The following is a 72089-nucleotide window of genomic DNA, read 5'->3' as shown; positions in this document are numbered from 1 at the left end:
AAAGGTCAGATGTCTGACTTTTCAGCTGTAGTGGATTGGCATGTCAATTACGTCTACAAAGGAATGTGTATTGTGTATCAGGTGAGAATAGCTTATCGAGGAGTCAGAACGTCTGGGTAAATTACTAGTAATTAGTTCATGTAGATTATCTGAATGTCATTATCTAAAGGAATGTGTGTTGAGCACCCATTGTGTCATGTTGTGGGTGGAGTTAAGCCATTGTTTCTTGGGGCTTCTAACTGTATATAACAAGCCTGGGTTTACCATTAAAGTATCCATTCTGTTTGGAACCAGAGAACAGAGCTGTGTCTTGTTATTCTTGGGGGGAAATCCAATGGGTCCTGTCTGCTGGATTGTGGAGTGTCGGAAACTGTCTTGGGTTGGTGGAATGGAATATCGTAATGGCGTTAACCCCTGACCGTTACAGTGCTATTATAAAAGGGGATTAATTTGGGTACCTTTGTCCCGTCAAATTGTGTAAAGAGAGTTGAAAGGAGGCTAAAGTGGACTTTAGTGGTACCATATGTATAACTGAAGAAGAGGATAGTATGAAAAAAAAAAAGCGAAACATGTAGAGCCTCTATACATATACTGTGGAAGGTTGGATATTTTATTGGTAACAATAGAATGTAAAATATGAGTTATTGCATGGTTGTCACAATATAATATATTTATTCTATGAATATGTAAATTAACTTTGTCTATTTTTGTAATAAAAACTATTTTTAACTTTATAACCCTGACTGGTAATCAGTTATACATATGGTACCACTAAAGTCCACTTTAGCGTCCTTCCAACTCTCTTTACACAATAGATTAAAAATGTGTAATGCAAATTAACTCAGGGCAAGGCTGAAGGATAGGCAGGTGAGGCAGCCACCTTGAGCATTCCTGTAGGGCTCATAAAGTGTGGAACTTGCAACCTATGCTGCAGAAGTAGTTCACAGCTCATGGTAGGCCACTTTGGCTTTTTAATCTTGGGGGCTAAAGGACCCTGTTCTGGAACTGGCTTGCCTGTAAGTAGTTTGGCTTTCCAGTGTTGGTGTCCAGATGATAAATTCGAATTGTATGGTAACCGGGTGGAAATACATGTTCTCCTTTCGTGAACTTTCCACCAACGAAAGAAACAAATGTTAGTTAAATGGCTTCTGTTAGAGCCTGGGCATAGTGTGGGTTGTGGGCAATAATACTACATGATCTGTAGTACAGTGGAACCTCGTATTCTGAGCATAATCCATTCCAGTAGAATGCTCGTAATTCAAAGTACTTGCATAGCAAAGCGAATTTCCACATTGAAGTCAATGGAAACGAAAATAATTTGTTCCTCTGGTGTTTCCTGGTATAATTTCCCTCTGGTGTTTTCTGATATTATGCTACATTCATCTTGCCATCAAATGTGACTTTATTACCTCTGTTACTGTAAGCAAACCCAAAACAGTAGAGATCCATCTCCATGCTGTATGGAAGGCATGATGTTCTTCTCTTGCAGACCCCTCTCCTAACATAGCAGGGGGAACTTGGTGGAACTCAGTTCCACCACCTCTGGCTCAGACTCTCTGGTGCCTGCTCACCACAATCACAGAATTACAGTTTTCCTGTGTTTACAAGTGACAGCTCTGCACTCTGTGTGTAACCCCCCCTGACTTCAAGGTGGTGGGGGGGGGGGCGGAGAGCCGGTCACCAGTCGGTCTAACAGTGCATGTCCTCAGCTTGCCCCTTGGTGAATGGAGAGTGACTGAACAGCTGCACTGTGTTTTTATGACAGCAGCCTGTTATGCAGCTGTGCCTGTAAGGCCGCGTACACGACCGGTCCATCCGTTGAGAATGGTCCGACGGACCGTTTTCATCGGTTCACCGCTGAAGCGGCCTGATGGTCTGATGTGCGTACACACCATCAGTTCAAAATCTGATCGGGTCAGAACGCGGTGACGTAAAACACAACGACGTGCTGAAAAAAACAAAGTTCAATGCTTCCAAGCATGCGTCGACTTGATTCTGAGCATGCACGTGTTTTGAACCGATGCTTTTGTGTACTTACCGTCGGTTAGGACCTATCGGTCAGCGGTCCATCGGTTCGATTTTAAAGATCTCTAATTTTTGTCCGAAGGACAAAAGACCAATGGGGCGTACACACGGACGTTTGGACTGATGAAACTGAACTTCGTTCCATTTTTATCGGTTTGAACCGATTGTGTGTACGCAGCCTAAGGCCCCGTACGCACGACCAAACATGTATGCTGAAACTGGTCCGCGGACCAGTTTCAGCATACATGTTCGGTCATGTGTAGGCGCGAGCAGGCAGAATTCCAGCAAACATTTGCCCGCTGGGCCTTTTCCCAGCGGGCAAATATTCGTGGACTTATTTTAAAACCGTCCGCTGGAATACTGCCCGCTCGGACATGTATGGTCGTCAGTACAGACCTACCATACATGTCCGAGCGCCCGCCGTCCCTCGCATGCGTCGAATGACTTCGATGCATGCGTGGAAGCATTTAAAAGGCAGGCCCGCCCACGTCGCCACGTCATCGCCGCGTCATCGTCGCGGAAAAGGCGCGGACACGCCTCGCGTATAGTTTACGCGCTGACTTCTGTACGATGGTTAGTACAGCCATCATACAGAAGTCCCCGGGCAGACATGTACGGTGAAAACGGTCCGACGGACCGGTTTCATCGTACATGTTTGCCCGTGTGTACTCGGCCTTACTGTCACTAAACAAACACAGACTCCTCTCCTCAAACGTGAACAAGAGCAGCCCCATACCTTCACCTATTGCCCCAGACTAGTACTTTTCATTTGCAGTTACTCTATGCCCCAATGTTGGGTGGTCCAATATGAGATTATATTACACAATGTATAATGGCTAGATTATGCAAATTCAACATAGCAGCGGGACTCGGTCATAGACTTGTTACCAGTGCTGCTGATAGAAATCACAGGGCCCCGACTAGCCTACCTTACAGGGTCCCCCTCCTTCGAAAATATCAAATGATAATTTTGCTAAAAATGCAACACCCACCATGCTATGCTTTGCAGCCATGGCAGAAATTAAACCCTTGTTGAACAAGACCTATTCAAGTGTGAAGGTGAATGCAATATCTGCACCCCCACAGTGAGCAACCAGTACCAATCGCTCAGAATGTTGAGCCCCCGCTCACCATCCTGAAATAACCCACCTGTATGCCCTCAGCATCTACCGGTGGGAGAGGAGTGAAAATGGCAGCACTGTGGGGGGAAAGGGGCACACAGGGGTCCCACACAGCAGGGGGAAGGGGGAGCAGATACTAAAACTGATCTTCCTGCAGTGCAGCTGGAGGAAGAAAATATAAGTAGAAGCCGGAAGCACTGCACAAGATTTACAAGTGTCATTAATAAGGCAGTACAGCCAGCCCTCCTGCTTGACAGGTGCCCTTTTCAAACTGATGTGGCATGGACCCAGTACAGGAGGGCTGGTTGTACTGCCTTATTGCTGACACTTGTGACTCTTGTTCAGTGCTTCCAGCTTCTACTTATCTTTTCGTCCTCCAGCTGCACTGCAGGAGGATCAAGTTTAATATCAACTCCCCCTTTCCCCTGCTCTCTGGGACCCCTCGTTCTTCATCTGGGTGTATCAGTGGCCCTGCTTTTTACTATCAGAATGTGTGAGCCCCACTCTATCTTGAAGAAACTAGAGTGGAACACTTTTTCTATTTACATGGGAATTATTGTGATTTCTCTCTTAAAAAATTGAATTCAATTAAAAAATGAAAATAAACCAGTAGTTACTCCAGAGGCTTATTTTTACACATGGCTCATTAGTGGAAAATACACAGCTATATCAACAAAAGCTCAGTAGATAATATTATACACAGTGATAGAAAACCCATAGGACTTAATATTGTTTGTATGAAACTATAAAATGATCTTAGATAATTCATATCTGTAGACTGCAGATGCTCATGAGTGATATACAGTATATTTATTAGCAATTTGGTCAAAAGGGTAGGTAACTGTCTTACCAGTCACATTTAGGTCTAAGGGGAATTTACAAACTAGAGACCTTTTTTTTTAATATTAAAAAAGACTTACTAATTTAAAAAGGTGTAGGATTAATATTAGATTAAAAATGTGTAGACGGCTTGTAACGGTATGGCCCGTGATACCCAGAGACTTTTGAAGGATGCGGGGTACTCCTGTGCCAGCTTCACCAATGACTCTTGGGCCTAGGGTCATCCTATGTCCCAATAGGGGCATAGGATGACTGAGAAATGATATCTCGGATTACATGAGATGGCACAGTAATGATAATTCATGTATTACAGGATATCTTGAAATATTACAGGTGGTTAATTCTGACCCCAACAGGTCAATAGGAGAGTGACTCATTCATGTGGGGACACATACTGTTGAGGTGTTAATTGAGTCTGGCTCCTAAGATATTTCATTGTGTGAAAGTCTATTGATGATAGATGTGTTGGGGGTTGGCAGTCTGAAAGGTCAGATGTCTGACTTTTCAGCTGTAGTGGATTAGCATGTCAATTACGTCTACAAAGGAATGTGTATTGTGTATCAGGTGAGAATAGCTTATCGAGGAGTCAGAACGTCTGGGTAAATTACTAGTAATTAGTTCATGTAGATTATCTGAATGTCATTATCTAAAGGAATGTGTGTTGAGCACCCATTGTGTCATGTTGTGGGTGGAGTTAAGCCATTGTTTCTTGGGGCTTCTAACTGTATATAACAAGCCTGGGTTTACCATTAAAGTATTCATTCTGTTTGGAACCAGAGAACAGAGCTGTGTCTTGTTATTCTTGGGGGGAAATCCAATGGGTCCTGTCTGCTGGATTGTGGAGTGTCGGAAACTGTCTTGGGTTGGTGGAATGGAATATCGTAATGGCGTTAACCCCTGACCGTTACAGTGCTATTATAAAAGGGGATTAATTTGGGTACCTTTGTCCCGTCAAATTGTGTAAAGAGAGTTGAAAGGAGGCTAAAGTGGACTTTAGTGGTACCATATGTATAACTGAAGAAGAGGATATTATGAAAAAAAAAAAGCGAAACATGTAGAGCCTCTATACATATACTGTGGAAGGTTGGATATTTTATTGGTAACAATAGAATGTAAAATATGAGTTATTGCATGGTTGTCACAATATAATATATTTATTCTATGAATATGTAAATTAACTTTGTCTATTTTTGTAATAAAAACTATTTTTTAACTTTATAACCCTGACTGGTAATCAGTTATACATATGGTACCACTAAAGTCCACTTTAGCGTCCTTCCAACTCTCTTTACACAATAGATTAAAAATGTGTAATGCAAATTAACTCAGGGCAAGGCTGAAGGATAGGCAGGTGAGGCAGCCACCTTGAGCATTCCTGTAGGGCTCATAAAGTGTGGAACTTGCAACCTATGCTGCAGAAGTAGTTCACAGCTCATGGTAGGCCACTTTGGCTTTTTAATCTTGGGGGCTAAAGGACCCTGTTCTGGAACTGGCTTGCCTGTAAGTAGTTTGGCTTTCCAGTGTTGGTGTCCAGATGATAAATTCGAATTGTATGGTAACCGGGTGGAAATACATGTTCTCCTTTCGTGAACTTTCCACCAACGAAAGAAACAAATGTTAGTTAAATGGCTTCTGTTAGAGCCTGGGCATAGTGTGGGTTGTGGGCAATAATACTACATGATCTGTAGTACAGTGGAACCTCGTATTCTGAGCATAATCCATTCCAGTAGAATGCTCGTAATTCAAAGTACTTGCATAGCAAAGCGAATTTCCACATTGAAGTCAATGGAAACGAAAATAATTTGTTCCTCTGGTGTTTCCTGGTATAATTTCCCTCTGGTGTTTTCTGATATTATGCTACATTCATCTTGCCATCAAATGTGACTTTATTACCTCTGTTACTGTAAGCAAACCCAAAACAGTAGAGATCCATCTCCATGCTGTATGGAAGGCATGATGTTCTTCTCTTGCAGACCCCTCCCTAACATAGCAGGGGGAACTTGGTGGAACTCAGTTCCACCACCTCTGGCTCAGACTCTCTGGTGCCTGCTCACCACAATCACAGAATTACAGTTTTCCTGTGTTTACAAGTGACAGCTCTGCACTCTGTGTGTAACCCCCCTGACTTCAAGGTGGTGGGGGGGGGGGCGGAGAGTCTCGGGAACACGCGGAAAGGCTCGAGGACAGCTCGGCTGACCTCAGCAAACCTCGGAAAGGTTCAGGAATGGCGTATTTCCTTAGTTTTTTCGAATGGCCCCCGAACAGTGCCGATCAGCTCTTATCGGCTCCGCTCGGCTCTCACGCCCCCCCCACCTCAGGTCAAACGCGGTACTGCACACCACTGTGGCTTGAATCCTGCTAATTTTGCGAGACAACACTCGCAAACCGAGTCACGATTTTTAAGAATACAGTGCTCGTTTTGCGAAACACTAGTTAAACCCGCGTTACTACTCGCAATCCGAGGTTCCACAAGAGAAGAGATGTAAATCATTAATTTTTCTCTGTATGTGCTCAAAAGGTTACATACCCCTGAATGTTTAAGAAAACATGGATTTGTCAATCCTGACATTTTTTTTTTTTATAAATCCTTTCCGTCTAAACTATTTTCATTCAAAATAAAATATTAGGCCTCACGAAATCACACAACCCTTAAGCAAAACATTGTAATTACTGAAATAAGAAATTGCTCCTATTCAAATGTTTGCATTTGCTTGGTTCCTAATATTATAATTGACTCTTTTAGTATCAATGACGTTGTTCAGTCTTTTGTGATAGTTGTGAATGAGGCCCTTTATTTTCTCATGTGGTTCTTTTGGGCAAAAAGCCTCCATGCCCTGTAATTTTTTTAGCTGTCTAATATGAACTACGTGTTTGTGATCTCCCAAAAATGACTCAGCGGTTACAGTGGACCAGGAGATTGTGATGGCTACTTCATAACATTCACTTTTTGTACTGTAGCTACTGCTTTGGATCATTGTTATGTTGGAAAGTCCATGTGTGTCTCACTTCTGGGTGCAAATTTCCCTCTGGTGTTTTCTGATATTATGCTACATTCATCTTGCCATCAACTGTGACTTTATTACCTCTGTTACTGTAACTCAAGCAAACCCAAAACAGTAGAGATCCATCTCCATGCTGTATGGAAGGCATGGTGTTCTTCTCTTGCAGACTCCTCTCCTAACATAGCAAGGCTTTTTTTCAGGGGGAACTTGGTGGAACTCAGTTCCACCACCTCTGGCACAGACACTTTGGTACTTGCTCACCACAATCACTTGTAAACACAGAAGTCTGGTTTCTGTGTTTACAAGTGACAGATCTGCACTCTGTGTGTAACCCCCCCTGAACTCTGCACGCCTTGTGTAATGCAATCCTGGTATTTAATGCCCCTTTAAGACCCTATTGTTTGTGAAATCTGACCACACCCACAATTTGATGTCATTTGGAGGGTTGTAAGGGAACGTCCCACACTCCGCTTGAGTGCTTCCGTCATATACCACTTCCTATCAGTCTGGATATAGATATCAGATATTCCAGCTGCTCACAAGCACACAACGAGACAAGACTTGTTTGTCTGCTGAACATGGAGTGTTTATTAGAACCAAGAATACAACCTTATATACAGGTAAAGAGGAGGTAACCAGAACATAAATTAACATGAGCTAATTAACTAATCATTTACCCAGACTAGGTGACTCATAGATATGACCTTTCAGGGTAGACATCACGTCTCCTTGCTCACCTTGTATACAATAGACATGTGCATTCGTTTTCATCCGAATTCATTTTCGCCGGAATTTCAGGTATTTTCGCTATTGTTTTAACAAACGATAACGAAAGCACAGAAAACGAAAACCGAAAGATCCGACATAAACAAATGCTTTATTTTCATTTTCGTTGTGGTCGAATGTGGTCGACATAGAGAGAAAAGATTTGACATAGAGAGAAAAGATTCGACATAGAGAGACATGAAGATTCGACATACGTAGAGAGACATGAAGAGTCTAATTTTTTTTTTTTTTTTAAAGATTCTGTCGAATCTTCTTTTTTTTTTCTTCTTCGAACATTCGACAGATACCATAAGCCTTCAATGACAGATTTGACCTTAATTGTGCCTAACCTTAACTCTATTAGTCCAATATTATTCTACATAGAGAGAACAGATTCGACATAGAGAGAAAAGATTTGACATAGAGAGACAGGAAGATTCGACATAGAGAGACATAAAGACTCAAATTTTTTTTTTTCTTTTAAAGATTCTGTCAATTTTTTTTCTTCTTAGAACATTCGACAGACAGCATAAGCCTTCAATGACAGATTCTACCTTAATTTGGATTTTCGGATGAATGCATTTTTTTAACGAAAAACAAAATAAATAAAAACCAATTTCGGGAGTAACTAAATACATTTATTTTTCGGACGAAAACGAAATTACGAAACAAAATATTTCAGTGTGCACATGTCTACTATACAATACACATTATCATAAGCGTAAACACAGGACATCTTCAAACAATAGCAGGGTCAATTAGCACAGAGAACAGACAGATGGCTGGAGGTGACGGCATTAGCATCTCCTTACACTGTATGTCCCAACAGTATTTATCAGTCACTCTATTATGGCATATACAGGGTCCCCAAGCATACAGCTCACAAAGAGCACAATTCCCCCAAATGCCAGGGCCCATGATCACAAGGCAGGAGGCTAGCATTCAGTCGCCTCCAAAAGCCTCTGTCCCAGGTGAGTCTGTCACAAGGGGTTTTTGAGGGTCGTGGTTGAGTTCCAGCACCTATTGTTTGAGGGAAAAAAAGCCACATAGAAGTTATGTTTTGAGATTATAAATTTCAGTTTTGAGCTCTAGCGTTTACCCTGCTTAGCCCTTCTTTGGCTCCACCTGCCTTCCAGCTGCATTCAGCTCAGCCTTTAGTGGCCTTCTTGTGTAAACTACTGATTTTGCACTTCTGCCTGATTTCTCGATGATGCTTCTGCCTGATAATTCTGATTCTGTGCCTTTCTGCCAGATCTGTTGCTGACCCAGGCTGCCTGACTATGCTAACTCCTCAACCCTCAGCCTAAGCACCCCTTCGGAGACTCCAATTTACAACAGGTACCTTACAAATTTTTCCTACCTCATTCGTTTTCCAAGCATTTTTTTCCAATGTTATCAATTTGAATTCCAAATTAATATTCCTAAACACTTCAGCACTGGAAGAATTGGCTGCCCAATGACCGGGCCATTTTTTGCGAATTCGGCACTGCGTCGCTTTAACTGACAATTGCGTGGTTGTGCGACGTTGCACCCAAACAAAATTCACGTCCCTTTTTCCTCACAAATAGAGCTTTCTTTTGGTGGTATTTTTTCACCTCTGCAGGTTTTATTTTTATAAACAAAAAAAGAGCGACAATTTTGAAAAAAAATATATTTTTTACTTTTCCCTATAATAAATATCCCCCCCCCCCAAAAAAAATATCTAAAATAAACAAAAACAATTTTTCCTCAGTTTAGGCCAATGTGCATTCTTCTACATATTTTTGGTACCGTATTTGCTGGCGTATAATGCCCTGTACACACGATTGGTTCATCAGATGAAAAAGGTCCGATGGATTTTTTCATCAGATATCCGATGAAGCTGACTGGTGGTCAGTCATGCCTACACACCATCAGTTAAAAAAACGATCGTGTCAGAACGCAGTGACGTAAAACACAACGACGTGCTGAGAAAAATGAAGTTCAATGCTTCCAAGCATGTGTCGACTTGATTCTGAGCATCGAAGGACGTGCCCACAGACGATCGTTTTTTTTTTCTATCGGTTAGTTAACCATCAGATAATTTTAAAACAAGTTCCTAATTTTTTAACAGATGGATAAAAAAACAATGGGGCCCACACACGATCAGTTAGTCTGATGAAAACGGTCCATCAGACAGTTTTCATCAGACAAACCGATCGTGTGTACGCAGCAAAAGAGACGACTGGGTGTATAAGACGACTCGTAATTTTCCAGCTAAAAGGTTGGTTTTGGGATATACTCAACGTATAAGACAACCTCCTTTCCGACACACCTCACTGTGCTCATTGCATACACTAGGTGACCGCGATATTGTGTCAATCTTGCTCCCTTTCTCGGTGAGATTGACCACCTACGGGCCCCATCGCGGGAGCCAAGCGCCTAGCTGGCTTGCCGCGATGGAAACAAAGCCATCATAGAAGCGACGGGGGATCCGACATGGATTCCCGCCAATTCTAGCTGCGGCGTTTGGTTTGAATCCTGAGAGGGAGAACTCCACGCCAAATTTTTAAATAAAAAATGACATGGGTTCCCCCCAGGAGCATACCAGGCTGTAAAAGATAAAAAAAACACACAAGGACCCTCGGTGAGCGGAAGAGAGACCCCCGGAGAGCGAAGAAGAAGGCCCCCCTGCTAAAAGAGCTAAAGAAGACTGGGGGGCCCCCCGGAGCTGGACTAATAATTTACTTTAAAACCGCTGTGGTTGTGTGTTTTTTTTCTTTTACACTTGCCTGACAGGTGAATGGGTAGGGGTACGATGTACCCCATATTCATTCACCTAGGGTGGGGGGGCCGGTATCTGGGGCCCCTTATTAAAAGGGGTCATCCAGATTCCGATAAGCCCCGCCCGCAGACCCCGACAATCAACGGTTCTAGGGTTGTCGGGGAAGAGGACCTGTCCTTATCAACATGGGCACAGGGTCTCTGGGGTGGGGGGGGGCCTCGGCAGTGTGCCTCCCCTGCGGCAGAGCCACGCCAACCCCCATGTTGAGGGCATTGCGGCTGGTACGGCTCAGGAGGGGGAGCGCTCGCTTGTCCCCACTCCTTTCCTGGCCGGCCGGGTAGCGTGCTTTGGATACGGGTCTGGTATGGATTGTGGGGGGACCCCACGTCGGTTTTTTTGGCGTAGGGGGGGTCTCCTTACAACCCATACCAGACCTAAGGGCCTGGTATGCTCCTGGGGGGGAACCCATGTCGTTTTTTTATTTAAAATTTGGCGTGGGAGTTCTCCCTCTCAGGATTCATACCAAACGCCGCAGCTAGAATTGGCGGGAATCCATGTCGGATCTCCCGTCGCTTCTATGACGCGCTCGCTGGAATGTGCTTTGTCTATTCCAGCGAGTGCGAGATGTCGGCACCCTGTCGCCGAGAATCAGCGCGATGCTGTCGTGCTGGTAACACATTCTCGGCAACAGGTACTGTACCTCACTGTGCTCATTGCATACCTCACTGTGCCCACTGCATACCTTACTGTGCCCACTGCATATCTCACTGTGTTCGTTGCGCGACCCACGGCTGAGTACATGTACAGGACGTACCTGTACGTACATGTTCCAGCTGTGCCATTCTGCTGACGTATATGTCAGGAGGCAGTCCTTAAGTGGTTAAGCATCATTAAAATCACTGCTCCTGAAAAAAACGACGCGTTTTTTAAAACTTTTTTCCATTGATACATGTTCCTTGGGGCAAGACCCGGGTTTCTCAAAGACGTTTTACAACAATATCTTGCATATTATGCTTTAAAATTAGCACTTTTTAATTTGAACGTTCGAGTCCTATAGACGTCAATGGGGTTCTAAATGTTTGCGCGAACGTTTGGTCCGTTCGAAGGTTCTGGTGCGAACCGAATGGGGGGGTGTTTGGGTCATCCCTAATCATAGGGCCTTGGATAATGCTATTGATTCGAATATAGGAATGTCAACATTTTTCCGACCACGACCCCGTGATTTAAAAGACAACCATTTACAACGGCGACAATATAAACTTTTCCAAGATTAAAGAAGAAACAGTGAGAAAATATTAGATCAGTATTTTTAATAAATGACACCCAGGATATTTCGGGGGCCACTCTCTGGGAGTGGTGGGACTGTCTTTCGGGGGCCACTGTGGTGGGACTGTCCAAAAATTGTAAAAATACTGGAAAGGGAAGTTGAAGGATCGGTAAAAACAATATAAGGATTCAGTAATCCCACATTTGTTGAATACTGCAAAAAGATTGATCCTTAAAAAGTGGCAAGAGGAGAAATGCCCCTCATTCCGAGAATGGATAAATATGGTGGAGGAAAAACATATAATATGGTAATGTTTGAGGCAGAGCCTAGAGGGAAGAAAGTACAGAGTCACAGATAAATGGGAGAGTTGAAAAGTGTTTAAAAAGGACACATAGCTATGTAGAAGCATTTAGTCTTAGACTGAGGAACCCTTCCGCAGCGGAAGTAAAACAATAAAAGATACATTTTAAAGGATTAATTTTATAAGTTGAGAGGTACAAGGTGGGGGGGGGGGGCAGGGGGGGGAGGGGGGGGGGAGGGGGGAAGGGGGGGATGGGGAGATTTGGTTTAGATAACTTAGGCCCCGTACACACGACCAAACATGTCTGCTGAAACTGGTCCGCGGGCCAGTTTCAGCAGACATGTTCGGTCGTGTGTAGGCCCGAGCGGACAGAATTCCAGCAAACATTTGCCCGCCGGCCCTTTTCCCAGCGGACAAATATTCCTGGACTTGTTTTAAAACAGTCCGCTAGAATCCTGCCCGCTCGGACATGTTCGGTCGTCTGTACAGACCTACCGTACATGTCCGAGCGCCCGCCATCCCTCGCATGCGTCGAATGACTTCGACGCATGCGTGGAAGCATTTAACTGGCAGGCCCGCCCACGTTGCCACTGTCATCGTCGCGGGCGACGCCGCGGACACCAGCCCTGCGTATTGTTTATGCACGGATTTCTGTACGATGGTTAGTACAGCCATCGTACAGAAATCCCCGGCTAGACATGTACGGTGAAAACGGTCCGGCGGACCGCTTTCATCGTACATGTTTGGTCGTCTGTACATGGCCTTAGAATCAAGTAGAGGACAAGAGTTGCAACAGGGTGTATAGGATTATTTATTCTTATATATTCATATTTTGTATGCTTGTACTTTTTGATAAGATAACGAATTAAAAAAAAAAAACGTTATGGCGCTTTGTGTTGACTTCCCAATTTAAACTGTATTTACGTTTTGAGAAAATGTGTGCATTCCTAAAACAAGCTGTAACAAAAGTAAATTTTACAGCTTGGCGGTTAGTAATTTTCTGGGAGTATAGAAAACAAGAAGTTCAATCAAAATACTGTATACAGTGTAAAATAGACATTGATTAAAATGGAGACCAGAAGACCTGAACAGTAAGAAGCAGATTTTAATTCAATATTTCAAAACTTAACGTGCTTCTGGGTGCAGCTCCCGCTGCTGTCAATCACACCCAGTGAGCCAATAAGGAAAGAATGGGAGGGCGGGGCCAAGGCAAGCCTCTGTGTGTGAATGGACAATGTCCATTCACAGGAGCATAGCTCAGGAGCAAAACTACTTGAGTGCACTCGGCAGGGGTGAGGAGCCAAAACTCCAGGATTGGGGGGGGGGGGGGCAAAAAAGTAAGAGGATTAGGCCTGCTCTGTGCAAAACCATTCCACAGAGTCCCTTTAAGCTAATGGCAGATTGAGTGGACAACTCATTGTTGCGTACACACGATCGAAAAATCCGACAAGAAAACCATGGATTTTTTTCCAATGGAATGTTGGCTCAAACTTGTGTTGCATACACACAGTCACACAAACTTCTGACCGTCAAGAACGCGGTGACGTACAACATTACGATGAGCCGAGAAAAATTAAGTTCAATGCCTCTGAGCATGCGTCGACTTGATTCCGAGCATGCATGTTTTTTGTGCGTCGGAATTGCATACACACAATCGGAATCTCTGACAAGAACTTTTCTTGTCGGAAAAATTAAGAACCAGCTCTCAATTTTTTGCTGTTAGAAATTCCGACAGAAAAAGTCAGATGGAGCCTACACACATTCGAAATTTCCGACCAAAAGCTCTCATCAAACTTTTCTTGTCAGAAATTCTGACCGTGCGTACGTTTCATAACTCATCGCTTTGATGTTCTCTCCTTATACTATCTGTATGATCAAATATTTTACCCTCCTACCAGACAGGTCAACCTCTTGGCTTTTAAGATGTGTCAAGGCAATGAAACACGAGTCTCAGAAATCCATCTACTTGGAGTACAAGGTCTAGGCAACTTCAAACTTCTATTCTTCACTATCCTACTTCTATTATACAATGCAATAGTGACTGGAAACCTTTTAATTATCCTTCTAGTGTCAACAAATAGTAATTTCAAAATTCCAATGTTCATCTTTCTCCAGCACCTTGCTTTCGCTGATGCCCTCCTAGCCACTTGTGTTATACCAATGATGGCAGAGATAATATTAAAGACAAAGGGGATAATGTCTGTTGTTTGCTGTATCACACAAATGTATTTCTATTATATGTTTGGGTTTGTGCAATGTTTTCTTCTTGCTGTAATGTCTTACGATCGATATGTAGCTATTTGTAACCCTTTACATTACATTTTAATTATGGACCGCAGAGTATGCTTCCTGTTGGGTTATGGTTGTTGGGTATTAAATTGCAGCCTATGTTCAATTGAATTTATTTGGATAACTCAGTTTGATTTTTGTGGCCCCAGTGACATTGATTATTTCTTTTGTGATTTGGGCCCAGTTATGCAATTGTCCACCTCAGACACGTCTATCGTACAATGGCTAGACTTCACATATTCTGTCCTAGTCTTATTCTGCGCTCTTACCTTTATCATCGGCACATACATCTACATTTTTATGATCATTCTCAAGATTTCATCTTCTACTGCCAGAAAAAAATCCTTTTCAACATGCAGTGCCCACCTGATCTCTGTGGGTGCATATTATGGGTCCTTAATCACTATTTATGTGACTCCATCCAATGAAATGTCACCTAACGTGAACAAGTACAGCTCTTTATTGTACATTGTGATGACCCCATTGATGAACCCTATCATATATAGCCTGAGGAACCAGGATATAAGACAAGCTCTTCATAAAAAGTTGAGGAAGAGAGCAGTGAAGCAATTTGGATAGAGAAATGTGAATATTCAAAGGAGAATGAGTGACATGAAAATAACTAATCTTCTGTTGAAGGAGAACTGCCATGCACTTCTCATGGTGCACTCTATCTGACCCTTACAATGTACATTCCATTTCAGAGCTCTGGCTTCCCACTCTCATTGAAACCCAATAAACATGTGTATTGTAATTGTATCCAATATTTTTTTATGTAATGCAATGCATAGGATCCTATCAGTCCTTAGTTGTGATGGCTACATTGTTTTTTTTTAGGATTTTTTCCTTTTTTTCCACTTAGTGATCATACCAGTAACACACTTCCTGTCCTAGGGAGATACCACTGGCTTGATGTGCTGTATCCTTGGAGGAGCAGTGTTTTTACCCTAGGAAATGAAATGTGTTAGAACTGCAAAATATCTCTCTCTCTCTCTCTCTCCCTCCTCATCTCCATAACATAGGTAGAGGTGTTTTGGAGAAATACCTTTGGCAGGACTGACCACTTGGGATTTCAGTACAGTAGAGGCACTGTGTAGTCAGCTCACTCAGGGCCCATTCAAACCTGAGCATTTTGTAGCCTGAAGCTATAAAACACTAGAGGGGAAAAAATCCATTATTCTCAATGGTGATGGTTCACATCTCCACTCCAAAACGCCTGAAGCTCAAACAAGTTCTGGACCCTTTTTTGTCCCTTGAATTGGGCTGATTTGGGTGTTTTTTTTTTGTTTAATTCTTTTTTATTAAAGAAAAGAGTAGTAACATGCATTACATCATAAACATTAGTATAGAATGTCTCAGTAAATAGTTAGAACAACAGACTTTTTTGCCTTCCTCTGGACCAAGTCAGGATAGAGGATTCAGTCAATCCTTGAAAATCCCCCCCCCCCCTTGTGGTTCGCAAACATGGTCAATCTGCAATATTCTGCAGAAACCATTTGGGATCTGAGGCGTTTTGCCGAAGTTTTACCAGCCATCGCCAAAAAGGCCCTAATAAATGAGCGATTATTGAGGGTCGATCGACTATCAAAAATCTCCGCCGTTTACCCCAGCCTAAGCACATTTCATGTGCGTTAATCAACACAAGATCGACAGTAAAACACAGACTAGAAATCCATGATTTCATTCTACAATACGATTTAGACTGCCTCTTTATTACAGAGAGCTGGCTCACAGCCGACTGTAACACCATTCTAAGTGAACTGGTGCAAGAGAACTATCGTATCATAATGGAAAACAGAATAGGGCAAAGAGGAGGAGGCCTGGCGGTGATCCATAAGATTCATCTTGCGATCACCAAACCAGTCCTCCAGAACCGCCTTCCGTTCATGGAAGCCCTTACTCTACAACTGCAAATAAATTCCCAGGAGACCGCACGGATTCTACTCTTCTATAAACCACCCGGTTCAAAATCGCAGCTGTTACTATCATTGACGGACTTTATCTCCACCTATACCCTTAACGGCAAACACTTTTTGCTGCTCGGGGATTTCAACCTCTGGGCCAACTCCTCACAAAACCCCGTTGCCGACGCCTGCATTGACCAACTGGAAGGATTAGGGCTACAACAACTAGTATGTGGGCCCACACATGCTTCAGGTCACACACTCGATCTTATTTTCAGACAAAATCTGGAAATAAAAATCTTGGAAAATGAACCGTTGCCATGGACTGATCACCATGCAATTAAATTCATTATTTCAGAAATCCCCCCTTAACAAAAACATCAAAACCAGTGACAACACACTGGACTAGATGTCAGAAGAAGCTCCACTCGGAACTCTTCAAAACCACGTTAAGGGAAAAAATAAAAACAATTCAGCCGCACCAAACGGCCGAAGAAACACTGGATGCCATAAATGCAGCCCTATTACAGTCTGCTGACTTAATAGCGCCGAAACGTAAAACTTGCATCCGAAAAAATTCCTCCAGCTGGTTCAACAACCAACTGGCGTTACTGAAGCAAGAGCGCAGAAGGGCGGAAGCCGCCTGGAAAATTAGCTCCTCAGAGGAAAACCTCTCCCTCTACAAAGCAATATCAAGAAAATACCACAAAAAAATCTTCAAAGCCAAGAAAAATTATTTTTCCAAGGCTATCAACAGTGCCCTCAACCGCCCCCGCAAACTCTTCAAGCTGGTCTCTTAGACCATGAATCCAGGTTGTCTTGAAGTCCCCAACTCTGACACCCAAGAATTTTGCAATGATTTATCGGATTACTTCATTAATAAAAATTGGGGAAATCCGAGAAAGCATTCAGCAAAACAATACCCCCCTTAACTCCCCCCGCAATTGTTCACACAATACCCACAACAATCCACCACAATCAGGTAAGTTCACGCTGGAACCCATCTCTATCCATGCCACAAAGAATATCATCGGTGCTTTGCGTAACGGCACAGGACCGAATGATATCATCCCCACTAAACTGCTGAAGGAATGCGCCGACATCCTGGCACCTCCTATCACGCAGCTTATAAACCAATCTTTCAAGGAGGGCATAGTGCCCTCTAAGTTGAAAGTGGGCATAATCCAACCCATCTTGAAGAAACACACACTGGACCCCAAGGACCCACTCCACCACTGTCCCATAACATGCCTAAATGTACTCTCAAAGGTAATGGAAAAAGTAGTGGTGCAACAGCTGCAACAGCATCTAGATACCCACAACCTACTTGATCCATTCCAATCTGGCTTCTGTCCCGGACACGGGACGGAAACAGCATTGCTCAAAATATGGGACGACGCTCTCGAGGCCGCAGACGAGGGAGAATCTTGTCTTCTGGTTCTGTTGGACCTAAGCGCAGTTTTTGACACGGTAGACCACAAACTATTATTGACACGGCTAACTGAAGTAGCCAGAGTCGCAGAGAGCGATTTATCTTGGTTCTCCTCTTTTTTGGAAAACCGATCTCAAACAGTGAAGTTAGGACCCTTCACTTCTGAGAAACGCACAGTATCGTGCAGAGTCCCTCAAGGATCACCTCTGTCGCCAGTGTTATTCAACATCTATCTTCGTCCTCTTTTTGAAATCATCAGCAGCCAAAAAATGCTCTATCACTCATATGCAGATGACACGCAACTATATTTCCGCATTTGCAATAGAAAGGATCACCACCTCAATCTAGAGACATGTCTCTCTTTGATAGAGAACTGGATGACAAAGAGTTACCTTAAACTCAACGGAGCAAAAACAGAACTTCTCCTGTTTCACGCTAAACGGACGGATCAACATGCAACACCGTGGATACCCCCGCCCATTCTGGGCAAAATCATCTACCCTAGCGCCAAAGTCAAAAGTCTCGGGGTCATCTTCTGACAATGGACGCACAAATAGGGTCTGTAGTCAGCGGTTCTCACCATCTGCTGCGCCTACTACGTAGACTGACCCCTTTTATTCCCAAAGAAGACATAGCAGTCGTAGTGGGATCAATTGTGAACTCCAGACTGGACTATGCGAATGCCCTTTACCTCGGACTCCCAAAGTACCAAATCGCTCGTCTGCAAGTCGTTCAAAACACGGCCGCCAGACTTGTCACTGGGAAAAAACCCTGGGAATCTATCTCACCTTCACTGAGAACCCTTCACTGGTTGCCAGTAAAAGACAGAATCACTTTTAAAGCACTCTGTCTAACTCATAGATGTATCCATGGGAATGCTCCCTATTATCTATGCGAAAAAATAAAAGCCCATAATCCCAATCGCGTTCTGCGATCCACCAATCAAAATCTTCTTCAGATACCGAAAGCCAACGACAAGTCCAAAGGAGAAAGAAGATTTGCGGTCCAAGGTCCCAGACTATGGAACGCTTTACCAACCAGCATTCGGTTGGAGGAAAACCACTTAGCCTTCAGGAAAAAGATCAAAACTCATCTCTTTTGATATCAAAGGAGACAGGTACATCAAGCGCCCAGAGGCGATTCAGTTCGCATGTGTCGCGCTATATAAGTTTCTCATTCATTCATTCATTCATTCAGACTTAAGACATCTCAACAATACCATGTGCATGATACATGTTACAGAGAACATAGTCAATGACAACCAGGTAAAATACCAGGGCTATGAGCAAAGGAAACATAGGAAAAAAAAGAGCAAAAGAACAAAATAACCATAACAAGATATAAATAAAAGAGTTTGGCACAATAATTGGGTTGTTAGACTTTTGATCGGTCTGGCTATATGATCCGGTAAACTAAACAAAAGGAAGGGAATTTATAACAGAACAACAGCTTCAGCAATCACCGATTTTTGACCCAGAGAGTCCATAATTGCCAGTGATGGTCAAATAGTCATTTGGAACCATGTTTGTATGCCAGTAAATTTTCAGATTTGTGCGTTTTTCAATGTTTGTATTCCCATAGAAACTAATCGAAACGCTCAATTTAAGTGTCTAGCGCGACAACGAGCGTTTCTACAGACGGTTTGGTCGCTTTAATCTGTTCTGTGAAATAGAATTATCACCCAGGAAGAAGATAAAAAAATCTACAAACATAGCAACAAATGATGAAAGAGATGATAATTTTTCCTATTGGCTAAAATAAAAAACTACAAAGTTCAAAAACGTCGGACAACGCTGTATGAATACGCGTGACAAAACGTGCGACAAAATATATTCAACAGAATAAAAATATGTAAATAAGAGACGATGATTATTAGTAGGGATGAGCCAAACATACCCAGGTTCAGTTTGTCACAGGTTCGGGGAACAGTATCAAAGTTCAGATTCCAAACCCAAGCTCCATTAGAAATCACTAATAACTATTTTTGGGCTAATAGGCAGGGGATTGTCAAAAAAGCCCATGAAGTGCTTGGCAGTCACCCTGGACATACAGTAGGTACTAATAAACAAAATAAAATAAATTCAGTTAGAGGGCTTTTTTTAGGTGACTAAACAACTGTAGCCCTAACCCTATAGGAGCTGCAGGATTGCTGTCCAGGTCTTCCCAAACTACAGCCCTGCAGCCAGGCACACAAGAGGCTCATTTACTCTTTATTCAAGCACCAGTCTAGGGGATGTTTTCGTGTTTTTTTTTTGTTTTTTTGGAGAACGTTGGTAGGGTTTAGGGAATTGGTGGGATACTCCTTTCTGAGCAGTGAGCAAGCTATAATGAAGTCAAAGCTTGTAATAAACAGTAGACTTCAGCTTAAGAAGTAATTAGGGTCGTAAAAGCAGAGTCTCTTTAAGTAGGAGACTATCTGGACAAAGCTCCACAGGATACCAGCTGTTGTCCCCTTTAACAGACCCACAACTGATTATAAGGCACCAGAGGGTTAGCTAAAGTACAAGGTCCCCAAGGACAGATGGCAGCCTCCTCCAAATCTTCCAAGTGACACCTGTCAATGATCCAGACAGATCTTTGGCAGACAGCTCCCTTTAGCACCTGAGTCTTAGCATTCCTCCACTCAGGCCCACCCACCTGAGGCTTCATCATCAGCAGCTTCTGCCTGGGAGGGCAGCGTGCCCTCCCAGGCAGGACTAAACCACTCTGGAAAAAGACTCGGAGATGTGTGCTCATTGGATATATACAGTCACCCAGCATGCCACCAGAGCCTGCTCCTCTGGATAGGCCAGGACTGTATAAATATGTATGCTGCCATAGCTCCACACCCATTATCCAGAAACTTCTCAAGTTTCCTGGATTACACAGGAATCTATAGGCCAGACTGCCAGTAGCTTAATACACTGAGCAGGCCTTACTGCAGACTACATCTTCACTAGATACAGTGAGCATAATATGCTTTTGCCTACCAACAAATTAAGTGAAATGCAATGTAAAAAACAGAAGTTTTCCCTGTAAATGATTGATATTGAAATAAACTTTATTACTGAACATTCTGTAAATCAGTCCTTGTTTTTGCTTCTCTCTCACCCGGGTGGTAATTTCATGAAAACATCTTTATGAAAATAAAATAAAAACAACCCAGCTGTAAAATTATGTTGCACATACCCAGCTCACCCTACATGCAGATTGTAGGGTCTGTGGGCCAGATTCAGAGACATCTGCTGCGGCGTAACGTATCGCATTTACGTTACACCGCCGCAAGTTTTACGGGCAAGTGCTTGATTCACAAAGCACTTGCCTGTAAAGTTGCGGCGGCATAGCGTAAATCCCTCCGGCGCAAGCCCGCCTAATTCAAATGGGGCGTGGATCATTTAAATTAGGCGCGTTCCCGCGCTGAACGTACTGCGCATGCTCCATTTTGAAATTTCACGCCGTGCTTTGCGCGAAATGACGTCGCACTGACGTAATTTTTGAACGTCGACGTGAGTTACGTCCTTTCCTATTCACGGACGACTTACGCAAAAAAAAAAAAAAATTAAATTAGACGCGGGAACGACGGCCATACTTTAACATGGCAAGTCTAAATATAGGCCAAGAAATAGCAGCTTTAACTATACGCCGGGAAAAGCCGACTAGCGAAGACGTAAGAGAATGTGACGACCACGCGTACCTTCGTGAAACGCCGGAAAAAGCTAATTAGCATACCCGATGCAGAAAACAACGCGAACTCCACCCAGCGGGCACCAAAGTATTACACCTACGATCCGAAGGCGTACGAAGCCGTACGCCTGTCGGATCAAAGCCAAAAGCCGTCGTATCTTGGTTTTCGCGGCAAATTTGAAAGTACACCGGAGTATCAGTAGATACTCCAGGATACTTCTTCTGTGAATCTGGCCCTATGTATTTTGCCCAGGTGCTTAAAATTTCACCTTCAATACTAGACTAGTTGCCATCTCACAAACTAGTCCAAAATTGTGTTTCTATGTTTGTAGAAAATATACCTAAATAATGTTGGGTTATTTGTAATTTGGCATACTTTTTTTGCAGGCTTACTTTCTCTCAACTTTGAGTATTATCATTTGTTGAGAACCAACAAAAACCAACAATATAACATGGACTTTATAGGCACTAATATATAACAATTAACACATTTTATTGAGTTAGATCTTAAAACATGATTAGAGATCATACAAAAAAACGTAATTAAAGTCAAATCATCAGGCTGAATAGTAGTTGGTAGCTGTGGCTCATATAGGCCCCAATAGAAGGCCGCAATAAATTGATGAAGATGCTTGAGCTGTAATAAGACCCAAGTCAATGGTGTGGGAGAAGACAGCCTAATAGTGTTCTGCTCTACATGTTTTGCGAGTGATCGCTTATTCAGGAGCTTGGAAATTCTTTCTATATTAATAAAAAAACATATACAATAGAAACACAAAGAGTGCCTTGTATTCATGAGTATTACAACCAAAGGTAGGAAAGACTTTCCACATAAAAACCTAGGGCCAGATTCACATATCCGCGGCGCAGCGTAACGTTAACCATTTACGTTACACTGCCGCAAGTTTTCAGTCTAAGTGCTCGATCCACAAAGCACTTACCTGGAAATTTGCGGCGGTGTAACGTAAACACATCCGGCGCAAGGCGGTCCAATTCAAATGGGGAGGGGTACCATTTAAATTAGGCGTGCTCCCACGCCAGAACGTACTGCGCATGCTCCCGTCGCAAATTTCCCGACATGCTTTGCGCGAAATTATGACGTGCTGACGTTTTGAGAATCGCGATGCCAACAAAGCACTTACGCGGGGAAAAATATAATTTTTTTTTAAAAATTCAAAAGCGACGCGGGAAAGACGGGCATACTTTAACATGGTGGATTAATTCTCCACCATGTTAAGGTGCACTATCTTTGCAAACGGAAATCTAACACTTGGCGACGACGTAACGGCGGGAAAAATCTTCGTGGATCGCCGTAACTCCTAATTTGCATACCCGACGCTGGTTACGACGCAAACTCCCCCCCAGCGGTGGCCGCGGTATTGCATCCTAAGATCCGACACTGTAAGTCCATTACACCTGTCGGATCTTCTGGCTATCTATGCGTAACTGATTCTATGAATCAGTCGCATAGATACTCTGAGAGATACGACGGAGTATCTGAGATACTCTGAGATACTCCGTCGTATCTCCTTTGTGAATCTGGCCCCTAGATACTAAAGGCGGCGAGTGGAGACACCGATGGCGAGCACCAAGGCGAATGTGGGGACATGTACACTGCTGGAGACAATGATCTAAAGATCAAACATTCCAACTTGGGGGGAGTAGTGTACCATTTATTATCTATTCATATTATTATTTATTTTGGATGCATGCTGGCTTGCAAGACAAATAATTGGCTTACAGGCGGATGGTGTGGGGACACAATAATTTTCCCTTTAATTGTAGGGACTGATTTTTTTGGGCTAAATAATATGCATCATGCAAAGTGTGCCATGGAGCCACAGTGATTGGTGGGCATGGAGAAAGGTGGATGCCCTATAGGGACAGTTTATTGTGACACACCTTTCCACATCTTACAGCATTGGCTGCCTTTAACCACTACAGATCCGCGCTATAGACAAAATACGTCTGCAGCGCGGACCTGAAGTGCCGAGTGGACGTCTTTAGACGTCCTCTTGTTGACATTACACGCGCGCGCCGCTGGGGGGCGCGCAGCGGGTAAACACTGTCCCGGCCCATCGCTGGGAAGCCGATGCGTGTACCTGGCGGCCGCGATGTCTGCCGGGTACACGCGATCATCGGGAACACAGCAGGGACGTGGTGCCGGGTACACGCGATCATCGGGAACACAGCAGGGACGTGGAGCTCTTGTACATAGGGACACAGCATTGGTCACCTCCCCCAGTCAGTCCCCTCCCCCCACACAGTTTGAACACACCCAGGAAATACATTTAACCCCTTCCTCACCCCCTAGTGTTAACCCCTTCACTGCCAGTCACATTTATGCAGTAATTAGTGCATTTTTATAGCACTGATCGCTGTATAAATGTGAATGGTCCCAAAATTGTGTCAAAAGTGTCCGATATGTCCGCCGCAATATCGCAATATCGCAGGCCTGACAAAAAAAATTGCAGATCGCCGCCATTACTAGTAAAAATTAAAAATAAAAAATAAATCATAAATCTATCCCCTATTTTGTAGGCGATATAACTTTTGCGCAAACCAATCAATAAACGCTTATTGCGATTTTTTTAAACAAAAATATGTAGAAGAATACGTATCGGCCTAAACCGAGGGAAAACATTTTTTTTTTGTAAAATGGGATATTATTATAACAAAAAGTAAAAAATATTGTGTTTTTTTTTCAAAAATGTCTGTCTTTTTCTGTTTATAGCGCAAAAAATAAAAATCGCAGAGATGATCAAATACCACCAAAAGAAAGCTCTATGTGTGGGGAAAAAATGATAAAAATATAATTTGGGTACGGTGTTGTATGACCGCGCAATTGTCATTCAAAATGCGTCAGCGCTGAAAGCTGAAAATTGGTCTGGACACGAAGGGGGTTTAAGTGCCCAGTAATGAAGTGGTTAAATCTTTTAGCATTCAGTCACATGACATCTCAGAGCCAGCTATTAAATGATAATAATGTATCACAGATTTCAGGTCATTGTGTGATTGATGTCTGGGGAGCCATCTCTAATCAGGGCCACGGGCCCAACAAATATTGTTAGCGCTGACCCAAGGGGCAAGTGCGCCCATTGCACCAGACCAGTCCCCTCCTCTTTAAAAATTAATGCATGCACCAATGTGGAATGATCCTGTGTGAGATCATTTTACATAATGTAAAATAGCTAGACTATGACCTCTACATAATAGCAGGCTATGTTGTAGGCTTAGTTCCAGGTCAATGTGTAATACTGATCTTGTAAAAAATGTAATAAATAAATCAGTAGTTACTTCAGAGACTTCTTTTACACATGGCTCATTAGCAGTAAATACACACCTATATCAACAAAGGACCAGTGATAGAATTCCCAGAGGACCTATTAATATATGTCTGAAACTATAAAATGATCTTCGATAATTCAGATCTGTAGACGGCAGATGCTCGTGGGAGATAACTATTCATTTACATTAAGAAAAAAGTAAGTAACTCCGTACAGCTTCATACCAGCCACTTAGCCAAATATCAGTGACTCAAGGTTTTATAATCGTGTAGAATTAGTTCTGGATTATATTATGTTCAAAGTAGTTCAGTGCAAGGCCAGAGGGAAGGCAGGAGAGACGGCCACCTTGAGTGTTCCAGAATGAGGTGAGTAGAAAGTGGAGGACCTACAATCTAAGCTGCAGATGTAGTTCCCAGCTCATGGTGGGCCTTTTTGGCCTTTTAACCTTGGGTGCTAAAGGACCCTGTCCTGGCACTGGCTTGGCTGTAAATAGTCTGGTCTTCCAGTGTTGTGATTCTGATGGAAAATCCTATCCATACTCTCCCTGGGTAGAAATCATATTGTCTCAATAGGCTTAGTGGACTTCTGCCCACCATCCAAAGAAACAAATGTTAGTGAATTTTTTTTTGTCAAAAATCAGGCATAGTTAAATAATATCTGTCAAACATGGGGACATTAATACTACTTGGACTGTAATGCCTTGTACACACGGAAAAATTTCATCGGATATTCCGTCCGTGTGTATGCCCCATCTGACTTTTTCCATCGGAAATTCCAACGGAATTAGATAGAGAACATGTTCTCAATTTTTCCAATGAAAAAATGAAAAAAATTTCTATCACAATTTCCGTTCGCCTGGATGCAATTCCGACGGACTTAAACCACGCATCCTCGGAAACAATTCAACACATGCCCGGAAGCATAGAACTTTATTTTCTCGGTTTGTCGTAGTGTTTTACGTCATCGCGTTCTTGACGGTCGGATTTTAGTGTGACTGTGTGTATGCAAGACAGCTTGAGCAGAATTCTGTCGGAACTCCATCAGAAAAACCGTCTGAGTTTAAACCGAGAAAACCGGTCGTGTGTACAGAGCATAAGAAATTCTATGGCAGAGAGAGATGAGAATGGTTACTTTTTTTATGTAAGGATACAGTTGCACTCATACCACAAAATGTGTAAAATAAAGTGCATTTTTAAAGAAAACATGAGTGATCAAGCCATACACATTTTTTTTAAATTCATTCAAATAAAACTATTTCCATCCAACTTCAAATTAACCTATTAGACATTACAGAATAGCATGATCATTAAAGAGGAACTGCAGTCTGCTCACATAATTTGTAATACAAACATTGTTGCCATTCTGAAACTTCCCTCCAATCTCTTTGCATATTATTTTATATATACTGTGATTCTGTACTTGCCAAATATGATGCAGAAATCTCCCTCTACTGAGTCTGGCTGTAGCCATTTTAACTGAGGGCAGCTGAAGCTGCTGCCTGTTCACTTACTGGATTTACACAGACACACAGAGGAGCACCTCCAGCCCTGCAGCTTTCATTGGCCTCTTATGACTTGACCCCCCCTCCCTGGCAAAATCTCACGAGAGTGAGAGAGAGAGAGCTATGCATGATGTCATAATACTAGGCTAATGACCACCAGACAAAAAGCAGGAAGTGTCAACAAACACACAGAATTGTAGTGATCTCATAAAGTGTCCAATAAATGTAGTGATATAGATGTATAGTATGATGACTTATAAATGACGTTGTTTCGCAGCAACACACAAGAATAACCAAGCTCAACTTGCCAACCAATCAGCAACCAACCGAATTCACCTGTCTAACAGTATGCGTTAAAAACAGGGGTTTAGTTACACGCATTTTCAAATACATGTGTAAGCTGCAGGCCCCGTCAAGGCTCCCTGCAGTCCTAACTCTAAAATTGAAAGTCTCCTCAGTGGAAGCACATGTATGCTTATGGATAGATAAAGGGCAGATGACTGGAGGGAGCCCAACCCTCCTTAAAGGAGCAGGAGCACACTAAACACCCAGCACATGGAAGCAAAGGTGCTAGTGCAATGCCTGACCACAATGACAACAATATAAAAAACAACTGTTACTGCCCCTACCTATGACTGGTCTTCACAGAAAGGAGCATTGGAAGGGCGGACGCATGTCAACAAACACACAGAATAACCAAGCTCAACTTGCAGGAAGTGGGCTGTATAAGGGATTTGCTAGCAGAAAAATATTTTTTTTTACTATCCAAAGTTAAAACAACAAGGGCAGAAGATTTAATAGATGGGAAGTTGAAAAAATTACTGAAAAAGTCATAAAGTCATATTTGGAAATATTGTGTTATCCTGTGTTGACTTTGCAATTTCAACCATATTATTATTTTAAGAAAATGTGTGATCCCTTTAAGTAAACTTTAAAAAAGATCATTTTGCAGCTTGCAGAAAGCAATCAGTTCAAGCACACATTAAACAATAATAAAAAATGAAGGTTGCGCTCTGACTAAATCATAAAATATATATATATACAGTAATTTTCACTTTTTGCCCTTATTATATCTTATGTTTCTGGAGATTCCTTTTTTAAATGCATCAAGCTGCCGTGACAGGCGGCTGGACGAGTTTGACCATGTTGCGTTTTAAGAAGTTGTTCAGGCCAGTATTCGTCCATTCACAGGGAAGTACAGCTCTGTCCTCGTGTTGCCATTAGTTGAGTGAGTAAGTAACTTGTATAGCACTACAAATGCGAACTAAATCGCCTCAAGGCTCTGTATCCAATGTTCTCATCCAGCCACGCTTCAGAATAGATGTGTCTTAAGTTTTTTCCTGAAGGCCCGATGGTTCACTTCCATCCGAATGTCTGTAGGTAGAGCATTCCATAGCCGTGGTCCTTGGACTGCGAATCTTCGTTCTCCTTTAGTTAAAATGGCGTTTTTAGCTAGCCGCCCATGATTCAGAATGAGGTGTGGTTATTCTTGTTACTATATCAAGCGGTGCGTCAGTACGCCGCCTGTGCCCCAGGACAATGTCAGAATAGCGACGAAACGCATTGGGGGGAGCGACATGCTGACGTCACCGCGCGATACGTCCCGTTGTTTTTATGCACAGGCGTGCTTACTGCTGCCAGCTGGCCACAACATTTTAAATTTAAACTTTCTTTTTGTATACGCCTTTGGCGAACTTGTTTTATACTAATAAATGCTGGTAAGCGCACATTGCACTCAGTGGTGGATTCGCAGTGTTTGTCTGACATTATTCTGAAGTTTGAGTTACTCATTCACCCTTTCACATTGGAGATGATTTCGCAAGAATTTTTTCACTCTGGACAATTTAGAATTATTTATTTTATAAGAACTTTTCTATCTATTTTTCAGAGGACTAAGTTTACCAATACATTTTTCTCTTTTGAGTTTGTAATATAATGTTATTTTTGTGCATATTTTTTTCACAGGGATTTGCATATAGCATTCACTTAAGATTTTTCTTAACTTTGTTTGCCCTTTTGCATCACCATTTGTATTATTCAGTTTACAGTGGATACATCTATTAAAAGTTCACACAGGACTATTTATCAGTAATAGTTGGTTTGTGTTTTTTATGATTTAGTCAGAGCACAACCTTCTTTTTTATTATTATTTGTGTATTGTATCTCACATTGTGTTGCAGCTTATTATTACTTCTAGTGCAGTTTTTTTCCCTTATGCCGCGTACACACGACCGTGTTTCATGACGAGAAAATGTTTTTTTTTTTAAATTGGTCATTAAAAACGATTGTGTGTAGGCTCCAGAGCATTTTTCCCGATTTGAAAAATGGCCATTAAAAATTTGCTATTTTGCGCTATTTTTTCTCGACGTTTTTCACGTCGTCGTTTTTCACGTCATGAAAAATGGTCGTGTGTAGGCTTTAATGACGGGGAAAACGCGCATGCTCAGAAGCAAGTTATGAGAAGTGAAATTTGCATAATCAAGACCAAAGGGTGGCGCCATTCAAATAGAACTTCCCCTTTATAGTGCCGTCATACGTGTTGTACATCACCGCGCTTTGCTCAAGCATTTTGTTTTCATGATCATGTGTAAGCTAAGGCAGGCTTGACAAGAATCACGTTGAGAAAAACTTTTTCCAAAACGGACGTGTGTATGCAGCATAATACACACTAAACAATATATAGTATGAAATGAACACTTTGATTAAAATGAAGACCAGAAGACCAAATGGAGTGGACAACCTGAACAGCATGAAGCAGGTTTTAATTCAATAACTCAAAATTTACATTATTGGCAACTTGAGTTGGCTTTCTGGCCAAAATGGAGGTGCAAATATTTCTAGTCACTTGTTTCTTTGGTGTTCTCTTCTTATATTATGTGTATGATTAAATGTTTGATTCTCCTACCTGACAGGTCAACTTCCTGTTTTTTATGATGTGTCAAGACAATCAAACAAAAGTCTCAGAGGTCCATCTTCTTGGAGTACAAGGTCTAGACAACTTTAAACCTCTAATCTTCACTATCCTACTTCTATTATACATTGCAATAGTGACTGGAAACTTTTCAATTATCCTTCTAGTATCAACCAATAGTAATCTCAAAATTCCAATGTTCATCCTTCTCCAGCACCTTGCTTTTGCTGATGCCCTTCTAGCCACTTGTGTTATACCAATGATGGCAGAGACAATCATGACAAAGAGGAACATTTCTGTTGTTGGCTGTATCACACAAATGTATTTCTATTTCAATTTTGGGTTTGTGCAATGTTTTCTTCTTGCTGTAATGTCTTATGACAGATATGTAGCTATTTGTAATCCTTTACGTTACATCGTAATTATGGACCGCAGAATCTGCTTCCTATTGGGTTATGGTTGCTGGGTAATAACTTGGAGCCTGTGTTCAATTGAATTTATTTTGATATTTCAGTTTCAGTTTTGTGGCTCTAGTGACATTGATTACTTATTTTGTGATTTGGGCCCAGTCATGCAATTGTCCACCTCAGACACGTCTATCGTACAATGGCTAGACTTCACATACTCCGTCTTATCCACGTTCTGTGCTCTTGCTTTTATCATCGGCACATACATCTACATTTTTATTATCATTCTCAAGATTTCATCTTCAACTGCCAGAAAAAAATCCTTTTCAACATGTAGTGCCCACCTGATCTCTGTGGGTGCATATTATGGGTCCTTAATCACTATTTATGTGACTCCATCCAATGAAATGTCACCTAACGTGAACAAGTACAGTTCTTTATTGTACATTGTAGTGACTCCATTGATGAACCCTATCATATATAGCCTGAGGAACCAGGAGATAAGACAAGCTCTTCATAAAAAGTTGAGGAAGATAGCAGTAAAGTCATTTAGATAAAGATCTGTGAATATTCAAAGGAGAATGAGTGACATGAAATAAATCTTCTGTTAACCACTTGCCCACTGGTCACTTATACTCACTTCCTAACCAGGCCAATTTTGAGCTTTTAGTGCTTTCACATTTTGAAAGACAATTACTCAGTTGTAAACAAAACGACTAGCCCTTCCTAAAATCAAAGCGCTTGTGGAAGAGAGGAGATAAACTAAATGAAAATACACAGAGGGACTATAGTCACCTCCCTCATGAACAATATAAAAAAACAGTGATGGTAAAAAGCTGCCACCATCTACTGATAGGCAAATTTATAGCCCGTCGGGCTCCATTAGGAGGTTCCTTGCCGCGGAACCGGAGGATGGAGAGGACATGGACAGACTAAGCCCCTCTCCACATGGCGCGAACGCTGGTGCGGGATCCGCCTCCCTCGTAAGCCGAAGCATAGGCACCATTCCCTTGCTTTGTCGGCCTGCTCAGATGGTGACAGCAGTGTATCCAGACGTTCCGAGGTAGCGGCGCTGGTCGACGGTCTACCCAAGAAATCGGAGCTGGCCTCTATGTTCCTGAACCTGGAGAGGTCTATTAAGAAAGAAATATCGGCAGTGATAGCGGATCTGTCGCAGGTGTTGGAGCGTGTGGGGGAGTCAGAGTTGCGCTTGGACCGCCACGCAACCGCCATCAGAAGCCTACAGGCCTCTACCAGGTCCCTCGCCATTTTACACAGAATGGCCCTCTATAAGATCGAGGACCAGGAGAACCGTAATAGGAGGAACAACATACGCATCAGAGGCCTGCCAGAGGCAACCGGTGACGACGACCTCCTCCCTTCCGTACAAGGTATTTTCAATGGCCTGCTGGGCCTTGCGGCCGACCACCCACTCAAAAGGGTGCACAGGGCCTTGCGCCCCTGTAATCTTTCCACTGACACCCCACGGGACGTCATTTGTCGAGTTCATTATTATGAGGAGAAGGAGCAGATAATGCGCAAGGCTAGAGAGACTGCCTCCCTTGACTTTGACGGCGCTTCCTTGTCGTTCTTCCCGGACCTCACAAAGGAAACCTTGGAGCGCTGCAGAGCATTGAAACCACTGACGGAGAAGCTTAGGGCTGCGTCCATCAATTACCGATGGGGTTTCCCATCGGCCCTCATAGCGAACCGGGATGGTAAGACCGCAATTCTCCACTTTCCAGAAGACCTGGAAAAGTTCTGTATGGATGTCAATATTTCTCCAGAGCTCCCTGGCTGGCAAGATGTTATGCCCATTCTCCCTACTGCCGCTGACCCACAGTGGCAAAAGGTCGGCCGCAGATGCCGTCCTGCTGCCACAGACACCTCTCCTCAGATGGATTGAGTATCACGTTGAGCATTCTGGATCTCCCAGATTTGGGTTTCCCAACCCTCCCTAGTTAAGTTTATTACTGCTCATACACTGTTTTTGGCCTTCACACCTGGGTTTTATACCTCAGTAGCTACCTACCTCCTGTACTGTAGTGGACTGCTCTGTTATCTTGTTTTAGCTTCACAGTTCAAGGGTTATATTATGTTAAATTAAGTTTTGTTAATTTTCTTTTTGTAATGCACTTTGTTCTTATGGGTGTCGGCGCCGGGGCAAAATGGCGGCGGTCACGTCATACTGGGTGATCGTTGTCTGCTGCCCGCGTCTCTGCGTCCCCCCCATGTGGGGCCCTGTGTAGTCTTGCACCCTTGTGCGCCTGCCCCGTTCGGGGTGGGTTGTGTATGGGCGCTGGAATGCTCGCGTGCCCCTGTGTTGCACGGCAGACTTATGCGTGCAAACGGTTGTTCCCTCCAGTGGGACATGCCTTTTTTTGGTTCTGATGACAACTGTTGTTTTTTCCTCCTCCTCTTCCTTATTTTCAGTCTTTCTTTCCTCTTCTTTTTCCCCTCCCTCTCCGTGTCCCTTGCTTCCCCCTCCTGCCTTGGGTGCGGCCCTCAATGGTTTGTAAGCACAGGCCCCTATGGCTACGCTGAATTTTGTTTCCCTCAATGTGCGGGGTCTGCACGCCCCAGGTAAGAGACATAATCTGTATCGGGAGCTGGGTCGCCTGTGGAGTGATGTTGTGCTCCTGCAGGAGACCTACCTCACACACACTACTTCGGTGAGACTCTTCTCCCCACAATACCCTGTATGGTATTATAGCTTTTCAGATGTTCATAAGGCAAAGGATGTAGCCATTGGGTTTCGCAGGGGTACCTCTTTTACATTAGATTCTATACTTAGTGATAATATGGGTCGTTTCTTGTTTCTGAGAGGCAGCCTGGGCAGTATGCCGTGTACCATTACGACTTTGTATGCCCCCAACCATGCTCAAACTTCTTTCATAGCCTCCACCCTTAAGAAACTGAGTGAATTTGCCCGCGGTTGCATTCTCCTTGCCGTGGACTTTAATGTTCCACTCAAACCGCCCCTTCATACGTCCCTGGGTAGTTCTTGTGTCTTCACGAGGCTCAACTAATGGATATCTGGAGGATTATGCACCCTCGGGTAAAGGATTACACTAATTTCTCCCATCTACATAATACTTACTCCAGGATAGATTATTTTTTTTATTGATCACCATCACCTCTCCCTTCCTGTAGCTTCGAATATTGACACCTCCCCTATCTCGGACTATGCTCCTGTTACTCTTACACTAAACGTTCCCTCTTTGCCATGTAGGACCACGAACTGGAAACTTAATGACCACTTACTTTCGGATGAGATTGATAGAAAGCAGCTCACTGAGGATTTGGCCCGTTTCTTTGAGGATAATTCGCGCCCGGATGTTACGACGGGTATCCTCTGGGAGGCCCACAAGGCCTTTATTCCAGGGAAGTTTATTGAACTAGGCTCTAGGGAAAAAAAAGAACGTACTTGCCATCAGCTAGACTTACTCCGTAACATTGAGGCTTTGGAACGGCAACATAAAGCGGGTTTATCATGCACGGTTCTTCTAGCCTTGACCCAGAAGAGAGAGGAGCTAAAAGCTCTCTTTCATTTGGAGCAAAAACAACGCTTTCGCACAGTAGCTTAACACTTGCACGAATGGGGTAATAAGCCTGGATGCCTTTTAGCCCGTTCGCTGCAACAAAAAAAATCTGCAGCCTTCATTGCTAGGATAAAAACTTCTCATAGTTCTTTTGCCCATGAGACATCTGCTATAGCCAAGGAATTCCGTTTGTTTTACCAAAAGTTGTATCATTTTCCAGAATACGGACATGGAGGGGGACGTTAGGTCCCAACGTATCCGTGACTATCTGTCCCAAGCCAATTTGCCAAGACTCCCTGATGACACACTGTCCACTCTGGACGGAGAGTTTACTGCCTCTGAGCTGCGAGTTGCTCTAAAGGCCATGGCCAGTGGCAAGGCCCCTGGTCCTGATGGCTTTACAGTGTTATATTATAGATCCTTTACAGATCTTTTGATCCCGCGCCTGACCAACTATGCAAACGCTGTTTCGGAGAGTGGTTCTCTCCGTCCCGAAACTCTCCATGCCCATATCACTGTTATTCCTAAACCCAGCAAGGACCGCTGTAATTGTGGAAGTTATCGCCCCATTTCTTTATTGAACCTTGATGCCAAATTATATGCCAAGGTTATTGCGAATAGGCTCCTCCCTCTCCTCCCGCAATAGGTCTCTAGTGATGATAATTCCCTTCACACCCTTTCTTTAATATACTATGTTAGATGGTTCTCCCAGTCCACCCTTCTGCTGTCCACGGATGCGGAAAAAGCGTTTGACAGGGTGGACTGGGAGTACCTGATGGCTACACTTTCCCACTTTGGTATTAGTCCCTCTGCCCAACTCTGCATTAATGGAACTTTAAGTGAATCGTTTACGCTCTATAATGGCACCTGCCAAGGATGCCCCCTCTCGCCCATTCTATTCGATTTGTCCCTTGAACCCTTCCTCTCCACAATTAGACATAACACGAACATCCTCGGAATTAGGGTGGGTGCTTCAGAACACAAATATGCTGCTTATGCAGACGATATTTTGTTTTACGTACAACAGCCCATTATATCCCTGCCTAATTTGATGTCAGCTTTCTCAACGTTTAGCGCCATTTCTAATTTCAAAATAAATATGACAAAATCTGAGATTCTCAACTTCTCTGTTCCATCCTGAACTGCGTCCCACTTTTCCTTTCAGTTGACAGACAAGCTCCCTCAAGTACTTAGGTATATTTCTCACCCCTAACCCATCTTCCCTGTTCCGTATCAATTTCATACCCTTATTGAATACAATAAGGTCAGATCTACAGAAATGGTCCAATCTTGCACACTCTTGGTTGGGGAAAACAAATGTCATGAAGATGAACATACTTCCCAGGCTGCTGTTCTTGTTTCAGATTATCCCGTTCGCGATCCCTGTGGGTTTTTTCACATTACTGAGATCTCTTCTTTGCAAATACATTTGGAATAGGAAGCGACCCAGATTAGCTAGATCCATCCTAATGAGGTCCAAGAGGGAGGGGGTGTTGCCCTGCCAGATGTTAAAGGTTACTTTTTAGCAGTTATTCTGAACAGAATCTCGGATTGGAAGTTCCATAGAAGTACCAAACTGTGGGTGGCCTTGGAGAAGGAGCTGTGCAGCACTGACCCTTTCACACAAATGTAGATCCCGAGGAAATACAGGACCTTGGCGGCGTCCACATCGCCGCTTACTCGCTCTACCCTAATGGTCTGGGACTCGCTGTGTAAATCTCATAACTGGTTGTTTAATTCTCCTCTGATGCTTTTGGCGGGTCATAATTACTCCCCCCCCCGGGAATGTACAGTCCTCCACCCACACGTGGTCCTTGGGGAGTGCAACTCAGCTGCATCATGTAACCACTCCCTGCGGCATTACCCCTTTCTCCGACATTGTGGGCTCTTCTGCTGGTGCACCCTGGGATCACTGGAAATATTGTCAGCTCACTGCATTTGTTCACTCTCTTCCAAAGCCCTTTCGTGCCATCACGGACCTGACACTAATTGAAGCTGCCTTTGTGGAGGACCGCCCAGTTGAGAGGCCTCTTTCTTATTTTTACAAAGCCCTACAATCTCTCTCAACCACGGGGCACCCTATCTTCCTACGCAACTGGGAGAAAGATCTTCATAGGGATCTCTCAGGGACCCAAAAAGCTACCATACTGCACCTCGCACATACCACCTCTTTGTCCTCTAAGACTGCGGAAGTTAATTATAAACTGCTTACTAGGTGGCACCTCACCCCTGTGGTGCTGCATGGGATTTTTCCCCTTTTTTCTCCTCTTTGCTGGTGGGGCTGCGGTGACCTGCGACGCACGCACATCTGTGTTGGTATTGCCCACTTATCCGCCCCTACTGGCGGTCTATCCTTTACTGGATGAAGGGAATTCAGGGCTTTGAGACCCCTGGGGATCCGTGGGTCATATTACTTCACTGTGCGGACAAACCAGTTAGATCATATAAGAAATCACTGACGCCCCATCTATTGAATGCAGCAAAGTCCCTTATTCACAGATTTTGGAAGCAGACGGCTATTCCATGTCTGTGCCAATGGCTGGTAGAGGTGGATCACACTTATCATATGGAAGACCTTACACATTCTCTTAAGAATTCTGCTGACTTGTCACGTAAAATATGGTCTGACTGGTTTGACTTTAAATTGACCTCTGCTTATGCGGATATCATGTCTCAGCTTATGTGAACCTTGTTATTTCTGCTAGCCTGGTATGTTTTTTTATGTTTTTATGTTTTTTTTTTTATGATTGGGGGCTATCCGGGCAGAAATTCCCTTCCCTCCCCCTCGCCTCCTCTTCTCTTTGTCTTCCCTGTCTCACTTTCTTTATTTGTTTTCTTCTGCTCTTTTTTCTCTTTCGTAAATGGGGCAGTTTAGTTGTCGCCAAGTGGGTTCAGTTCTAAGGTGTTGGATACCACTGCACTATCCTCAATGATTTGGTCTTCTCAGATCACTGTATGTTTTATGTTTTATTCTGTTTGGTTTAGATTACTTTTTGGTCAGTCGTCTGTGTACGACTTACAGACGGTTTTGTCTCTGTTCAATTTTGCTTATTGTGTAACTCACGTAACTATGGTTTGTGTGTTTAACACATGTCCTTTACTCTTTATTATTGTTAATAAAAACGTATTGAACAAAAAAAAAAAATATCAAGGCGGCGCTACCTAAAAACACACACACACACATATATATATATATTCTAATAAATAAACACTATATCTGAAAAAGAGAAGGTGAAGGTCATTAGCAGGTAAGAAACAGTAGAGACAAGAGTCCGTGTTCAAAGAAAAGCAAAAGAGATCTCAACGGCTTGAAATACTCATCCCCTTCCACCAGAACCACCACTCGTGAAGATTATTTGGGGTCTAAATACACCCCTGTTGTAATTGCTTTTACCAAAAGGTACAGTATATACAGCGTTGTATGACCTCAAAAATGCCTCTCCACTTCTCCTGATTCAAAAGGGTACAAAAACGCATCCAGCGACTGGTGCTCAGATATAGAGGTAAAAAAAGCCACAATAGTGTAATACCGTATACATGTTTTATTTAAAACCTCTCCCCTTTAAAATTGCACTTACAATATATAACAAAAATTCAAAGGCAATACATCACATCGCGTCGGTGCAGTGGAAGCATATCAGGGCGATGTTTCCATACCTCCGTAGTCCAGCCAAACCACCAAACAAACACACATCCGTGTATCGCGATCTGCGTAATGACGTCACCTAACAGCTACTACAACCAACCCAAACGATTTTCATCGGTCATCGACATCATCTGTGGGAGTGGTTTAGTAGCGTTCACTGTCATGTTTATATGGGGCTTTACACATAGCCAATCAACTAAGGGAGAGGTGGACATCGGCCCTGATATCTCCTATTGACTCATATATGGCTAAACAACAGTTATACCTTTACATACCCCATATTGGAGCAACTTAAAACTGCAGTCAGCACATTCTCATAATGTTAACTCAGCAAAATCTAAGCTCATAACTTTTAATCTAATTTGCATATTATGCAAAACTGACTAAATGGGATATCAAATATTACCGAAATACATAAATACCAACAACCAGAGATTATATGGTAATCAACAAAGAGTGGATAATAATAAAATAATAAAAATAATAAAAATAAAGTAATTAAATACACTACAATACACTACAATAAAATACAGACTAATTAAAATAAAGTGAGATTAACACCATAGCTTATGCATCTCCCTCTTGCCATACCATGTGCGTCTCTCAACAATTTAACATAGCAACCAATTTCATTATATTGTATGAGCAAATATTAGTAATTCTTTAGTAATTTTAGTGATCTTAGTCATTTTTAGTAATCACTTATAAAACAGTTCATGTCTAATTCAACGTTCATATCCTTGGGCACTAATGTATCCATGTGAAATATCCAGCGTGTCTCTCGCTTAGATATTTCACGCACCAGATTTGAACCTCTCCAGTTGGGAAGTACACAGTCAACTCCCCAAAATTTTAAACAGGAGGGGTCCTGATTATGAAATTTCTTAACCACTTAAGGACCGTCTAACGCCGATATACGTCGGCAGAATGGCACGACTTGGCACAATCACGTACCTGTACGTGATTGTATAATGCCCAGCCGTGGGTCACGGGCGCGTGCCCGCGGCGGGCCCCCGCAACCCGGTCCAAAGCTCCGTGACCGCGGCCACGGGACTCGCGGACCCAATCGCCGCTGGAGTCCCGTGATCAGTCCCCGGAGCTGAAGAACGGGGAGAGCTGTGTGTAAACACAGCTTCCCCGTTCTTCACTGTGGTGCTGTCATCGATCGTGTGTTCCCTTATATAGGGAATCACAATCGATGATGTCACACCTACAGCCACACCCCCCTACAGTTGTAAACACACATGAGGTCACACATAACCCCATCAGCGCCCCTTTGTGGTTAACTCCCAAACAACAATTGTCATTTTCACAGTAAACAATGCATTTTAAATGCATTTTTTGCTGTGAAAATGACAATGGTCCCAAAAATGTGTCAAAATTGTCCGAAGTGTCTGCCTTAATGTCGCAGTCACAAAAAAAAATCGCTGATCGCCGCCATTAGTAGTAAAAAAATAAAATATTAATAAAAATGCAATAAAACTATCCCCTATTTTGTAAACGCTATAAATTTTGCGCAAACCAATCAATAAACGCTTATTGCAATTTTTTTTACCAAAAATAGGTAGAAGAATATGTATCGGCCTAAACTGAGGAAAAAAATAGTTTTTTTATATATTTTTGGGGGATATTTATTATAGCAACAAGTAAAAAATATTGAATTTTTTTCAAAATTGTCGCTCTATTTTTGGTTATAGCGCAAAAAATAAAAACCGCAGAGGTGATCAAATACCACCAAAAGAAAGCTCTATTTGTGGGGAAAAAAGGAAGCCAATTATGTTTGGGAAACACATTGCACGACCACGCAATTGTCAGTTAAAGCGACGCAGTGCCGAATCGCAAAAAGGGGCCTGTCCTTAAGCTGCATTTTGGTCCGGGTCTTAAGTGGTTAAAGTGCAAGGACACATTGTGATATCTAAAACCGATTTCTATATTATGTATGTGTTCAGCAATCCTAATTTTTAACTTTCCTTTAGTACGACCCACATACATAAGATTACAAGGACACTGTAACACATGTACCACATGAGTGGAATTACATGTGATGAACTCAGAGATGTTACAAGGGTTATTATTGCCTGAGGATACGAATTCTGTTAACCCCCTAATGGGGTTATTAACCACTAAACAAGAGCTGCACTTTCTACATGAGTAAAAACCCTTCAATTGCCAACACATACTCCTTCGCTCAGGAGGATCCAATACCTTCTGTACCACTTTATCTCCGAAATTGAGCGCTTTCCGATAGATAAATGGTGGAAGTGTCGGCAATGAATTATGTAAAACTTTATCTAAACACAATACGTGCCAATGCTTTTTAAAGATTTTTTCAATATCCTTATATTGCGTATGAAAATTGGATATAAAACCCCATTCCTGTCTAGGGTTAGTAGGGCGACTTCTATCTGGCAGACACATATCCCTTGGGGTGTCAACCAATTCACTTATAATCTGATCTAAATCTGGTTCTTTATAACCTTTCTGCATGAATCTCTCTTTAACCACTTAACCCCCGGACCTTATTGCTGCCCAAAGACCAGAGCACTTTTTGCAATTCGGCACTGCGTCGCTTTAACTGACAATTGCGCGGTCGTGCGAAGTGGGTCCCAAACAAAATTGGCGTCCTTTTTTTCCCATAAATAGAGCTTTCTTTTGGTGGTATTTGATCACCTCTGCGGTTTTTAGTTTTTGCGCTATAAACAAAAATAGAGCGACAATTTTGAAAAAAAATGAATATTTTTTACTTTTTGCTGTAATAAATATCCCCCAAAAATATATAAAAAAAAACTTTTTTTCCTCAGTTTAGGCCGATACGTATTCTTCTACATATTTTTCTTAAAAAAATCGCAATAAGCGTTTATTGATTGGTTTGCACAAAAGTTATAGCGTTTACAAATAGGGGGGATTTTTATGACATTTTTATTAATATTTTTTTTTTACTAGTAATGGCGGCGATCAGTGATTTTTTTTCGGTACTGCGACATTATAGCGGACACTTCGGACACTTTTGACACATTTTTGGGACCATTGGCATTTTTATAGCGATCAGTGCTATAAAAATGCATTGGATTACTATAAAAATGCCACTGGCAGTGAAGGGGTTAACACTAGGGGGCGGGGAAGGGGTTAAGTATGTTACCTGGGTGTGTTCTAACTGTAGGGGGGGGTGGACTCACTAGGGGAAATCACTGATCTTCTGTTCATACATTGTATGAACAGAGGATCAGCATTTCCCCCCTGACAGGACCGGGAGCTGTGTGTTTACACACACAGCTCCCGGTCCCCGCTCTGTAACGAGCGATCGCGTGTGCCCGGTGGCGATCACGCCCGCCGGGCACACGCACGGGAGTCGGGGGCGAGCGCTAGGCACGTGATCCTCCGGCGGCGCGCGCGTGCCCCTAGTGGCCTGCGAGAGAGCCGACGTAGAGCTCTCCACACCTACAATGTTGGTCTTGGCTGTATTACTACTACCAGGTCCATTATTCAGAAAATACTTCTTAATATTCAATTTCCGAAATATATTTGTGGATATCTATATATACATCGAATTTATTTAGAGATTTCTTAGGGGGCACACTTAAGGCCCAGATTCAGAATATTTAGTTCTGTTTATGTGTGAGTTTCACAGAGCTAAGGTTATAAATGTCAGTTATTCCATTCTTCTTTTTTTGCTGTTTATATTGGATCCTCTCCAACCCTTCTCGGTGGTTCCGATGGATGTGGGTAGTAATTCGATTCTTGGGGAGGTTTCCACCACCCCTGATGGTTGTGTGGTGGATAAGGGTTCCCAGAGGGTCCCCCTCTGTAAGCATGATTCCCCCTGTGTCCTCTGAATCCCCTCTTGCCTCTCCCTAAAAAAGGTTGCTGTGGGGATCCTACATTAACCCATTCTTCATTGTGTATTAAAGGGTCAAATCTATTATTAGTGGTAATGGGGTACTGATAATTATTATAAGGTAACTCCCCTTTGTTATTCTGACCTCCTCTAGATTTAGATTGGCCCTGACCCCCTCTCCCCCTTCCTCCTCTACCCCTATTATGACAGGGTTGAGGTGTGGAACTGTGTGTGGGGTTACGTGGGGTTCCTGGTGTCTCCAAATAATCCTGTCTACCTATGCTTAATGGAACACTGGCTGGATTTGCATCCGTTATGTTCTCGGCTATTTTTTTTTTTTTTTTTTTTTCTGCTCTCTTTTTCTGTTCTCTGCTAATGGTACAATCTTGGTCTGCCACATATAGATTAACCCACTTTTAAAATCACCCATATCACAATGGAATTTCTTAACTTTTTTTTCGTGTGGGTATCTTTGTCAACCTCGGTCGTGCAACACTGTACCCATATGGATTTTTTGTACTTTTTTCACATAAATAGAGCTTTCTTTTGGTGGTATTTAATCAGCACTGGGTTTTCTAATTTTTGCGCTATTAAATGAAAAAAGATTTTGGCCAAAATACTGCTAAATATTTTTGATAAAAATAACCCAAATAAGTGTTATATATTGTTTGTTATAAGTATAAGTTATAAGTGTTATATATTGTGTGGTCTTTGTGAAGGTTATATGGTTTACAATCTAATTTCTTGAGACACTAAAGCCCTGTACACACAATCTGTCGGCGCTCATCCTGCCCCCTCCCTGTTCCCTCCGAGGCAGCCAAAATTGCAGTATCGGCGTATAACGGGCACACACTATTTGCACCTGATTTTCAGGGTGAAAAGGTGCGTGTTATACGACAATAAATACAGTATTTATTAAGAGCCATGGTGAGTTTTTTGAAGTTGTAATTTTTTCCCACAGTTCTTTGCAAAATGAAGATTTTTTTTTTCCACAAAATTGTCATATTAACTACTTAAGGACCGCGTCCTGCACATATACGTCGGCAGAATAGCACGGTTGGGCACAAGCACGTACAGGTACGTCCTCTTTAAGTGCCCAGCCGTGTGTCTCGCGCGCCCGCCGTGCGCTCCTGCGACCCGGTCTGAAGCTCCGTGACCGCTGGACCCGCGGACCCAATCGCCGCTGGAGTCCCGCAATCGGTCCCCGAAGCTGAAGGACAGGGAGAGCTGTGTGTAAACACAGCTTCCCTGTTCTTCACTGTGGTGCCGTCATCGATCGTGTGTTCCCTTATATAGGGAATCACAATCAATGACTTCACACCTACAGCCACACCCCCCTACAGTTAGAAACACAGATGAGGTCATACATTACCCCTTCAGCGCCCCCTTGTGGTTAACTCCCAAACTGCAATTGTAATTTTCACAGTAAACAATGCATTTTAAATGCATTTTTTGCTGTGAAAATGACAATGGTCCCAAAAATGTGTCAAAAGTGTCCGCCATAATGTCGTAGTCACAAAAAAAACGCTGATCGCCGCCATTAGTAGTAAAAAAAAAATAATAATAATAAAAATGCAATAAAACTATGCCCTATTTTGTAAACGCTATAAATTTTGCGCAAACCAACCGATAAACGCTTATTGCGATTTTTTGTTACCAAAAATAGGTAGAAGAATACGTATCGGCCTAAACTGAGGGAAAAAAAATGTTTTTATATATTTTTGGGGGATATTTATTATAGCAAAAAGTTAAAAATATAGATTTTTTTTCTAAATTGTCGCTCTACTTTTGTTTATAGCGCAAAAAATAAAAAACGCAGAGGTGATCAAATACCACCAAAAGAAAGCTCTATTTGTGGAGAAAAAAGGACGCCAATTTTGTTTGGGAGCCACATCGCACGACCGCGCAATTGTTAGTTAAAGCGACGCAGTGCCCAATCGCAAAAACTGTACGGGTCCTTTAGCTGCCTAAAGGTCCGGGTCTTAAGTGGTTAAAGTGTTTGTAAACCCTTTACAACCACTTTAACCTACAGGTAAGCCTAGATTAAGGCTTACCTGTAGGTGCTTGAAATATCTCCCAGACCTGCACGGTCTAGGAGATATTTGCAAATCGCTGTACAGCGATTTCTTCTCCACATGCGTCGGAGTTAGAAAGGGCACGCTCAGGGCACGAGTAATGCCGTGAGTGGAGGCTCCCGCGCACACGACGTCACGCGACTCCAACCTCTCACAGATCCGGAGTTTGTGGCCCCGGAAGGAAGAGGGGTGAAGAATGGGTTTCATCCGGAAGGTAAGTGTCACATAATGGGCTACTATGTGATGCAAAGTAGCCCATTATGCTTTACCTTTACAGGGAAACAAAGAGGAAGTAACACCCATCAGGATTTACTTCCTCTTTAACAGGTTATTTCTCTCACATGGCATATGCATACTTGTAACTAGAGTTGAGCGGACACCTGGATGTTCGGGTTCGGACCCGAACCCGGACTTTTGACTACAAAAATGTCTCTAAAAAACTAAGGGAAAGGGCTGGAGGGCTGCAAATGGCAGCAAAATGTCGGGAAGAGCATGGCAAGTACTCTGGAAATAAATGTGGATAGGGAAATAACTTAAAATAACATAAAAAAAAAAATATATAATGATTTTGACCTTGGAGGACGAGGTCCATACAGTTTTGTTCAAAATTATTCAACCCCCCAATGCTGTAAAGGGTTTTAGGGAATTATGTGTACATTTGTAATTGTATTCAGAATGAAATCCTACAAGGACTTCATAAAGAACCATATGCAACTAAAATGATATCAATTGGTTTTGTAATACAGTAGTAAATGCAAAATTCAAGGCAATGGGCACTGTTGAAACGCTACCTGGTCGTGGCAGAAAGAAGATGCTGACTTCGACTGCTGTGCGCTACCTGAAGCGTAGAGTGGAGAAAAGTCCCTGTGTGACTGCTGAGGAACTGAGAAAATATTTGTCAGATTTGGGTACTGAAGTTTCTGCTCAGACAATATGGCGCATACTGCGTAATGAAGGCCTGCATGCCAGAACTCCCAGGCGCACCCCCTTGCTGTCTCCAAAGAATAAGAGTCGACTGCAGTATGCCGAAAGTCATGTGGGCAAACCACACACGTTTTGGGATTGTGTTGTGTGGACTTATGAAACAAAATTACAACTGTTTGGGCCCATGGATCAACGCTATGTTTGGAGGAGGAAGAACAAGGCCTATGATGAAAAGAACACCTTGCCTATTGTGAAGCATGGCGGGGGTCAATCATGCTTTGGGGCTGTTTTGCTTCTGCAGGTACAGGGAAGCTTCAGCGTGTGCAAGGTACCATGAATTCTCTTCAGTACCAAGGAGATATTGGATGACAATGTGATGCAGTCTGTCACAAACCTGAGGCTTGGGAGACGTTGGACCTTTCAACAGGACAATGATCCCAAGCATACCTCCAACTCCACTAGAGAATGGTTGCAGATTAAAGGCTGGAACATTTTGGAGTGGCCATTGCAGTCACCAGACTTAAATTCGATTTGAGAAGAGAACCTCTGGTGGGACTTAAAGAAAGCAGTTGCAGTGCGCAAGCCTAAGAATGTGACTGAAGGTGGAAGCGGCGGTGGTGGAGGAGGAGGAGGTAGCCAACACAGCAGGTTTTGGTTTTTAATTGATTTATTTTTTAAATTAGGGTAAACCCCAAAATAGTGAGACAGATCTAGGGTTGCTACCTCATCCCTTTAAACACAGAGTTACACAGGTTCTGGGGCTAATTTAATGTCGATAGACTCGATAAGGCACCAAGTGAGTTTAATTAACAGCACCTTAATCAGCCAGAGAACCTGTGTAATTAATATGTTTTTGCTTTGAAAGGGATGAGATGGCAACCCTAGAAAGCTCAGAAAAAAACAATGGCTGGGTAAGGCCGGCCCGGTGTCTATTCTGCACAAGGTACGGACAACTCCTCTGGGATCCATGCCTGGTTCATTTTAATGAACGTGAGCTTGTCCACATTGGATCTGGACAGGCGGCTGCGCTTGTCTGTGATAACGCCCCCTGCCATGCTAAATACACGTTCAGACAATACACTGGCCGCAGGGCAGGCCAGCACCTCCAAGGCGTAAAGGGCAAGCTCAGGCCATGTGCCCAATTTGGAGACCCAGAAGTTTAAGGGGGCATAGCCGTCATTCAGTACGTGTAGGGGTGTGCTCACATACTGCTCCACCATGTTGCTGAAATGCTGCCTCTTGCTAAAACATTCCATATCAGCTGGTGGTGCTGTTTGTTGTGGTGTGCTGACAAAGCTTTTCCACATTTCGGCCATGCTAACCCTGCCTTCTGAGGTGCTGGCAGTGCCCCTGCTGCGTTGGCGACCTCTTCCTCCTCCTCTGCCTTCGCCTTCTGCTTCCACTGTGGCCCCGCTGCCAGGTGGGAATTGCACCAGCAGCGCGTCTAACAGCGTGCGCTTGTACTCGCGCATCTTGCGTTCACGCTCCAGTGAGGGGATTAAGGATGGTACATTGTCCTTGTAACGGGGATCCAGCAGCGTGGCCACCCAGTAATCAGCACCTGTCATAATGTGCGAAACACGCCGGTCGTTGCGGAGACACTGCAGCATGTAATTGCTCAAGTGCGCCAGGCTGCCCAGAGGCAACGAAAAGCTGTCCTCTGTGGGAGGTGTATCATCTGTGTCCTCTGTATCCCCCCAGCCACGCACCAGTAATGGCCATGAGCTGGTCTGGATGCCATCCTGCTGTGAACATGGTTCCTCCTCCTCCCCCATGTCTTCCTCCTCCTCATCCTCCACCGCGTCATCCTCCAGAACTGTGCCCTTGCTAGACAATTGTGTACCTGGCCTTTGTTGGTGCACGAACCCACCCTCGGAGCCACTTGTGAATGACTGCCCTGAAAGCCTTGCAAATGATCCCGATTCCTCCTCCTCCTCTTCCTCCTGTGCCACATCCTCTTCCATCATCGCCCGTAACGTTTTTTCAAGGAGACATAGAAGTGGGATAGTCACGCTGAGAGCGGCGTCATTGGCACTGGCCATGTTGGTGGAGTACTCAAAACAGCGCAACAAGGCACACAGGTCTCGCATGGAGGCCCAGTTATTGGTGGTAAAGTGGTTCTGTTCCGCAGAGCCACTCACGCGTGCGTGCTGCAGCTGGAACTCCACTATCGCCTGCTGCTGCTCGCACAGTCTGGCCAGCATGTGCAAGGTGGAGTTCCACCTTGTGGGCACATCACATATGAGGCGGTGAGCAGGAAGGCCGAAGTTACGCTGCAGCGCTGCCAGGCGAGCAGCAGGGTGAGAATGCCAAAAGTGCGCACAGATGGCCCGCACTTTCTGCAGCAGCTGTGGCATATTGGGGTAAGTTCTCAGGAAACTCTGCACCACCAAATTCAGCACATGCGCCAGGCAAGGAATGTGCGTCAAACCGGCTAGGCCCAGAGCTGCTACGAGATTTCGCCCATTATCGCACACCACCAGGCCCGGCTTGAGGCTCACTGACGCCAACCACTCATCGGTCTGTTGTTCCATGTCCCTCCACAACTCCTGCGCGGTGTGTGGTTTTTCCCCCAAACAGGAAAGTTTTAAAACTGCCTGCTGGCGTTTACCCATGGCTGTGCTGAAGTTGGTGGTGAGTTTGTTACGCTGACTGGATGAGGAGGCGGTAGAGGATGAGGAAGGAGTAGGAGGAGTTAGGAACAGGAGGCAAACTGAAGCGCCCTGCAATCCTCGGTGGTGGAAGGACATGCGCCAAACTGCTATCCGCCTCAGGCCCAGCCGCCACTGCATTTACCCAGTGCGCTGTTAGGGAGATATAACGTCCCTGACCGTGCTTACTGGTCCACGTATCCGTAGTTAGGTGGACCTTAGCACAGATGGCGTTGTGCAGTGCACACCTGATTTTGTCCCCCACTTGGTTGTGCAGGGAAGGGATGGCTCGCCTAGAAAAGTAGTGGAGGCTGGGCACGACGTACTGTGGGACAGCCAATGCCATCAGGCTTTTAAAACTCTGTGTCTCCACCAGACGGAATGACAGCATTTCAAAGGCCAGTAATTTTGAAATGCTGGCATTCAGGGCCAGGGATTGCGGGTGGGTAGAGGGGTACTTCCTCTTACGCTCCAGTGTTTGGGAGATGGAGAGCTGAATGCTTCCATGGGACATTGTGGAGATGTTTGGTGACCCAGGTGGTAGTGTTGCTTGCCGGTCCTCTAATTGAGGGGTGGCAGGTGGCACTGTCACTACGGAGGTGGATGAAGAGGCAGAGAGGCCCGAGACTGATGCAGAAGAGGAAGCAGGAGGAGCCAGAGACCTTTCTTGGTTTTTGCGGTGTCTACTCCACTGCAGCTCGTGCTTTGCACTTAGATGCCTGGTCATGCAGGTTGTTCTCAGGTTGAGAACGTTTATGCCTCGCTTCAGGCTCTGATTGCACAACGTGCAAACCACGCGTGTCTTGTCATCAGCACATTGTGTGAAGAACTGCCACGCTAGGGAACTCCTTGGACCTGGCTTTGGTGTGCTTAGTCCCTTGCTGCGTTGGGCAGTAGCAGGCGTACTGTCTAGGGGACGGATGCTCTGCTTTGGCACCCTGCTCCCTCTTCTGCTGTGCTGGTGGCTCTGTGCGACCACCGCCTCTTCCTCCGAACTACATGGGTCACCTGCATGAGGTTGATTCCATGTCGGGTCGAGGACCTCATCGTCCTCCACATCATCTTCCACCCAGTCTTCACCACTGCCCTCCTTGTCGGTCTGCACAATTGCAAAAGCACCAGCAGTTGGCAACTGTGTTTCATCATCATCATGCAAGACGTGCTGTGATGGTCCCCCCATGAACTCATCCTGAAATATAAGTGGTTGGGCATCAGTGCACTCAATCTCTTCCCCTTCTGGGGCTGGGCTAGGTGGATGGCCCTGGGAACACATGCTAACAGGCTCATCAAAAAGAAGAAGAGACTGCTGCATGCTTTGGGGCTCAGACTGCTTGGCTGATTTGCAAGGGGGTGAGGTGAAAGACTGATGGTGGACATCGGCTGCAGGCGCCAACTCTGAGCTTTCAGCACAAGACTGGTTGGAAAACAATGTGAAGGAACTGGAGGCACTGTCAGCAACCCAATCTACTACCGCCTGTTCTGCTCCTGGCCTCAACATTCGTAGAGCTGGATTAGGCCCGACCAAATACCGCTGCAGGCTCTGTCGGCTACTCGCACCTGAGAAAGGTGTTTCACTTGTGCTTGTAGCTGGCACAGATCGACCACGTCCTCTCCCTGTAACAGGAGCTCCACCAGCAGCACCACAACCACGGCCACGTCCCTTGTTTGACGTTTTCCTCATATTTCTCAAATTTAGGGTCTTGTCCTAATTTTGAGAAATTTTAAATACAAAAAAGTGTAAGCTGGTGAAATAGGCAGATATTCACCTATATGTTTCCCCACCTATAGCAATAAGCAGGAAGCCAGCACTAAACAATGTACTGCACAGACAGTATATCACAGGGGAAAGGTGGAGTGCTGGTGAAATGGGCAGAGATTCACCTATATATTTCTCAAATTTAGGGTCTTGCCCTAATTTTGAAAAAATGTAAATACAAAAAAGTGTAAGCTGGTGAAATAGGCAGAGATTCACCTATATATTTCTCCACCTATAGCAAGAAGCAGGAAGCCAGCACTAAACAATGTACTGCACAGACAGTATATCACAGGGGAAAGGTGGAGTGCTGGTGAAATGGGCAGAGATTCACCTAAATATTTCTCAAATTTAGGGTCTTGCCCTAATTTTGACAAATGTTAAATACAAAAAAGTGTAAGCTGGTGAAATAGGCAGAGATTCACCTATATATTTCTCCACCTATAGCAAGAAGCAGGAACCCAGCCCTAAACAATGTACTGCACAGACAGTATATCACAGGGGACAGGTGCAGTGCTGTTGAAATATACAGAGTCACCTATAGAGTGCTGACTGCCCCTATAGAAAAAATATTTCAGGAACCTGTCCCTGACTATGTACTTGACAGAAACACAGTATATCACAGGTTCACAGGTGGTGTGGCAGGTGTAGTGCTGTTGAAATACTCAGTCACCTATAGAGTACTGACTGCCCCTATAGAACAAATATTTCAGGAACCTGTCCCTGACTATGTACTTGACAGAAACACAGTATATCACAGGTGCACAGGTGGTGTGGCAGGTGTAGTGCTGTTGAAATACTCAGTCACCTATAGAGTACTGACTGCCCCTATAGAAAAAATATTTCAGGAACCTGTCCCTGACTATGTACTTGACAGAAACACAGTATTGCACAGGTGGTGTGGCAGGTGTAGTGCTGTTGAAATACTCAGTCACCTATAGAGTACTGACTGCCCCTATAGACAAAAAAAATCAGGAACCTTTCCCTGACTATGTACTTGACAGAAACACAGTATATCACAGGTGCACAGGTGGTGTGGCAGGTGTAGTGCTGTTGAAATACTCAGTCACCTATAGAGTACTGACTGCCCCTATAGAAACAATATTTCAGGAACCTGTCACTGACTATGTACTTGACAGAAGCACAGTATATCACAGGTGCACAGGTGGTGTGGCAGGTGTAGTGCTGTTGAAATACTCAGTCACCTATAGAGTACTGACTGCCCCTATAGAAAAAATATTTCAGGAACCTGTCCCTGACTATGTACTTGACAGAAACACAGTATATCACAGGTGCACAGGTGGTGTGGCAGGTGTAGTGCTGTTGAAATACTCAGTCACCTATAGAGTACTGACTGCCCCTATAGAAAAAATATTTCAGGAACCTGTCCCTGACTATGTACATGACAGAAACACAGTATATCACAGGTGCACAGGTGGTGTGGCAGGTGTAGTGCTGTTGAAATATTCAGAGTCACCTATAGATTGCAAACAGCCACTATAGTTGAAAAAAATTCCTAAACTATATGAAGCACAGCAGATGTCACAGGAATAGAGTGCTTGTTGATATTTCTGGAGCAACATAGACCTAACACTTTCCCTCAGCAGATTCAGCAACCTTTCCCTCACATAAGTGAAGCAGTGACAACGAGCCAGATGCCATAAGATGATGCAGATATCAAAGAAATAAAGTGTGCTTCTTGATATTTCTGGAGCAGTATAACAGCATAGACCTAACACTTTCCCTCAGCAGATTCAGCAGCCTTTCCCTCACATAAGTGAAGCAGTGACAACGAGCCAGATGCCATAAGATGATGCAGATATCAAAGAAATAAAGTGTGCTTCTTGATATTTCTGGAGCAGTATAACAGCATAGACCTAACACTTTCCCTCAGCAGATACAGCAACCTTTCCCTCACATACGTGAAATCCAGTGAAAACGAGCCAGATACACCTAAGACTTTCCCTATGCAGCAGATTCCAGCAGCCTTTCCCTATCTAGAGTGAAGCAGAGTGACGATCTGTGCTGTGTGCCTCTATCTAATATAGAGGCACGTCACATGATGGGTCACATGCTGCACTGGCCAATCACAGCCATGCCATAAGTAGGCATGGCTGTGATCAGTTCCCAGTCACAGTAGTAACACGAATGGCGATTGGCTGCCGTGCAGCGCGCCAAAACATACCCGAACTCCGAACCCGGACTTTTTCCAACTATTTGGGTTCGGGTCCGGGTTCAGGAAAAACCCAAAGTCCGTACTGAACCCGAACTTTACAGTTCGGGTTCGCTCAACCCTACTTGTAACTACACCCCAAAACACACTCTGCTACTCCTACTGAATATGGTGATACCAACTGTGTGAAACTTTTACACAACCTGGCCACATGCAGAGGCCCGACATGTAAGTAGCACCTCAAGGGCGTTCTAGGAGCATAAATTACACATATAATTTCCTGACAACCAATCACAATTTTGAAGCCCATGGACCACCAGGACAATGGAAACACCCACAAATGACCCCATTTTAGAAAGTAAACACCCCAACATATAATCTATAAGGCATAATGAGTCTTTTGAATATCTTTTTTTCTACAAGTTTTTGAAAAATGTTGAAAGAAAATCAAAACTCATTTTTTTTTTTTATACAAAGTTGTCCATTTATAAAATTTTCTAAGGGCTCTTTCACACGGACGTTTTGTATGTCCGTTTTTTCATCCATCCGTTTTCGGATGAAAACGGACATAAATGTATCCCTATTGGATAGCTGATGTCAGTTTCCAGTCACTATTGCGGCACTATGAGGGTGATTTACCTTATGTTGTGTAAGTGTAATGCCTTCTATGTAGACAAAACAATGAGAACTCCGACAGAGAATTGGAGATCACCTATATTACTCTGGCAATGGTAAACTTACCACCGTAGGCCAACATATCGGGCTACACCACCACTTTGATGTTACAGCTGTCAAATTTTTGGTCCATGAAGTAGTCCAACAGAGCCCTGGGGGGGTGACTAGGATAGGACGATCCTTCAGAAAGAGATTTTGTGGATGGAAAATCTTAACACTACCACCTTTTGTGGATGAAAAATCTTAACACTACCACCTCACCTTAACACTGGTGAGGATGGTTACTTTGGAAACCATTCCTCTCTTGTATCGCCTGAGCTTTGAGCTTCCCAGCTCATTTGACAGTAGCACAGTATCTCAAACATGCGCAATGCGGGGAGTCTGACCTGTTGTCGTCACACACTGTTGTCAGGTGACGTGTGTTCACCTTCCGGGTTGGGGAGCACATTTAACGAGCCTCATCCCGCTGGTGAGCACCGCGGATGTTCTTCTCCAGGGGGTCATGATCGGCAGAAAGCAGTAAGGTAAGACTGGCCAGTCTGGGCAGGTTTACCCCCATCCTTTTCTTGTATAACCATCTATTGGTGTTTTGGGATGACTTTAGTCCAATTACTCTCCGTGACACTGTTGCATTATATATCACACTTTTTTCTCCTGCCTGCCATGTGCATTTTTTTTCACGATCGTGTGTAGGCAAGGCCATTTTATTACATTCAAAGTCTTTTATTGAAAGATTTAAAGATAATAACAAAAAGATCATACATACAATGAACTTTTTCATCGCAGACGCAGCTGGATAAAAACACCTAAGGGATTGCCAAAAATCAGGTTATACATTCAAATAGAAACAATACGTTTTCTAACAAGCCTAGCTCCCTGGGAGCAACAGAGCCAACAAGGTGCTATACGTTCTGAAATGACAAGCAAACTTTGCGGTATTGTATGCATTGAGTGGCAACTTGACTACATATAACATTGCAACTGCGATTGCATCAACAGGTTCTGCTGTGAATCAGGTGTAAACGGGAACAGTTAGCTGCAACCGCTACATCTGAACATTTATGAGAAAGGTTAGGAATTAGGTGTAGTAATGAAGAAGAAGAAGAAATACAAAGGGAAAAAAGGGGGGGGGAAGGATGGAGAGACTCAGTGGTACTTGATATACGGCCACGCTGCTGAAGAGGTCCTCCCAGGGAATTACCCTGTCAGCGCCATCTCGTATTCCCGTGAGTACCTAAAAGAGAACCAGTGTTGCCAGGTATCGTGGAAGCTCTCGACCGAACCCCTGTCCTGAGCCAAGGTATCTTCCATCTCACAGACCTCAGCGACTCTATGGAGCCAGTCGGGGATGGTCAGAACCCTTACAGAGTTCCAGTGTAGGGGTATTAGGGATTTGGCTGCGTTTAAGAGGTGCATGGTCAAAGACCTCTTATATCGTGTCAGCGAGAAAGAGGACAAGTGTAATAAGCTGCAAGCGGCATTCAAGACTAGTTTGGTTTCTGTGATTTGTTTAATTAGGCGATGTGTCTTCTCCCAGAAGGCAGAGATCGAGGGGCAGCTCCACCAAATGTGGAGCAATGTGCCCCTCTCCGTCTGGCACCTCCAGCATGTGTCCGGCCTCTGAGGATTCCATTTATGGAGCCTGTCAGGGGTGTGATACCAACGCGTTAGGAGCTTGTAACTCGTTTCTTGGAGTTTGGTGCTGATTGAGCATTTGTGTGCAAGGGTGCAGGCATACCTCCATTGTTTCCCCGAGATTTCCATCCCGAGGTCCTCCGACCACTTCTCCCTGTGTCCGGCCGTCTCTGTACCACCACTGTGCTGTAGCCAGTAGTATGTCACTGAGGTAGTCTTGTCTAGGGGGGACTGCGAGCTGCAAACAGACTCCAGGTCAGTCAGTGGTCTAACGAGGTCTCGTGTGCCCCCGAGTTTACCTAGGTAACTGCGGAGTTGAAAGTAGGTCCATAATTTCATATTGGGGAGGTTGTGTTCAGACTTAAGAGCTGACCAGTCTCTGAGTTTATCCCCTACAAAACACTCGCCTGCTAGCAGAGGAGTACGCGAGGGAACCCTCCTGAGAGTCGGGTTACACATGCCCGGGACAAAGTCGGGGCTGTCCGCCAAGGGCGTAAGGGGGCCAGGTGAGGTGGAGATCCCCCTCCGTCCTGCGAGAGTGTGAAAAACTTCTAGTGTGGCACCTGTTACAGGGTGTCTACGTAGGGAGCGGGGGTAAGCATGTCTTGGAATCCACGGGGAAAATTTAAGAGGGATCGGACAAAGCTCCGTTTCCAGAGCCACCCAATCCTTCGTAGTCCCATGGCAGTGCCAGTCAATGATCCTGGCAAGGTGTGTCGCGGCGTGGTAGTTTTTGAAGTCAGGGAGACCCAACCCGCCCAACTCTTTAGGTTTCATCAGGGTGGACAATTTAATTCTGGGCTTTTTACGGTTCCACAGAAATCTTAGTAGGAGTGCATTCAGGGACGTAAAGAATCGGCGAGGAATCTGAACCGGTAGGGTACGCATTAGGTAGAGAAACCGCGGGAGTATAACCATTTTAATAATGGATGCCCGGCCAAACCAGGAAAAGTTTCCTTTGTCCCACTGGGTAAGGTCCTGTTCACAGTTTTTAAGGAGAGGTGGGAAATTTTTTTCAAAAGTGTCTGAAAGTCGAGGTGTGAGCCAGGTTCCCAGATATTTAAGGGCCCCTGGGTCCCAGCGGAAGGAGGAGTGGGCTTTGGTCATTTCTAACAGTCTGTCTGGTAATGAGATATTTAGTGCCTCTGATTTTGTATAGTTGATTTTCAGGTTTGACACATAGCCATAGTGTGAAAACTCTTTCAGTAGATTGGGAAGTGCAATGTGTGGGCCTGTTAAGAAAAAAAGGAGGTCATCGAGGGCGTGGCCAACCGCCGAGCTGTATGGAAGCCTGATCTCACAGCTCCTGCACTGACCGGAGGATTTCTCACCTGAACGGCTAACCTACACCCTGCAAATGCACCATCAGAGCCAGCACACACTGGGGAACCCACCCGGCAACTCCAGAAAACGGAGAGACTACCGCCCACCTCGGAAGCTTACCGACTTTTTCTCCTCACCTCACGGCGCCTCGATCCAAGATGGCGCCCGCGACCGCTCACCGCGAGGAGAGAGGACATACGCTGACATGCCGGATGATGTGGATGCGTCTGTACATCCCAACTCACCCCTTCACGATCCACCGCCGCAATCCGGACCATTCTCCACTACTGCCAGCCCTGCTAAGGCGCGGATGCGGATGGACTCTAATCCCCAGGCCTATGAGGTAAGGCCTACACTGGACTGTCTTCCCTCACTAGTCCCAGCATCCTCCCCCATAGCTGCATTTCCCACCGCTGATCAACCAGTCATGGACACAGTGTTAAAAGACATGCTGATGTCCCTACATAGCTCGCTGCACAGCGACATTGCTACCATGATTTCTGCCTTTAAAACCGAAATGACGCACGTGAACAATAGGGTAGGCCACATCGAACACCAGATGAGCGCCTTGACAGTCACAGTCAATGACTTAGTAGATGCCCACGACCACGCTAAAGATGATCATCAATGGTTGCGCGCCAAGATGGCGGACCTCGAGGACAGGTCAAGACGCAACAATGTGAAGATACGTGGCATCCCTGAATCGGTCATACCCGCCGATCTCAATACCTACGCCAGACAATTGATCACCACGCTCCTACCTGATCTCCCCCCTGTGGAAACGATCATTGACCGAATTCACCGCCTGCCGAAGCCCTCTCACCTACCACCTGAAATACCCCGTGACACTCTCATGAGGGTTCATTTCTACCACACTAAGGATATGCTCATGTCCAAATCCAGGCGCCTAGGCCAACTACCTGCGCCCTATACGAAACTGCAGCTTTTCGCTGACATCTCCCAGTACACCCGTCAACAAAGGAGACAACTCCAAACCATAACTAAACCACTGAACAACCACAAGATTCCCTACCAATGGGGCTTCCCGACCAAGCTCCTGATCACCAGAAATGGAATTAAACACAATATACATACGGTGGAAGAAGGCATCCGCCTCCTCAAAAAATGGCACATCATTCCGGATGGCAACGCAACACCCCAGGAATCGTTCCCTGACAATCTGCATTCCAGCGCCATGGAATCTCACCCCAGCGTGGCTAATTGACCATAGGGTTAGTGCACTCCGGTCGGTGCCTGCTCGTTGCAGTTGATACACGGACTTTTACCCCCCAAATACTCAGTAGTCATTTCTGATATACTACTGGCCACGGTGTCTTCAGCACACCCAGCACTGTTGTTACTCTATTTGAACTTACTGTTCTTATTGTTAACCCTTCCTAGTGATTCCTCACTGTCTTCTTTCTTCCCCCATTCCTCCCGACCCCCGGAGAGCACCACACTCCTGAGAAGAAATACTCCCTGAACTGCAGACTGATCCTACTCCGCATCCCACCTGAACCCCCCCTGGAAGATCCACAACGAACTGTGAGTACCTGACTGTCTGCACCTACTACACTCTACCAGCACAATGCCAAAATTCATGACACTAAATGTAAAAGGCCTGAATCACCCTGCAAAGAGGGCGTCACTGTGGAAAACAGCTCGCACTTCTCTCTGTGACGTTATATGTGTGCAAGAAACACATTTTAAATCCACGGCAGAGCCAACCTGTACTAACAAACTTTTCCCAACTATCTTAAAGGCCTCTGGCCTGGAGAAAAAACATGGAGTCTTGATCGCCATCAGAGACACTATACTTTTCACCCTCCACAACAGCATAGCGGATGTCAATGGCAGATACCTAGCTCTAGACTGCTCCTTGGACAATGTCAGATATACCATAGTGAATGTTTATGCTCCCAACACAAGACAAATCAGCTTTCTATCCAGACTTATGAAAAAACTCAGTCGCTTTAAACAAGGACACCTCATCATCTGTGGGGATTTTAACATGGTCCCCGACAACTCGATCGATGCCTCTTCCCGAACGGGCAGGAATGCCTCACCTATGGGCTCCTTCCTGAAAACACACGACCTGTACGACGCCTGGAGGTGTCTCCACACCACCGAAAGAGACTATTCCTACTTCTCCCCCCGCCACAATTCCTACACGAGAATTGACTATTTTCTAGTGGACAAATGGTCCCTTCCCAGAGTCTCGAACTCAGAGATCTCCACCATTACGTGGTCCGACCACGCACCCGTCACCTTGTCCTTAAATGCCTCCCCCTCCCTTGCACGTTCAAGGATCTGGAGGGCTAATGCGGCCCTCATTCAATCCCCACATCACTCTGCATATATCAAAGACTGCCTAACCAAATTTTTCTCCCTGAATGCAGGTTCTGTAAATGATAATTCCACGCTGTGGAATGCCCACAAGGCTTTCATACGTGGGATATTTATTCAGTTAGGGGCAAGAGAGAGGAGGTTGAAAACGCAACGTCTAGACACCTTGACATCTGAGATAAGAACGTTAGAGGCCCAAAACCAATCCAATCCCACTCCTGATACCAAGAACAAATTAGACCTCCTAAGGAGTGATCTTAGAGCCCACCTAATGGATTCCTATGAACGGGCCCATACCCATTTCAGGGCTACCCACTATTCCACAGGCAACAAAGCCGGTAAAGCGATGGCTAATAGAATCAAGGGCCAGATCGCCAAAACAAAAATTACCCACCTGTTCCACCCTTCCTCAAAACGAAAGCTTATTGACCCCACAGAGATTGCTGATGCTTTCAGCCATTATTATAACACTTTGTATAACTTAAGGGATGACAGTTCAGTACCCCAACCTTCTCCCCAAGACATAGCATCATTTCTCCAAGACATCAATCTCCCTAAACTGTCTGCGGACCAATTGGAGTTACTGAACGCCCCTTTTACTCCCCTGGAAATTCAACACACAATCTCAGGTTTGCCCTCCAACAAATCCCCTGGCCCTGATGGCTTAACGGGCGAATACTACAAAAAATTTGGCCCAATACTCGCACCTTTCCTGACCAAAGTCTGTAACGATGCTGCATCTTCCTCCTCTCTCCCCCCTGAAATGCTATCCGCCCTGATTGTTACTCTGCCGAAGCCAGGCAAGGAACCCACATGTGCCCAAAACTTCCGACCCATTTCCCTCCTTAACTTAGACGCTAAGATCCACGCCAAACTAATAGCCAACCGTCTGATAGACTTAATGCCCCTGCTCATACATAAGGACCAGTCGGGCTTCACTAAGGCCGGGTACTCACGACCAAACATGTATGGTGAAAGCGGTCCGTCGGACCGTTTTCACCATACATGTCTGCCAGAGGGCTTCTTGTACACACCATCGTACAGAAGTCCGCGCGTAAACAGTACGCGGGGCGTGTCCGCGGTGTCGCCGCGTCGATGACGCGGTGTCGCCGCGACAATGACGCGGCGACATGGGCGGCCCGCCTTTAAAATGCTTCCACGCATGCGTCGAAGTCATTCGACGCATGCGAGGGACGGCGGGCGCCTGGACATGTACGGTAGGTCTGTACTGACGACCGTACATGTCCGAGCGGGCAGGATTCCAGCGGACTGTTTTAAAACAAGTCCAGGAATATTTGTCCGCTGGGAAAAGGCCCGGCGGGCAAATGTTTGCTGGAATTCGGCCCGCTCGGGCCCACACACGACCAAACATGTCTGCTGAAACTGGCCTGCGGACCAGTTTCAGCAGACATGTTTGCTCGTGAGTATGGGGCCTTAGGGTAGACAGACCTTTGATGCAACCCGTAGACTCATTGACCTCATCCACACGGCGGGGTCGACTCGAACGCCTTCTCTGCTCCTATCACTGGATGCGGAGAAGGCGTTCGATCGGGTCCATTGGGGCTATATGCATGCAACCCTCGTTAAATTTGGGTTTCAGGGCCCTATACTCTCCGCCATCATGGCGCTGTACTCTTCCCCCTCAGCCCAAGTATATACCTCGGAAATACTTTCGAAACCCTTTTTGATTTCCAACGGCACACGCCAAGGATGTCCCCTATCGCCGCTAATCTTTAATCTCATCATGGAACCTCTGGCAGAACACATTAGAACACACGACTCAATAACGGGCCTTACAATTGGCACCTCGGACCATAAAATCAATTTGTTTGCCGATGACGTGATAATAATGCTGACTAACCCCCTCTCCTCCCTGGCTTCGGTACAGTTATTATTGCAGAGATTTGGTAGCGTATCTTATTATAAGGTGAATGAGCAAAAGTCATATATTCTAGACATAGGCCTGGACGCCATCGCTAGCAACTTACTTAGGAACACATACCCGTATCCTTGGGCAGACGCGGGAATACCATACTTAGGCATCACACTGACTAAATCCACATCGACCCTATTCCCCCACAATTATACTGAGATGAAACAGATGCTTATCCGTGAAACTACGAAAATTTCTAAGCACGAGTTTTCCTGGGCAGGGAGGCTTGCGGCCTTCAAAATGATGGTCCTACCCAAACTACTATATATCTTTCGGACACTCCCAATCCCACTGCCACAATCCTACCTTAAATCCCTGCAGTCCATACTGGGCCACTTCCTATGGCAAGGCAAAAAACCCAGGTGTAACCAGACTAAACTCATTAAACACAGATCTGTAGGGGGCATGGGTCTTGCAGACATCAAAGACTATTATGTGGCCACCATACTTTCACAAATGCGTGAATGGATGGTAGAACACCCCACCACACTCTGGGGCGATATAGAGTCCAAAATGATCCCAGGCTCCAACCTGTCCCGTTGGCTATTCAGCACAACTGTCAAACACCCACAACTCTCACTATACTCCCCTACCATTCAGGCCTCTGTCAAGGTCTGGAAGTCGCTCCTTTCCTCCACATGGCCGACTCTCGCAACCAAACCCATTCCCATACCTGTTGAAACACTTCAGCTACTAACTCCTGACCTACCTATCCCTCGATGGTTATCTGACCGCGCATCCCACATCCACGACTTGCGACCCTTAGTGACTAACACATCCTTTCTCCACATCCAAGAGACCCTCCATGCCCCTGCTTCAGACTACCTTACATACTATAGATTGCAACATTGCCTTAGAAAAACTAGCTCCCTGGAAAGATCCTTGCCTCTAAACATATGGCACTTCCTCTTCTCTGATATAGCGAAGAGCAAAGGCACCTCCTTAATCTACTCAACCCTTCAGGAAAAAAACTCCTTCACCAAATCCAAACCACTCCTAGACTGGGAATCTGATCTGTTCACCCCATTCTCTGACCATCAATGGCAGACAGCGATTAAATCTAATCACAAATACACCTCCTGCACCTCCTTATGGGAACTCTCGCAAAAATTACTGATGAGATGGTACCTTACGCCATCCAGGATAGCTAGATTCCACCCCGACACATCTCACGACTGTTGGAGAGGATGCAACAACCCCGGCACTCTTCTCCACATCTTCTGGTCCTGCCCATGCCTGAGACTGTTATGGTCCTCTGTGGAGTCGATGCTACAATCCATGCTTGGTATACCCATTTCCCTGACACCTCCGCTAGCCATCCTTAATCTGACCATTGAGGACATTCCATCACCCCTGAGACTAGTGACTGTACACGTACTGTTAGCAACAAGACTTCTGATCGCTCGAAACTGGAAATCCAAAAATGTCCCTTCACTAACGGAAGTAATAAAAATGGTAAAAACCCACTGTACATACGAGACCACCCTTGCACGTAGAAAACACTCTTGTTCCACCGTGCTAACCCTTTGGGATCCCTGACAAGTCTGGTATAATGGCCAGAAGACCACTTGATTTACCCTCTGAATATACTGGTATACTCTTGATGCTCTCTGCCTTCCCCTCCTTCCCCCCCCTCTTTATTCCCCTCCTCCCCCCCCCCATGTTAACACAACTGTATTTTGATGTTCATTTGACATTCACCTGATGAATGTATAGCTGGTGCAGTATGTGGCTCGATATTAACCTCTTTGAGAACCCACACGTTACTCTGCACTGTATACCCTAATGTATTTGATACTGTTGTATTGTTCTATTTGACAAATACTAATAAAAACTATTTGAAAGAAAAAAAGGAGGTCATCGGCGTACGCCGCTACCTTAAACTCGTTCTCCCCAATCCTGAACCCCGTCACCGCGTCGTTAAGTTTCACTGTCCTAATAAAGGGTTCGAGTGACAGGATGAACAGCAAAGGCGATAACGGACATCCTTGTCTCGTGCCGTTCTCTATCTTTACTTTTTTTGAGAGGATGCCGTTGATCCGCAGTTGTGCCGTTGGGTCCTGGTACAGTGCCGCTATCCATGATAGCATGTGTGGTCCCAGGCCCACCCTTGCGCACACCGCCATCATAAAATACCAGGCCACCCGATCGAAGGCCTTCTCCGCATCAGTGGACAGGAGAAGGCCCTCGATTTTCCGATCCCTCGCCGCCTGTATGAGTAGAAGTGCCTTGGTGACATTATCCTTGGCCTCTCGACCAGGCATGAAGCCCACCTGCTCCATTCCTATCAGCCCTGGAAGTAGTGGTCTCAGTCTTGTGGCCAGGATTTTCGCAAATAATTTTACATCCAAATTCAGCAAAGGAAATAGGGCGATAACTCGCACAGTCTGCGGGGTCCTTGCCTGACTTTGGAATAACCGTGATGTGCGCGGATAAAAAATCTGGGGTGACCTGTCTATGTGAGGACAACGAGTTCAAGGCATCTCTAAGTGGTCCGGTGAGTTGATTAGAAAAAGTCTTAAAGTATATAGCCGAGTATCCATCCGGACCAGGGCTTTTCCCGGATTTCAGCTGTTTGATGGCCTGAGTGATTTCCAGGGCCGTGATCGGCTCCTCGAGTAGGGACATATCAGTGTTTGAGAGGACAGGAAGGCCACTGTTTGTGATGTAATCATGAATGATCTGTGTCCTGTCTCCGGTCATGTGTTGTTGTCTGTGTTGCGGGGGGAGGGCATAGAGCTTGGAATAAAAGCTGTGGAAATGATCCGCGATCGCGTCCGTCGTCACATCGAGGCCCCCATCTGCTCCTTTGATCCCTTTGATGTGGTTAGTCGACGAAATCTCGCGTAAGGCCCTTGCCAGAAACCTGCCTGCTTTATTCCCCGATTCGTAATACAGTTTCTTCTTAAAGAATAGCATGCGCTTGGCCGCGGAGTCCAGCAAATGTTGCAGTTCCCGTCGCGCTTCAAATAACCGTGATGCGGAATCAGAGGGATTGTTTATGTAACGTTTCTAATGTGTTAATCTGGTTAGTTAGCTTTTGAATTACAGCCTCTCTTTCCCGCTTCCGGCGCGAGCCCAGTCCCATCAGGATTCCCCTCATGGAGCATTTATGGGCCTCCCACACAGAGAGTGGGTCCGAACCCGGGGTCGCATTGAGTCTGAAGAACTCTGTCAGGTTGTCAGTCAGGGTAGGTAGTGCCGCTGGGTCTGTCAGGAGAGAGGCGTTAAGCCTCCAGGATGGCTGTCTTTGTGTAGGGTTCGCTAGGTCCATGGAGATTGCTGTGGGCGCGTGGTCCGAAAAGGACTGGATGCCTATGTGAGCCCCTGACACCCTCCCAAGGTCTCGCTGAGACACAAGGATATAGTCTAGTCTCGCGTATCTAGAGTGTGGGGTGGAGAAATGCGTAAAGTCCCTACCGTCCGGGTGGAGGAAGCGCCACGTATCAATTAGTTGTAGGGACTGGAGTAGTAGTTTGATGGCTTTGAGTATTCTATAGGAAATACATGTCTTCCCATTGGAGGTGTCCGCTAGGGGATTCAGTGGTACGTTGAAGTCACCCCCTAGGATTAAACAGCCCTTGGCGAAGCCACGGAGCTCACGGACCACAGTCTGACAGAACGACTTATGAGCCCTGTTAGGGAAGTACACGTTTGCAAGAGTCAGTGGGGTATCCCCATACATTCCTCTTATAAAGAGGAATCTACCTCCTGGGTCACTCAGCTGTTCTAAGACCTCAAACAGAGCCTCCTTACTTACTAAGATCGTCACCCCTTTTGACCTGGAGTCATTGTTTGTTGCGTGGAATGCCTTGGGGAAATATGTACTGGAGAGCCTGGGAACATGATGAGTCTTGAAGTGGGTCTCTTGCAAAAAAACAAAGTGGGGCCTACCTTTTTTAAGTTCCCTTAATAGGGAGGTGCAGCGTTCGGGGATGTTGAGACCCCTCATGTTGTGGGAGATCACGAGGGGGGTGCTACCCAATGAGGAGTAAGCCATGGCGGAGAGTTCAAACGTAGGAGGTGGCGGGGACCTGGGACTCGACCTGTGAGAACACAATAAAGGTAGTTATTCAGCAACGTGACCGTAGCAATCAGTAAGATGACAGGGATTAAGCAGGCGGTAGCACCAAGTCAAGGGGGGTTGGTAGGGGAGGGGACGGGGTTGGGGAATCAGTTAGGAAGGAAGGGGGTAAGAAAATTAGCAGAAGAGGAGAAAGGAAAACAAGGAAGAGAATGGAGCAATAGGAATACAGGAGGTGGGTCTCCCCCGGGGGGCAAAAATGGATGCCCCCAACGGAGAGCCTCACCAACACAATGTAGTGCACCCGGCGTCTCAGAGGACACGGAGTGCCTTGTGGGGTAGAAGGGAGGCGGCGGCAGCTAAGCCACAGCCCCTCAGTACCTCTGTTTAATGCAAAATCAGTAACACAAAATATAATATAACCAACAGGGTAGAGTACACGCACAGCCCTACTGGCTGTATGATAAAAGGAAGCTAAATTAAAGTTTTACACCCGACCAGGATAAAAACAACAGAAAATAAAGTAGCGGGCAACTAGTGTAATTAAGGTGATTAAGGTGATTAAAGGGCCCATTCAGAGTGAGAACGTACAAGCAGACAGCAAGCTCCAAACTATATGCTATAAGCTGTATGCTATATGCTATATACTATATATAATATATACTATATCCATCATATACTATATATCCCATTCCACACTCCCCCTCCCCTCAAAGTGAGGTATCGAAATACATGTCAAATGAACTGCCCATATGCTAGTATACTTGACCCTGCCAGTATGACGGTCCATTAGAGGATCTTTCGACTCCTAAAGGGAGAGAATAAGTGTAAAGTCATCAAGTGGTGATTAATAAGATGATCCTCGGATCAATGACTGCCGCGTGTCACTCAACGAGGCCGTAATAAACTACGTTCATAGGCAGGAACAATGAGCCACGTCCAGGGCAGAAGTTAAGCTGGTGATGAAAAAAGAAGGGGGGGTCATCCTCCGGGTGTAAAAAGTTCGCCGACCAAGTTTTATCGTTATGGAGCTGTAGGCATTCTGTGAGTCGGCTTATGGCATCAAGCAAGGTGACAAAAGCTGGGTCACGTCTGCAGGGAAGCATCGGGTCAGGTTCGGCGATTCTCGAGTGAGACAGCCTGCAATCCAGGGGGGAGTGTCAGTGGGGCTTGGTAACCGAGGAAGGGGATGAGGGAACGGGCTCACTCAGTACTCATGGGGTTTAAGAAATAAAGTCACTCACCCCCGAATTCTCTTAGGGCCTCTGCGTGGCGATTCGGAGTGCCAGCTTTTGATCCTCCTCCTCGGCCATGTTTAGCCTTCTTTGCGAGCCTCTTGTCCGGTGTGGATTGCGGGGATTCAGGAGGGCTACGATCAGGAGGGGGGTGCAGAAACTCAGAGTACCAATCAGGCAGAGCAGTCGGTCCGAGGCCCAGAGCCTCACAGAACTCAGGCAGGTCCGCAGGCACTCGGAGGGTGTGTTGGTGGCCGTTGAGGGTCACGTTCAGGGCGAAAGGAAAGCGCCAGGTGTACCTGATGTCCTTATCCCTCAGTTTATCCAACAGGGGCCTTAGAGCTCTCCTATTCCGCAAAGTGATGGGGGATAGGTCCTGGAAGAGCAGGATGTTAGCTCCATTAAAAACGAGGTGGTCATTCCTCCGGGCCTTGCGCATAATGTCCTCCTTAAGCCCAAAACTTTCAAGGCAACATATTATATCCCTCGGCGGGGCTGTATCGGGGCCTCTAGGCCTGAGAGCCCTGTGAGCCCTCACAAAGATAATCTCTGTGTCTTCCTGCTGTTCTAGAAGGGTATTAAAGACACTTCGCAGGGTAGTGACAATTTGGGCCGAGTCCACCGACTCTGGTATCCCCCGTACCCGTATATTACACCTCCTACCTCTATTGTCGAGGTCCTCCAGGTGGCGATTCATGTCAATGAAGTGGTGTGCATGGACCATCGCTGTCTTTTCGATTTTCTGGATAGCTCTGTCTCTACGTTTCCCGGCCGTCTCCGTGGCGGCCATCTTTTCGTTCAGCACAAGCATGCTGGTCTTAAGATCTGTTATGGCCGCTGAAAATGCAGCTTTAATATCTTCCGCAATGACGGACATGTCCGCGGCTGTTAGGGGACGGTCTGTTCCGGATCTGTTTTTGGCCGAGCTCTCCGAGGCAGATTGAGAGTCGTCGCTGTATTCCTCCTCGTGGCGGCTCGGCGCCATCTTGGGCCCAGGCATGGCGCCGCGGCTCGTCGCCCTTGGTTTGAAGAGTTCTTCTATGTTCTTGGCCGAGTAGGACACGGAGCCGCGGCGTGGGCGAGAGTGTGGGGTGGTGTGGAGTTTTTTGCCCGGCATCTGGAAGCTGGTGGTCGGGTGAAAAGCTGCCAGAGGCTGTGCGTGCTGAGGAGCTCCTTCAATGTGCGACCATTCTTGCCGTGCGCCAAGCCACGCCCCCCGGCAAGGCCATTTTAATGATCAGGTTGAAAAAAACATTGTTTTTTCTAGACCATTAAAAATGTCATTTTTTACAACCCGAAAAACGGTTGTGTGTATGCGGCATCGGTCATTTTCTTGACCAATAAACATCTGTCATGACATAACAGTGATTGGAATAAGGTATCTGAGTTAGCCATGTGAGTATTCATTCTGGGGTACATCCCCAATGTTTAACTAATTTATTGACGCTACTTGGATTAGTGCTAAAATTTTGTTAATATTAGAAAAATATTAGTCCAGTTGAAGGTAATTAACAAATTATTTTCTGTTTGTAAAATGTCTCTAAGTACACCTGAGACCTCTTTGAAAACTTTCTTTTACACTTAGGTTGTTAGTGTTAATTGGACAAATACAACAGAAGGAATAAGTATACAAATCCTTGAGGATTTACCTGTGTATCTTCAACACTATAAAAAGATGTGAACACCTGAAATACAGTAAATCAGCTCTGCAGACTGAGCAATTCCTCCCATGCATCGTGATATTTTCCACTGAGACAAAGATCATTGACAAAGACGTTATTATATTGTAAGTAGCTCTGATGGCCAACGTTATTGCAAAGCTTTTTTCCTAATAATATTACAAGGCTAAAAATTAAATATGAATTTATTTTTTTCTGGAAAATGTTAATGTAGTTAAAACTTAACTTAAAGATAATGCAATTAAGAATTGTTTATCAATGTAGCAAGACCTTGAGATATATTGTTCAGTTCCTCCAATTGTCTTCTTTCATAAAGTTTGAAAGTTAATTTGTTCTCTTTCTTTGCTGTGCGCTGACTGTCCCTGTATCCTCCTCCAAGTTCCCCCATCCGTGCTGCTCTTCCCCTCCGTGCTTTGTGTCCCCCTCCATGCTGCTGCTGTCCTCCTCCATTCTGCTCTCCCCCTCCATGCTCCATGTCCCCCCTCCTTGCCGCTGCTGTCCTCCTTCGTTCTGCTCTCCCCCTCCATGCTCCATGTCCCACCTCCTTGCCGCTGCTGTCCTCCTCCGTTCTGCTCTCCCCCTCCATGCTCTATGTCCCCCCTCCTTGCTGCTGCTGTCCTCCTCCATTCTGCTCTCCCCCTTCATTCTCCGTGTCCCTCCTCCATGCCGCTGCTGTCCTCCTTTGTTCTGTTCTCCCCCTCCATGCTCCGTGCCACTGCCATCCTCTTCCATTCTGCTCTCCTCCTCCATGCTCCGTGTCCCCCCTCCTTGCCGCTGCTGTCCTCCTCCATGCTCCATGCCCCCCCTCCGTGCTGCTGCTTACCCCTCCGTGCTTGGTGTCACCTTCCATGTCCCCCTCTGTGCTCCATGTCACCCTCCATATCCTCCTCCGCCCCCTCTGTCAGGATGGATAGCAGCGGTAGGAGCCGCTGAACCCAGCTCCTACCTTTTCCGAATGAACAGAGTCAGTGATCACTGACTCTGTTCATTCATATAACTGAAACATTGTAACCTATGTTTACGATGCTTCAGTTTATGAATAAATAGGAGCCTCTGTCTCCTGTCCATTTATTTTCAGTGCAGCCAAGAAAGGGACTGGGGAATCTGTGTCTGTCCTTAGTCCCTTTCTCTGTCTCAAAGGGGAGATGTCAGAGGTCTGTTAAGACCCCTGATATCTCACCAAAGCCCCCCCCCCCCCCCAACAGGGCTAAGAAAAAGATATTGCAGTAAATAATGAAAATAATTTATTGTAAAAAATAATACAAATTAAAAAAAAAAAAACACACTGACACCATCCCCCCCCCCCCCCAAGAAAGCATTGTAAAAAAACACCAAAAAATAGTAAAAAATTGAAATTGTAAAATAAAAAAGAATACTGACACATGACATGAAAAAAAAAGTATCGGTAATCGGTATCGACGAGTACTTGTACTCGGTCTTAAAAAAGTGGTATCGGGACAACACTACATAAAACAGCCAATCTTATACAGAACCCGCTTACGGATGGGCAACCAATGCAAGGTATTCAAAATTGGGGTGATAAGTTCTCTCCTACCAGCACCCGTAAGTAACCTTGCTGTGGCGTTCTGAATTAGTTGGAGTCTATGCATGATCTTTTTAGGTAGGCCAAGGTACAAAGCATTACAGTAGTCCAACCGACAGAGGGAGCTTTACATAAAAGGATGACTTTGATGATGCATTATCAGTTTTTCACTGACCTGTTGATTTTATTTAAATATATTTTTGCTTAGAGACTTTTTCTAAACAGTTTGTGTAATTGCATGTATCTCTATTTTAATTATTAGGTAAGCTTCTTGATATTTAATATGTGCGGACACAATGAGACAAAGGTTACAGAGATCCATCTTCTTGGATTCCAAAGTCTACAAAACTTCAAACCTCTACTCTTCTTTGCCCTGCTTTTACTTTACATAGCAATAGCGGGTGGAAACCTTTCAATTGTCTTTTTGGTGTCAACCAGTGATAACCTTAAAACACCAATGTACTTCTTTCTCAAAAATCTAGCCATTGCTGATGTTCTCCTAACCACGTCAATTGTGCCAATGATGTTAGAGCTTATACTAAAGTCAAAAGGATCCATATCTCTTGATGACTGTATCACTCAGTTGTACTTTTATGGAATTAGCGGGTTTGTTCAGTGCTTCCTTCTGGCAGTAATGGCTTATGATCGATATGTAGCTCTTTCTAACCCTTTAAACTATATTTTAATCATGAAGTCAAGCCTTTGCTTCCGGTTTGTTTTTGGTTCTTGGGCAATAACATTCTACCTTACAACAAGTGAAATTATTTTGATAGGTCAATTTGAATTCTGTGGAGGCAGTAACCTTGACCAATTTTTCTGTGACTACAGCCCATTGGTGGAACTATCTACTTCAGACACATCCGTTGTGTTATGGATAGACTTTGTGTACGCATTATTTACATTATTTGTTCCTTTAACAATTATCCTTGTGTCTTACATCTACATTTTTATCACCATTTTGAAGATTAGATCCTTCACTGGAAGGAAAAAAACCTTCTCAACATGCAGTTCCCACCTTACCACCGTTTGTGTATACTATGGGACTTTTATCGCTATCTACATAATTCCATCCAATGAAAGGATGTCTGATCTAGACAAGTACAGGTCTTTGTTGTACACTGTGGTGACCCCATTGATGAATCCTATCATATACAGCCTGAGGAATGCTGAGCTTAATCAAGCTTTTCACAAAAAAGTTAAGAAACATTTGATTCTGAAATTATAATTAATAATCTAATATCTTTTCAACGCTCTTCTAATATCACTACTGATATGTTTATTTTTTTAGTTGTTTTCTTGTTTATTTCTGTATTTCTTTATCTCTTACTATCCCCACCCTCCAAAGCCTCCAAGCCCGCTCATCTAATATCCAATTTATTTTTATGTTTTTTTTTTCCTTACTTAATGTTATTTATCTGTTACTCTCCCCACCCTCCAAAGCAAATTATATAAGCACTATCAGTTAACACACACACATATAAAAAAAGTTTAGAAGATAGTCTACCATAAAAGGCATGTTGTACATATAGATATTCTGTGGCACTCTCAATAAAGTAATACCTCATGTATGTGGTTCACATTTTTTATGCAATCTGTTTTTAACGACATGTTATGAATGCGTTTTAACCGGCTCATGCAGATATACTGTGGCAGAATAGCTCTCCTGGGTGAAATCCCATATATATATATATATACGGCTTCGCCCAGGAGAGCCACAAGAGGGCGCACGCTCCCCCTGCATGGCAGGGGGCCGGATGCACGTGGCCGGCAGCCGTGCGTCATCGCGTGCATGAGCAGGAGCACGGGGGTTTGTGTGTGTAAACACACAAATCCCTGTTCTGTCTGAGGAGACAAGACAGATCGTATCTTTCTACAAAGTAGAAAACACAATCTGTAATCTCCTATAGTCAGCCCCCATCCCCCCACAGATAGAACACAAAATAGGGAACACAGTTAACCCCTTGATCGCCCCCCCCAAAAAAATAGACGCTATAACTTTTGCGCAAACCAATCAATATACGCTTATTGCGATTTTTTTTACCAAAAATACACTGCTCAAAAAAATTAAAGGAACACTTTGAAAACATATTAGATCTCAATGGGCAAAAATCTCATGATGGATATCTAAAATGATATCAACTGGGTAATGTGTTATGAACGAAAGGATGGTGCATCATTTGATGGAAATTACAATTATCGACCTACAGAGGGCTGAATTCAATGACACCACGAAAATCAAAGTGAAAAAATTATGCAGCAAGCTAGTCCATTTTGCTGAAATTTCATTGCAACAACTCAAAATGGTCCTCATTAGTTTGTTTGGCCCTCAAGTGCTTGTATGCATGCCTAACAACATCAGGACATGCTCCTAATGAGACAACGCATGGTGTCCTGGGGTATTTCCTCCTAGATCTGGACCAGAGCATCACTGAGCTCCTGAACAGACTGAGGAGCAACCTGGCGGCACCGGATGGACCGAAAACCTAATGTCCCAGAGGTGTTCTTTTGGATTTAGGTCAGGTGAGCATGGGGGCCATTCTATTGTATCAATTTCTTCATCCACCAGGAACTGGGTGCATGCTCTCGCCACATGAGGCCGGGCATTGTCGTGCACCAGGATGAACCCAGGACCCACTGCACCAGCGTAGGGTCTGACAATGGGTGCAAGGATTTCATCCCGATACCTAATGGCAGTCAGGGTGCCATTGTGTAGGCTGTAGAGGTCTGTGTGTCTCTCCATGGATATGCCTCCCCAGACCATCACTGACCCACCACCAAACCGCTCATGCTGAACGATGTTACAGGCAGCATAAAGTTCTATGCGACTTCTCCAGACCCTTTCATGTCTGTCACATATGCTAAGGGTGAACCTGCTCTCATCTGTGAAAAGCATGGGGCACCAGTGGCGGACCTGCCAATTCTGGTGTTCAATGGAAAATGCCAATCAAGCTCCACAGGGTCCGGCAGTGAGCACAGAGCACACTAGAGGACGTCAGGTCCTCAGGCCACCCACATTAAGTTTGTTTGGCCTGCTGTAGGTAATTTTGTAGGGCTCTGGCATGCTCATCCTGTTCCTCCTTGCACAAAGGAGCAGATACTGGTCCTGCTGATGGGTTAAGGACCTTCTACGGCTCTGTCCAGCTCTCCTAGAGTAACTGCCTGTCTCCTGGAATCTCCTCCATGCTCTTGAGACTGTGTCAGGAGACACGGCAAACCTTCTGGCAATGACACGTATTGATGTGCCATCCTGGAGGAGATGTACTGCCTGTGCAACCTTTGGGTCCAAGTATCACCTTGTGCTACCAGTAGTGACACTGACCCTAGCCAAATGCAAAACTAGTGAAAAACAGTCAGAAATGATTAGTAGGGAAAAAAAGTGTCAGACACCTCCACCTGAAAAAAAAAACATTTCTGTTTTTGAGGTCGTCTCATTGTTGCCCATCTAGTGCACCTGTTGTTAATTTCAATTAACAGCAAAGCAACTGAAACTGATTAACAACCCCCTTTCTATACACCCCTCCCCCTCTGCTACTTGACTGACCAGATTAATATCCCAGGAGTTCTGGTTCAAACTTGTTCTTTTAATTTTTTTGAGCAGTGTATGTAGAACAATACATAACGGCCTAAACTGAGGAAAAATATTGCTTTTTTTAAAAAAAATAGGATATTTACTATAGCAAAAAGTAAAAGATATTGTGTTTTTTCAAATCTGTCACTCTTTTTTGTTATAGCACAAAAAATAAAAACCGTAGAGGTGATCAAATACCACAAAAAGAAAGCTCTATTTGTGGGAAAACAAGGACGTCAATTTTGTTTGGAGACAATATCGCACGACCACGCAATTGTCAGTTACAGCGACGCAGTGCCTTATTGCAAAAAATGGCCCGGTCATTGGGCAGCCAAATCTTCCGGGGCTGAAGCGGTTAAGGAAATACATATTTTAATCTCCATAGCATTCTGTAGAAGAGTAGCAGGGGAGGACTCAGGACTGGCTGACAACACTGCTCAGAATTTCAATGAGCCTCTAGCACAGTGGTTTTCAACCTTCTAGTGCCGTGACCCCTTGATAAAATTTCCCAAGTTGTGGGGACCCCTAACAGTAAAATTATTTTCGTAGTGTGGATTGTTAGCACCCAAGGCAAGACAAGGATTTTCCGCCCCTAACCCATGGATATTTAGCGCTCCCTGAGTCTGTTGCACTCTTACAATATTAAAACCCTTTATGGTACATTTTAGGATGTACCACTCTCTGTTCTCCTTTCTTTCCCTTCTATCTCTCTCACCTATGTCTCCTCCAGCCCCACCCACTTCACATTCCTCACCAGTTAGCTGACCTCTAGTCTTTGTCCCCCAGCCATGCTGTGAAATGAGTGGGTGGCCACAGGATCCAGCAACAGCCCAGCTGGGTGGCCACAGGCTCCAGGGACAGCCTTGCTGGACGGTTGCAAAAAGGCTGGAAGAACGGCGCAAGCTTCAGGAACAGCCCAGAATTCGGTAACCCCTGGCAAATCATCATTTGACCCCCGAGGGGGTCCCGACCCCCAGGTTGAGAACCACTGCTCTAGCAGATCAAAAGGTTTTTTTTGTTGTTTTTTTTTTATTAGCAGCTCTAGGGAAACAAAACACGGGAAATGTATGGAAAGGTGTACTGATTTTTTTTTTTTGTCCTTTCAGTGGACTGTGTGGTTTGATTTGAAGGCTTAAAGTGACACTAAACTCTGGTTTAAAAAAAATATATTCTATTCAGGAAAATTGTATATTCTTAACAAAAAAGCAATTCCTTTCTATTGTTCTCATGCCGCGTACACGCGTTTTGAAATTCCGACAACAAATGTCCGATGTGAGCTTTTGGTTTTGAAATTCCAACCATGTGTAGGCTCCATCAGACATTTGCTATCGGAATTTCCGACCACAAAAATTTGAAAGCTGGTTCTCAAATTTTCCGACAAGAAAAGTTCTTGTCGGAAATTCCGACGCACAAAAAAACATGCATGCTCGGATTCAAGCAGAAGAGCCAAACTGCCTATTGAACTTCATTGATCTCGGCTCGTCGTACGTGTGTTGTATGTCATTGCGTTCTTAACGTTCGGAATTTCCCGACAACATTTGTGTGACCGTGTGTATGCAACACAAGTTTGTGGCAACATTCCATCAGAAAAAAATCCACGGGTTTGTTGTCGGAATTTCCAATCATGTGTACGCGGCATTAGACTCCTCCAGTTCTCAAAATGTCTTTATTTTGTGTCTACCGTTATCCAATTACTTGTTAGAGGGTATCTACGTTTATTGTCCATGGTCCCACTAAATATAGTACAAGCCACCCTCTCTTGCTTAGCTTCTTCCAAACAAATGGATGTGAACGGGAGAAGTAGAGACCTCCACAGACACTGCCAGAAAAACCTCTTCAGGAGGAACCAGTGATCTTATAAACGAGCCCAATTGTTCCTGATTTCCTCTATTGAGCTGGCATGGAAGCTGTCTGCAGTATTCCTTTTTTTGCCCCTCTGCATAAGCCTTAACATGAACAGTCTTGCAAGGCAATCATTATTGACATAATGATCTAGTACAGTGGTTCTCAACCTGGGGGTCGGGACCCCCTTGGGGGTCGAATGACAATTTGCCGAATCCTTGGCTGTTTC

The 72089-nt window shown here is 44.6% G+C and overlaps 3 protein-coding genes across 3 annotated transcripts; all 3 read left to right on the top strand.

Annotated features, from left to right (window-relative positions):
* Positions 1-13934: 13934 nt before the first annotated feature.
* LOC120930978 (olfactory receptor 11L1-like) lies at positions 13935-14946 on the top strand. Its single transcript, XM_040342109.1, has one exon. The coding sequence runs from the start codon at positions 13988-13990 to the stop codon at positions 14930-14932; it is 945 nt and encodes a 314-aa protein (XP_040198043.1). The 5' UTR covers positions 13935-13987; the 3' UTR covers positions 14933-14946.
* A 14012-nt stretch (positions 14947-28958) lies between these two features.
* On the top strand, positions 28959-30275 carry LOC120930977 (olfactory receptor 11L1-like). The gene has a single exon (XM_040342108.1). The coding sequence runs from the start codon at positions 29071-29073 to the stop codon at positions 30013-30015; it is 945 nt and encodes a 314-aa protein (XP_040198042.1). The 5' UTR covers positions 28959-29070; the 3' UTR covers positions 30016-30275.
* Positions 30276-66718: 36443 nt separating this feature from the next.
* Positions 66719-67944, top strand: LOC120930976 (olfactory receptor 1009-like). Its single transcript, XM_040342107.1, has one exon. The coding sequence runs from the start codon at positions 66734-66736 to the stop codon at positions 67673-67675; it is 942 nt and encodes a 313-aa protein (XP_040198041.1). The 5' UTR covers positions 66719-66733; the 3' UTR covers positions 67676-67944.
* Positions 67945-72089: the final 4145 nt, after the last annotated feature.

This window comes from Rana temporaria, chromosome 3 (genome assembly GCF_905171775.1).
Source record: "Rana temporaria chromosome 3, aRanTem1.1, whole genome shotgun sequence".
NCBI classification, from domain to species: Eukaryota; Metazoa; Chordata; class Amphibia; order Anura; family Ranidae; genus Rana; species Rana temporaria.
The sequence above is the reverse complement of the archived record's forward strand: the minus strand, read 5'-3'. Positions and strand labels throughout refer to the sequence as shown.

What these genes read in the sequence shown, in the direction of transcription:
- LOC120930978 (XM_040342109.1), top strand. Translation starts at nt 13,988, where the DNA reads ATGTGTCAAGGCAATGAAACACGAGTCTCAGAAATCCATCTACTTGGA.
- LOC120930977 (XM_040342108.1), top strand. Translation starts at nt 29,071, where the DNA reads ATGATGTGTCAAGACAATCAAACAAAAGTCTCAGAGGTCCATCTTCTT.
- LOC120930976 (XM_040342107.1), top strand. Translation starts at nt 66,734, where the DNA reads ATGTGCGGACACAATGAGACAAAGGTTACAGAGATCCATCTTCTTGGA.